Below are 72,089 nucleotides of genomic sequence, written 5' to 3'. Positions count from 1 at the left end.
ATCAAAATCTAGCAGTTGTGCCTCATTTGCTGTGGAATTAAGGACAAACTCCTTGGCCTGAAATGTAAAGCCTTCCACCATGACTCTAATCTACCAATCATTAAACCCTGCAAATAAATTCCTAATATTGTAAGGAATGTGATTCTGAAACCCCTCCTCCCTACATTCCCAGCTTCCTCCTTTGTTCAAAGCTCTTCCTTCCATCTGAATTGTCCTTCCATTTTACCCAAGAAACAAAAAACTTCCTGTCAACTAAGTCCCTCCAAGTGCCTTTTCTATTATGAATATTTTATTGTTCCTCCTTTCCATTATTTCCTACAGCTGCTATAATAAATTGCCACAAACTTAATGGCTTAAAACACCATATATTTATTGCCTCACAGTTCTGTGGTTTAGAAATCCAGGCAGACTTATCTATGTCCTTTAATGGAAATTCATGAGAATGATTTCAAGGTGTTGACCCAGATGGGCTCTTATCTGGAAGCTGTTAGGGGAAAAAATTACATTTTTAGAAATCTACTTTAAAGTGCCTTTGCGTTGTGCGATGTTGGCAGAGTTCAGTTCCTCGTAGCTGTATTACTAAGGTCCCCAACCCCTTCTACTGCCAAAGCCGGTCCATCTAGAGCTTTGATTTTCTTTTACTTTCCTTCTGTGGCATCTCCTCAGCCTTTGACAGTTCTCCATATTTAAAGGATCATGTAATTATACTGAGCTCACCCAGATCATCCAGGACAATCTCCTCACCTCGAGGTCCATAATCATAACCAGTCTTAATCTGCAAGATCCCTTGGCCATGTAATAACATATTCATAGGTTACATAGTTTAGAATACAGACATATTGGGGGCAAAAATGCCTACCAGATTCCCCAAATAAAAATGGCTTCTTCTCATTCTGAAATCTGATAGCCCTTCAAATCTCCCTTATAGTAATTTCCCTCACATACAAATTAGTAATAGCTACCTTACTTTAATATGTTACAGGCACTGTTCTAAGTATTTTACATATATGGATTCACTTTGTCTTCATTACAACCCTGTGAGATAAGTATTATTACTATCTCCATTTTATAGGCCAGGATACAGTGACATAGGGAGTTTTATAGCTTTAAAGCTAATAGATAGTAGAGCCAGTTATGGCAAGAAGATGCCATGTGTCTGCTGTTTAATTTTCCTTCCAGGGCTACAGGAAGAATTTACTTGGAACTGCCACTGTATGAAGGTAGGGCCATGTGACTGATTCTGAACAATAGAAAGTGATGAAGGGCATTTTCCCAGCCTGGCACCTCCAATATGCAGCATGGTTTTCTACACTCACTCTCTCTGAGTGGAAGCAAATGATCCCAAGATGAAAAGAGCCTGGACTTCTGAATCACCACTTGTAAGAGAGAGAGAGACTGGAGGTCCTCCTAACTCACACTGGACAGCGGCATGAGAGTTAGGTCACATGGTGTTAGTCACTGGGATTTAAGAGGTCTGTTTCAGTGGCTCATATTACTCATTTTCATGAATATGCCAAATGCTAAGTCTAGGAAATCTGGTTCTACAGTCTGTACCCTTAATGGCAGTGTTATTCCTTTTGCCTTACTTTTCTGATAATGATACTTCTAGAATTATTGAGTGAATCCAATATCCATGGAGATACTGTAAGTGCAGTATAATGTGTTCATGGCATACCTTATATGGTGATGATTCAGACACTTCTATTCTAAGTATAGCAGTCTGGGGTCTGGTGTCGCTTCCCTTTCTACCCTCTGCCACATTTATGCACTGTTTAACACACAGGCAATTAACACTTGATGAATTCAATGTAGGAAGTGGGATTTCTCTAAACAAATTAGTTACATGGAATATATCTCAGAGAAAATACTCAGTGTGCTCTAAACATTAATCACTTTCAAACATTAACAAAGCAACCTATTGACACAGAATGTGCACAAGCTAAAGGGCTCTTTCATGTTTTTTTTTATTTTACACCTGCTGTTGTACCTTCTCATAACATGTTTATCAGGAAGAAACTTAGGTTATATTGGAAATATCAAAATACAGTAAAGACTTGTAATAAAGTGCTTTATTTAATGACGTGGCTATTTTATAAAGTCAGTGTATTTTCCAGGCAGTAAAATCAAGAAGATCTCCTTTTCTAATACTCGAAGTCATTACATAAAATAAACACATTTTCTCAACCAGGAGAGCATTCAATAGAAGATTTATACATATTTCACTTTGGACTTTTCATCAATTTACATAAATTATGCTGAAACTTATTCTCTAGGAAAATCAGCAGAGAATAACGGGATAACTGAATTAATCTTATTCTAATTTCCCTAGCATAATACAGCAAATTCTCAGAAGGACCATGAAATAGACATATAACCAAAGGAAGAAAATACAAACTGTTTGCTTACTGTAGTTCTAAGCAGAGGGTACAGCCAGTACAAAACTCAGAAGAGGGTGCTGCTCAGTGAGTTCAGGGACTAGGACAACCAGCATGGATAGCAAACCATGACAAGAAGAGAGAGTATAGGATGACACCAGAGAGGGGGGTGGAGTTAGACCATGGAGAGCCTCAATTCAATCTCTATTTCCAAGGAAAGCTATTAGAGAGTTTTAAGCAGGGAACAATCTGGCCTGTATTATTTTTTTTCAAGAATGACTCCGGCTGTTCTCTGGATAATGCAACCACTAATGTACTCTCTATTTCTATGGATTTGCCTTATCTGGGAAATAAGAATGAGAATGGGAGAAAATTGGAGGCTATTATGATCATCAAGGCAAGGAATGGTATTGGCTTAGACTAGAAATTTTGCAGCAGATGTGGCGAAATGTTGCCAGATTTGGAACATTCCTGCATGGAGAGCTAACTAAAAGTACTTGCTAATGGAATTGCGGCATCTGTGTGCATGCATGTGTGTAGAGGGGGGTGTGGTGGTGGATAGAGAAAAGAAGGAGAATTACAGATGATTCCTTCATTATGCACCTGAGCAAATGTTTCTCTCCCCTACTGCACATGCTTTAGTTAAGGTTCTCAATAACTCTAGCCTGGACAAAATCACAGTAGTGTCCTGTTCTCCAGTATTATTTAATTTTTGTCTTCCATTCCCACCACACAATCACCTTCAAAATTATCCTCTATGCCATCCCATTCATCTCAGAATCATTTCCCTTAAAAATTGGATTAGTCAAGATCTGGTTAGGAAAAAAAAGATCCCCACTAAGTATTGTCACAGAGGATTTAATGAAGGGCAGTTTTTACTCAGGGCATAGAGGGGACACTGAGGCAAAAACCACGTATTAGCAATTTTAAAGCCATTGTTACTTCTAGGGTCGAGGTCATCTAGATCATTCACACCTGAAAGATGCATTTACTACCCCTGAAGGCTGGGATAAACAGAGGAGTAAAGAGAGTATCCCAGAACCAAAAGCTTGGACAGGCTTTTAAATATCTTAGATTCCAACTACATTATTCCCTAAACTCCTCAGGTTTTTTAGAAACCTTTGCATATGTCATTAACTCTGTAGTTCCATTGCCCCTTCACAGGGAACAGCTCTAGAAAGCCACCCCCAATTTCCCCACGCAGAGTAAATTTCACCCTCTTCTTTGACAGCGTGGTGTTTCCATAGCTCTGTGTCAATATGAATCACACTGCATTTTCAGGTATGGTTACAGAGCTGTCTCATCCAAAGGACTATGAATTTATTACAGATGAGAAAGTCTTGAAGATTTTTCATCATTTCTCTTCAGATGTTTATTGAATTAAGAATAGTCACAGCTAAACCAGAGGATCCAAAGTGACAGACAACATTTTGAAGTTCAAATAGGAGCGAAAGATTATATACTACTCACTTCATCATCCATAAAAAAATGCAGAATGTGATGGTGGTAATAATACATATACAACATCTATATCTGTTAGTTTTTGTGCTATAATAAAACCACTCCTAAACTTCATTGCTAGCACAGATTCTTAACGCCTGCCTGCCACAGATTCTGAATCGATAGATCTGGGTGAGGCCCAAGGAACTGCATTTTCAACAAGCAGCCCAAGTGATGTTGATATTGCGGTTTAGGGACCATACTTTTAAGTAGCACTGCTCTAACCTTCGGAAGTAACTTAATTGTACTGAATCCTTATTTCTAAAATGGCAGGGTATTAAATAAATTAAAAACCCATACAAACTAAAGCCCCTTTATGAAAAGACTCAAAATTGTGCCTTAGGCATTGACCAATTAAGAATTACTGTAAGCTATTTTAAGTACAACAAGATTCCTTATAGATCATTTATATGTATATACAGGAGGAAAAAGTTAATCTAGGTCAGGACCACCACCCAAAGTCAGAAATCAAAATACAAAACAAAAATAAAGACTATGCATTAAGCTTTAATTATTAGCCTGTGTGCAAAATGAAGAATCCATCCTGAGGTTTTCTTAAATCAGAAGGTTTTGCTCCTCCTAATTGTGCCATTTTTCCAATTCTCTCTAAAATATCTAATAATAGTATAGCCAGTGACAACTACATACTCCATAGCTCAAAATAATTTGTATTTTACCCACTAATAACAGATTACAGATGCTTTCTTGGCAGTCCTCAAGATTTTAGGCCGACCACTAACAAAGCAGCTTACTCAGTGAGTACCAGGTCAGATCTGTTGTGATCCAAAAATGATATTTGAAAATCATCCGATAAAAAGCCTTTATAAATTATTAAATTAAACTGGTTATTAGCCTGCCCTTCCTTGATCCCAGTTTAATTTCCTTCCATGATTTCTTTCTTCTATCCATGTTTCCACTTCAGTACTCAAAAGAAAAAGAGTAAAGCACTTCCTTTCAAAATTGCATAATGTTCCTCCATTTTATCATGATCGTTTAGATCATGGATGTCAAACTCATTTTACCGGGGGCCACATGAGCCTCACAGTTGCCTTTGAAGGGCAGAATGTAATTTTAGGACTGTATAAATGTAACTTAACAGTTAAGCAAGAGCTGAGTGCTGCCTCCAGGTACAAACAAGGTGCTGGCCGGGTAAAACAAGGTGGAGGGCTGGGTTCGGCCCGTGGGCCTTGTGTTTACCACCTGTGATTTAGATCATACTTGGATTAGCAGCAGAAAACTGACCTGAATATTATTTTCAGTTTATATTAGAAGTGGGATAAGCCTCAAAGGGTAAGAGACACTTAAGTGGCTGTGGGAGAGTTTACAATCACTCCCAGTCCAAAGGCATAAGGTTAAAAGTAAATGTTAGCTTCTGTCATGTGGGGCCACAGAGGAGAGACGTGGAACAAAAACCCCACGTGCTCCATGTGCAGAATCAAAGATTTATGAGCTCTTAAAACTACACTCACACCGACATGTTCTGATGGAATTGTGCTTACCTCTCATAACATGCTCCTGAAATAAATTCTCCCTGACAACTAGGGTATTAGAATGATGAAGAAGTGCTGTAGGATGTAAAAAAAAATCTGGCTTATATCCCGATTCTGCCTCACCCTTTCCTTCTTTCTTTCCTCTGTTCCTTCCTCCCTTGTTCCTTTCCTTCTTTCCTGCCTCTCTTTCTTTTTGGTGCAATTCTTTGAGTAGCTTTCCCAATTTATTAGAGTTATATATTTTTTCATTTTTAAAACAATGATTAAAAATTCATACCTCACACACTGCATTGGGATCATGGTTTGACTGAAACAGTTTTCTTTCTACTTTTCTACATTTTCAAAACTTTCTACAATGGACATACGTTTCTAGAATAAACTTGAGAGGTAATATGCAGTACAGTATTTATTAGTGTGTCCCTCTTCCAAATGCCTAGGATCAAATTTTGCTCCAATATTTACTATTTGTCTAACAGTCAGCAGCTAAGGAGTCTATCCAGGCCTTAATTTGTTACTCTGTAAAGTAGGAATAAAAGAAGCATCCTACTTCACTAGAGTTGTTTAGGATGAATTAATCAAATTTAGTGAAAGCTTGAATTAATCAAATTAGTGGAAAATGCTCAAAAAGTATTAATCATCAGCACCATTTTTGTTACTTTGGTGATTATAAAATAGGGTGCTATGCATTGAATCCTTTTTGTCCTTGGCATATATCTTATCATAACATACAATCATAATTCTTACTTACTATATTCTCTGCCTCCTGGACATTTACATTAATATTCTTTTCATAATGCAGCATTTGGTTTGATGAATAATCCAGCTTTCTAGAATCACCTTCCAAATAAACACATACATATCTTTGAATCCTTGTATCAGGGTCTGCTTCTGGGAGATCTCAGGTTAACTCATATATTTAAAGCTGAGAATGCTAACTTGAAGGAAACCCAAATAAACCTAAAATTCATAGCAGATTACCTAGAAAATAGAAGAGAGTTCACTGGGATGAAACAGATTAATACTTAACTTGAAAAACAGAACTTAAAGGCAAGAATAGGTGTTCAGTAAGTTCCTGTTTGCAGGGAAAGGTGGGGGTAGATCAATTTTTATTTTACAAGTAGTTCCACTATGTAAACTAGCCTCCAGAGATCACAGTGAGTGGAAATATCATCAGGCCTTTTCCTGGAGTACACTTGGTACTATTGTCCAGTTTAAAAAAAAAGCAAGTCATGTGAATAGAGAATTCATAAAAGCAAAACGAGATGAGTTCATCTGTAGAAATCATGAGAAAACATACATTTATCATAAATTTAAGTGCATTTAAAAACAATTGCCTAATTCTTTTTCTGGCGGTATTGAAATTTATAAAACCAGACTGACCTTTTTACCAAAACCAATTTAAAATGCTAGCTAAAATATAAATAACATATTTTTACATGTGAAAAAGAGTGGGTGGAAATGTGTGGACTTCTCAGATGCTAAATACTAACTGAGAGCAGTAATCTAGACAGTTCCAGGCTAAGGGCACTTCCAAGTCCAAGGGAACTTGTGAGTTGGTGGCTTTTACAGCTTGCTTAAGGGAAAAGGTTTGCTAGGGTTAGGGGACAATGCCAGCCCTCACCCGTGTCAAGTGGGGTCTGCAAAGGACTACATTCAGGGTCAAGATAAATGAAGAAACATTGTCCTCAACATGTACTCTCTTCAAATCCTCCCATGCTTCTTGTCACAAAAATTAGCAAGGAAAGTTAATCATCTCAAGACCTTGGCATTGGATGAGAAAGAAAATACATCCTCTGAAAGACTGTAGTCACAAAATGTTACTCTCATAGGTTTACAATCCAATTCATATTACCAGTACAGACTGAATAACCTCAAGCCGAGAATTTAGTTTAAAGTTATATTTTCAGGGTATTTTTAAGCTAACTGCTTTAATAAATACACCTTGAAATATTAGTGGCTCAACACAACCCACATTTATTTCTTGCTTACACCTCATCCAACTGCTGGAGGGCAGAGGCTGCTGGTGAGGAGTTCTCTAACAGGCACTTCTATCTCAATTATATGATTCAGAAAGCCTGACTGCCAGGGGAAAAGGAAGAGGATTCTGTATGAGGACGTTCAGGGTTGACGTGGTAAAATATTAAAAGTGGCCCCCACTGAATCATGTCTCTCTGAGGCATGAATTCATGCCTGAACACTGTGACTTGGAAGCTTCTCCCATTGAAAGGTGAAATCTACTTCCTGACTCCTTGGATCTAGGTTGAACTTAAGATTGTATTAGTTTACAGAGTATGATGGAAGCAACCTTCTGGGGTTTCTGAGCTCAAGCCTGAAAAGGCCAGGCAACTCCCACATTTTTCCTTTTGAAGCCCAACTGCCATGTTGTAGGGATGTCTAGGCAATCTTGCTAAAGAGAAAGACCACATAGAGGCAATGAGGGTCGGGATGTCATATAGACAGAAAGACCACACTGGGGAAAATGATGTCATTCCAGCTCACAGTGAGTAACAAGACCCCTGTTATGTGAGAGAGACCATCTTGGGCTTTTCAGCTTAATCCAGTTTGCAAGCTTCATGTAGTTGGATAACTGAGCCCAATAAGACTGGCAAAATACCACCTCCAGTCAACTGACACTTTCATGAGAAACAATAAAATGGTTGTTATGCCTTAAAATTAAGGTGGACAATTAGCATGTTTCTACCACAGAAATGGTCCCTATTCCATAGTTCCCAAGCACTTAGAATAGGCAGAGATAATGTCTGAAGAAATTTACCATCACTTCAGACCTAAAGATAAAGAAAAAGACATAACTCTTGCTATTACAGATATTTAAAAAGAATATAAGAAAATTTTAGACAAAAAAGAGAAATACGCCAATAAACCAATTCCCCTAAATCGGATGCATCAACACTGACTCAAGAGCACTAGGGCATCTGAGTGGCCCTGCATTCATAAAGATAAGGAATCAGCACTTAAAAGCTTCTCCAGGAGGAAAACTCCACAAAGACATATTTGTGGGCAAATTCTAACATTTGAAGAAATCACTCGCACTCTTATAAAAGAACAGCAAAAGAAAGAATATTCTTTAACATTTTATGAGGTGAGTATAATCACGTCATAAAACCAAACAAGATGCTCAGGAAATGGAAATTTACAAGATATTCTCACTTATGAACATATGTCTAAAAATCTGAAAGAAAATTTTAGCCGCCCAAATTGAGAAGAGTATAGAACTGCCTTGCAGGAAATGTTAAAAGAAATTGTTTCGAGAGGAGAAAAATAATATGGATTGCAAACTTAGATCAATGTATAGAAGGGAAGAGCACCAGAAAAGGAATAAGTAAAGGAAAAGCATATAAAAAGAAAAAATATATTAAAATAACCTCAATAGATTTAGAAAGGATGCTGCATACAATGAAGGTTATATTTACTGTATTTGCTGACAAAACTTCTGGACAAGTTAGGAATTGAAATAAATTGTGTTAATTTGATAAACAGTATCCTAAAAAAAAGGAATGAAGGAAGGAAGAAAGGAAGGATTGATGGTAACAAACATCTAATTTCATGTAAAAATGTTACAGTGTTTGAGAACAATAGAATGTTGTCCAGTGAAGTAAGGCAACGAAGAGAACTATAAAACATAAGGAGTGGAAGGAAAGAAATAAAGCTATCATAATTTAGAGCTAATAAAGAATCCAGCAAAAGTAGTTTTCCAGTAGTAAATACATGACACACAGAGTTTATTTTTGTTATTATTTATTAATTATTATTTTTCATATGAACAGCTATAAACCTACTTTTGTCCAATCCTGTATGATTGTTTATAGAAACCTTCCCAAATCTATACACTTGTTATTAGAATGAATAAGAAAGTTAAGCAAGTTTGCTGAAACAAAATCAAAACAAAGAATTTAATTGTATTTCTATGCAGCATTGAAAGTAAATAGAAGTCATGATTAGTCAAAAAGCATTGAAAATAAAATTTAATAATGGCTTCTGATTTTCCACAAAACTGATAGTTGCAATAATGACTGACTTTATTTTGAATCTGTGGATCTATTTGGGAAGAATTACAATTTTAACAATGTTGAATCCTCTTATCCTTAAAAATGATGTATCTCTTCTCTTACTTAGGTCTTATCTAATTTTCCTCAGCAGTGTTTGGAGATTTTGTCATACAGTTTTACCACATGTTATTTTGTTAAAGTTATTCTTAAGTATTTCATGTTTTTGTGCTATTGTACATGGTAGACTTTTCAATTTCATGTTCCAGTTTCATTATAAATTCATTTGTATCTAGTAGCTTTTATTCTATGTTTATTACATAAATGACAAAAATTATTTTTATGAAAAAATAGAATTAGATCCTTTACTACACACATGCACACAAATTCATATAAACACAGTTGTCAGTGGATTAAAAACCTGAATGTGTGAAGCAAAACTATAAAACCCTCTGGAGACAGGCTAGCTATAGAACACCGTATTTATGATATTAGGATAAGAAAGTTCTTAAACAAGATATATAAAGTTTAATCAAAGAAGAAAAAAGTTGTAAGCTTGGATATACAGAGAAGCAGCATAGAATACAGAAAGGATCTCACATTCTAGAGACTAATGCCCTAAATTTGAATCCTGCCTCTGACCCTTCCTATCAGTGTGAATTTGAACAAATTACTTATACTCTCAGCCTCTCCTTATGCAGAAGGTGAGGTTGATAACAGTATCTCCATCACAGAGTTAAAATTAATTACAATAGAATTGTAAGAGTTACACACTTTTAAAAAGACATCAATAAGAGTGAAAAGCCACAATGAGAAGTGGGAGATATTTGCAACACTGAACTGACAAAGTGTTCAAATATCTAACTGTCTGTCTATCTATCTATCTATCTATCTATCTATCTATCTATCTATCTCTCTCTAGCCAGCCAGCCTTCCTCTTTGCAAAACTCAAAATTAAAAGAAAGTGAGCAAAAGACATAACAGGTACTTCAAATGGAAGGAAACAAAGATTTGGAAGACAATTTGCTATTGTTTAGTAAACGTGAAGATGCTCATATTTTATAACCCAGCATGTTCACTCTAAAGAATATACTCTGGAGAAACCATTGTGCCTGTACTTCAGGAGATTTATACAATATGTTTATAACATTGTCAAACAAAACAAAACAAAACAAAGCTAAAACTAGGCAAATTTCAAACAGTAGTAGATTGGATAAATCATTTGTGTAATTTGAGTTTTAGTAAAAATGAAGTTAAATATATCAACTTGGATGAATCTCCAGAACATAATGGTAAACCAAAAAAAGCAAATCATCGGAAAATATATCCAGTTTGATTGCATTGTTATAAAGTTAAAAACATGAAATAAGACACAACATATTGTTTAGGCATATAAATATATGTGGTAAAATAAAAAACAAAAACAGAAGAATGATATAACACAAATTCAAGCTACTTACCTCTGCAGGAATGATAGGGGAAAAATAGAATGGGGCGCAGAGCACCGGGCACTTCAAATTTAACAGAAGTGTTCTATCTCAAATTCGATAACTAGTACTAGAGTTTCATTGCATTATTATTCTTCTTAGCCTCATGTTTTACACTGTTTTTTGCATCTACTCAATGTTTGATGAACCAACAGTAATCAAATGCTAAAGTCATCACTAGTAGAAGGGAATTATATTTACAACGTTCAAGTGACTACAGAAAAAAATTAATTTCGATCAACACAGCAAAGGCAAGAAGAGGAAAACAGAAAATTATCAAACACACTAGAAGTTCTAAAGTCAAAATAGAAGGTTGCAAAATAAAATTAGATGTTAGTTGAATTTGTTTATTTTATGGCAATGATTCTCCAATTGTTTCAAGAAAGAAAATAAAACAAAATTCAGCTATATAGAGAGAAGTATGTTCCAGGTAAATACAAGCTACAAATAAGCAAACAAATAGAATGAAACAAATAAAGAAAGCATTATAAACACTAGCCAAATAAAATTCAAAACAGAATGTTTTAATTTGGGCAAATGGGTTCATTTTATTTTTCAAAATTATAAAGCCTCACTTTTAATCATGAGGTCCAGGCCTGAATCAAACAATAATCTCACAATATACAATTGTTCCTTATTATTCACAGAGTCCATATTTGTACATGTGCCTACTTGCTAAAATGTATTTGTAATCCCAAAACCAGTACTTCTGGCACTTTTGCAGTCATTCACAGACATGCACAGAGTGGCAACAATTTTGAGTCACCAGAGAAGCTGAGATCTAGCATGGCTGTGCTCCGCCTTCAGTTTTGAACTCCCTGACTATAAACAAGTTTCTTTTTCATGATCTAGTTAGTGCTATGTTTATACACATTTTCATGCTTTTGTTGGTGAGTTCACTATTTAAAATGGCCCCAAGCGTAGTGCTGAAGTGGCACTAACATTCATGAGTGCAAGGAGGGTAAATATGCCTTATGGAGAAAATATGTATGTTAGATAAGGTTCATTAGGACCTGAGTTATCATTCTGTTGGTCATGAATTCAATGTTAAATGAACCAATAATAGATATGAATAAGTTGTTTGTAAAAAGAAACAGAAATAAAACAAGATTATACATTAACTGGTTGAAGGAAATGTGACCAGAGGTTTGCAGGAACCAAACTCATCATTTCCCCCAGGAGTAGTAACTGAGCATTTGCTAATTCAAGTGTTCAAGATGACTTTCAGAACATAATTAACAAAATAATTAGAACTGGCTACGTAAAACACAAAATCACAATCACAGTAGGAAAACTGGATATGTCTCCAAAAATTCAACAAATTAGATCAAATTTAATAAAAGTACAGACGATCTGATAATAGGTACAATAAGCTTGTTTGGGCCTTCAGGTTTCCTCTGAGCCCAAAGTCCTACAGCGCACTCATACAGATAAACCTGTCAATGCTCCAGACCCCTGGACCCTTACCTCTTCATTGTTAGTGTCTTCTTCTTCAGTCCAATTTAGTCACCCACTCCCCTGGTCACAGCTTAGATGCTGACATCCCTAAAAACGGCACTATCACTAAAATCTTGAGTTTAAACATCCAGCTCTCTGTCTGCCAACTTTGTTCTACCTAGCTCACTAACTCACAACCCCTCACAGCTGTTAGAGACCGCCAAAACAGTGGCACCATAACTCTCTCACTGCTTATTTATTTCTTCCTTCCCAATCCAGCCCTATGTCCATGACTTCTCATTATAACAACTCCTTTGCAAGTACCCCCAGCTCCCTTTTTCTCTCCCACTATCTCTATAGGGAATGCTTTCCCTCAAAGCCTTTATTGACTAGTAGCTTATAATCCTCAGGACTCTGCCTGAGTATTAGCTCCTCTGGATGGCCTTTTCTGACCACCTGGTCCAAACTGAGTCTAGTCTCATATCTCCATCTCAATTCCTTGCTTCTCTCATAATACTTATATCAACCTATAAACATTTTTGTTCAATGTGTGCTGGAACATGAAGTTCCATCAAGACAGGGATCCTAACTATCTTGTTCTATATTCCTAGTACCTAATGTAATCCTTTGTACAGCAAGTACTTAATTGAATTTCTAATATATACAAAAATTTTACCCTATAAACAATATATGTTATTTTCAAATGTCTGTCTATGGAATAATTACAAAATTTAATCACATGTAAGGTCATAAATATAACCTTAATTCTATAATGTACAAATCATGTCACCTACATTCTTTCACCATAGTGTGACAAAGCCAAACATATAATGAGATAAAAGAAAGAACATTATATGATCATATCAACAAAGGAAGCTTTTGTCAAGTGCACTTAAGAAAAAAGGAGAGATAAAATGTAAGCAAGTATTAGAAATAAAATTGTGCACATATGCACATGGAGGAAAACAATTCTAACCACAAGAAAGACTTCTTTTAGCTGAAACTTCCTCTGCTTTCTCTAGACCTGTACATAGGAGCCAAGCTCAGCTGGAGGGAGATACAAAACAGTTCAGTTCACACAATGGTTTTTCCATAAAACCATAGGTGTCGACTTCCAAAGGGCCTCAACAATGCTTTCCAAGTTTCTCTGTCCTGCTCTCAGTGACAAGCTTACTGCATATAGTATCAGGTTCTCTACATTCTAATCAATCTAATTGATTTGTTGAACTCTCAGAGACATGTTAAATTCTCTAATATCCTTTAAGAATCTGTAAATTCTGCAACACTGATGATTTTCCTTTGGGCCTCTCCAACCCCCTGCCAGCTTCTTCCTATCGACAGCCTGACCATTGATAATCGCAGCCACATTAATGTGTACGATCCATAAGGTCTTTGCGTCATTCACTGATGCATCTCAAGCACCGAAGAGAGTGTCTAGGTCAAAAACATTGCTCAAAATACATTTGAGAAGCAAATGTATGCCAGATATACAGTAGTCCCCCCAATCCATGCTTTCCAAGTTCCTGTTGCCAGTGGTCAACCACAGTCTGAAAATGTTAAATGGGAAATTCTAGAAATAAATAATTCATAAGTTTTAAATTGTCCACCATTCTGGGCACTGTGATGAAATCTTGTGCTACCCCACTTTAAAACTGTAAACCATTCTGAGTAGTATGATTAAATACTGTGCCATCCCACCTGTGAGGTGAATCATCCCCTTGTCTAGAGCGTCCATGCTTCCTGTCCCTTAGTCACTTAGCAGTCATCTCAGCTAGCAGATGGACTGTCTCAGTATCGCAGTGTTTGTGTTCAAGTAACCCTTGCTTTACTTAATAGTGCCCCATTCACATAACATTACTATAGTATATTAACTGTTCTATTATTGTTGTTGTTAATCTCTTACTGTACCTAATTTACATGTTATACTTTCTCAAAGGTATGTATGTATAGGGAAAAAAAGAATATATATAGGGTTTGGTACACTTCTCGGTTCCAGTCATCCACTGGGGTTTTGGAACATATCCCTGCAGATAAGGCGGGCCTACTACACACATCTACACTCATCTGCACTCACTTTCTCTTCTGATTAAATGGCAGCAATGTCCCTCTTCCCAACTCAGACCAAAATTTCAACCCATGCTTGAATTCCTATCCCCTGCCAGTTTGGGGGGAGTCTTATGTTATCAGTTACTCTTTTTCTTTTTCTTTTCACACTCTAAACCATATTCTTCCCAACAGCTGTGAACAGTGCTAAAGTTTGTCCCAAAACATAACTCTTCTTAAGCTGACATCTCCCCTCCAACTTTTATCTTTCTCTATCTTGTCTGCTTCATAGAATTGTTAAAGAATTGCTTACATTTGCCTCCACATGCCTTGGAGAGTCTCCATCCATCCAAGTCGTACTAGCATCTCATTTTGAAGATCACAGCCCTCACCCACTGCAGTTTGGTTTTCTTCACCATAACTTTGATGCTACTGTTCTTGTGTGGGGAATGGCCTACTTGAGCACAAATCGAATTTTTTTAACACCTCAAATCTATTCTGAGCTCTTAACTGTTTCTTCCTCCTTAAAACACTATCTTTTTGCACTTTTCTGGGTTTCCACTTACCTCTTCAGACTCTTCTTTTCTGACTTGATTACAGGTTCATTCCCTTCTCTGCAGTCAGTAAATATAGTGGCCCACAAGGCTCTAGCTAGTTTCACTGTAGTCTTACTCATGCCTTACACTCACAGTTTAATGACTCCCTATAAGTAAATGACTCACAGAGAGTTTTAGTACCAGCTCAGGTCAGTACTTTGACCCCCAACCTGAATATGCCAATATCTTCCTCTTTTCTTGCATGCCTATCTGGATATCCCCAAATCCCCTCAAACTATAAAATCTTTGAGAATTTTGTCTTAGCCAAGTCAGTTCTCAATCAGATAATATACAGTAAAAGTGGAGGCGTCTAACCTTCTCAGAGTACACTGTAATTTGCCTGCAAAATACTGCACGTTGGAGATTGCACACTCGCAAATAGGGAAAACTGAACTGATACTAGTGGGATTGATGCACTAGTGTTAACAGATTTCTTGGTAACAGTGAAGATTCCACTGGCATCAAGTCTGGGAAGTGTCTCCATCAGGAGCATGGGAAGGTCAGTGGAAATTTATGCAAACTTCACTCCCCATGCTTCATGGGTCACCAAGTTCTATAGCTTGTTCTACTCCCATTGTCACCTTGCTCTTCAGATCTGCAGTCCATAATTCACTTCTTTCGGTGGCAAAATTGAAAGACCCTGAAGTACTCTACAAGTTCCTACCACATCAACAAATCTAGAAGCAAAGGGGCCTGTGTATCCTTCTTTCTTTCTGTTAAGTATAGATGACATTTCTCCTATTTCTGTCAATGGTAGATCCTCTGCTTGTTCAATGGGCCCATCATTTTCAATCTCTCTCTCCTGTACCCTGTCTTCCCCCTCCTTTTTATTGAATTACTCTTTTAGCATTCAAACATATAACCCTTCCACCTTAAAAACATTTTCATGGCCCCATTTCTCTCTAGCACCTCAGTTTTGTTCCCCTTTATAACAAAACTCTATGAAAAAAATTGTCTACTCCTTTTTCATATTGCCTCCAATTTCTCCTTCCCCTCATGAATCATCAGAATTAGACTGTTATTCAACATGTCAACAATATTGGTATTATAAAAGTCACACCCAATGTAAAGTTTAGAAAGCACAGCAATATTCATCATAGGAGAATGCAAGGACATGCCAGTGCAGTAGTAGAAAAAGCTGGACCACGTGCTATCCTAGAAACTAAGGAAAGAGTGATTCAAAAGGAAGAATATGATGACCTGATCCAAAAGCTGCTAAGAGGTAGAAATGACCTTTGGACTGTGAACTTGGAAGCCTTGGGGGACCCTGACAAGAGTGGATTCCATGGAGAGACTGGAATGACAAACTTAAGGGGGGGGGTCAAATGAGAATGGGAAGTGAGGAAAAAGAGTCCTCAAGACCACCCAATGTTTCAACAATTTGTGGCAAGTATTCCTAGAACTCAGCACAGTTGTACTTATGGCTATGATATATTTCAGGGAAAAGGTACAAAAAATCAACAAAGGGAAAAGGTGCAAGGGGTGAAGTCTGGGTGAAACCAGGCACAAGCTTCCAAGGGTCCTCTTCCAGTAGAGTTTCACAGAACATATTTAATTCCCCCATCAATGAATTGTGACAACACATGTGAAACTGTGACAGCCAGAGAAACTCATTAGAGGCTCAGAACCACAGTTGTTATTAGAGGCTTACCATGTGCCCAAATGCAGGACTCCCAGTGGGAAAGCGGGTATTTGGCAAAAAACATATTGTTTATGCAAACTGTATAGACACAGTAAGCCACTCATATTTAACAGTAGCAGTAACCCTCCCCAAACCAAGCTCCCTTATAAATAGGCCCTTTTAAAGCTAGGCTTGCTATTTTAACACTCTTCTTCACAAGGAGAGAGACTATTCCTTTCATGAACTTGTGGAAAAGAGAATAAATCACCTGACAGCTGGAGGGAATATAGAATATTGAAGGATTTGATTTTATCTTTCATAAGTGACAGTACAGGATTTTGAATGCTAAAGAGAATGATCCAGTAAGCAGATAAAATTTGATAATGCAGAAGAGAAAGGGATACTTAAGTGGGAAAGAAAAATGAGATTCAGCACAGAATTGAGCATGGGGACACAGAAAGTTCACTCATCATAAGAGTGATTATGATTGCTGATTGACATGCTAACTATGCCTATCTTAGTTATAAATTTTATTTACAAGAGCGTTCAGCGTGATGACAACTTCCATAATACACAAAATCAATAGCTGTCTTATTTCAAAAAATTTATAATGAAATCCTCATTCTCAGTAATAATAGGAAAATATATCTAGATAGAAATAGACACAATATAGGGTGGACTTTATGAAAAACACTATAAAATGTTACTGAAGGGCATAAAAACAGAACAGAATATATGTACATATCAATCAATGTTCTTGGAAAGAAAGACTAGATATTGTAATACAGCCTTTTCTCCTCAAGTTAATTTAATCCAATTTATTCATTCAAATCAAAACCAATTTCAGAGAGAAGGAATTTAAAAGAATAATCTTTAAACTTTTCATTAACTGAATTATTCTTAAATTGTCTGAATCAAATTGATTTAAATTCACATCAAAACCTAATACATTTTTTGTATAAAACAAACAATATTCAGCTAACCCTTGAACAACCTGTAGGTTAGGAGAGGAGCAATGACCCCTACATAGTCAAAAATCTACATTATACTTTTGACTCCCCACCCAAACTTAAGTTGTCCTGGTAACCATGGGGACTTGTTTCTGGGACTCCCAGCAGACACCAAAGTCCAAGGATGCTCCAATCCCCTACATAACATGGCATACATCAACACATACAGCTGGCCTTCTGCATCTGCTGCACTCCCAACCATGGATCAAACACTGTACATAAATTTATTGAAAAAAATTCATGTATAAGTGGCCTCACACAGTTCAAACTCATGTTGTTCAAAGGTCAACTGCATATTAACAGCAGGAATACAAAGAATCCATATAAAATTTTAAAAAATTTAATAAGACTATGTACAAATGCAAAACCCAGAGAGCCAGTCATTCTTACTATTTTGTTGCATGCTCTTCAAGGCCTTTTCTGTGTTTACAGTCCTTGATCTCTGTGGTGCTGATATGCAAAACTCAGTTACCACAGTTCGGTCATAACTCAATCCCACAACCAAGTGGCTCACATTTCAGTTTCTACGTTACATTAACTGAGAGTAATCGCATAAAGTACAAACTTTGCTTCTAGCTCTTCAGTCCACCAATCACTTCACAAATAACACCAGTGCATCATGATCAGTGACCTACGGTATTATTTTTTTCCAAGTCTGTCTGTCAGTGATTGGACACTGTTATTCTGTTCACACACAGACAGCAAAGCTTGTAGCTGTATTGCCTCCTTGTTCTCCAGTTATAAACCTATGTGACATTTTAGAAAAATGAATAATTGGAACAAGAAATTAGGCTGCCAAATGAAAGTTGAGCATCAAAAGAAGTGCTAAGGTTAAAAGTGAAATTCAAACAGAATGTAAATTGAGTTATAGAAGAAAGAGCTGACCATGGCGTTGTTGCCAGCACTGCCATGGGAGAGGAATTTAGTGGAGGCAAACTTACACACAGATGAGGAATGGAGCTGTGATGAAAGGACAAAGATGTCCCTGCTGAAGTGATGCTACCAAAAAAGGCCCCCATTAAAGAAACTCTCAGAGATATTCCATGGCTTTGACAGTGCAAAAGATAAAATGTTAGAGTACCTAAACTTAACAAGAGTATGACAGTTTGCCAAGGCATGCAAAAGATGATATATGACAAGAAGAAGGCAAGCACTATTCAACTACTCTTGATAATTTTTACTGAAAAATAAAAATTTTAATCTCCGATTCTTCTAATGTTTTATATTAGAGTACACTAAATGGGTATTGATTTTACTATTTTCTTCATTTCTGTACATACTTATCACAGATAATAAAAAACAACTTGCACATTCAGTTTTATAGTTCCAAACTAGCATGCAAAGGAAGGGCTGGCTGTACTTTGTTCTCATTCATTCTTTCTCTGTTCTCTGTCTTTTATCATCACTTGCACTTTAACAAAAGTGGTACCATAACAGAACCATTTTTTTTGGTGTATGAGACAACATCCCAACCAACTGAGCCACACTATTGCAAAGTACAGATTTAGTTTCATAGAAATGTACACTTGAAACCTATGTGAGCTTATGTCACCCTGATAAATTTACTGAATAATGAAAAAAAGAAGCATTGTTTTGAGTCCCACTTTTTGTCTTTCTATATATTATTTCCATGTAAACAAACATAAATATACACTATTTTGCATTTAGTGAATGAAAAATATTCCACTGGCTGTCTAACATTCATACAATGATTCATACTTTAAAACAACTTGTAAGTTGTCACTTTTTCTATATGGTATCAACAATGCTACAATGCACTTCCTAAAAGTTGAATTGGTAAATGAAAGGATACATCTGTGTATTTTTTAACTTGATAACATATTACTGAACTGAGTTTCTGAAAGTTACACCAATTTACACTTCCTCCTGGAGTGAAGGAGAACCCATTACTTAGATCCACACTAAAGTGGGCATTTTAATCTTTCTAATCTTTACTAATCCAATTAAGTAAAACAGTCCTTTACATATTTTTGTTACATAGTCGAACTGAATTAAATTTGTATTGGAGCGAATTAAGTGACTATGGCAAATTTCTATTTTACATCAAAAAGTACTATAAAATTTTAGATCAGAAACTTTAGAGATAGTCATATTCAAAAAAGGGCATTTTGTAGTTCTCCAAAGCCTTTAACTATTGTTTCAAAGTAATCGATGTTACCTCCATCTTCACAGACTAGAAAATGGAGGTTACACAGAAACAGAATAGCTTGGGATTCTGTTTATTGTTCCTTTTTCTGGCCTGTTGGCCACAGATATTTGATGTCCCTAGTCGTCCACGTGAACGCCTCTATATGCCTAGAATACTTCTAACATTGGAATCCCCAGAAAACAAAGCAGGTATTCACAGATACTGGTTAAGGGATGAGTTTTGTACCATGAGTATAAATATAACACTGAGAATGGGCAAATATGAGAAAAAAGTCATATAAGTTAAAACCAAACAATAAATCAAATTTATTTCAATATCAAAAGGTTAATCATAAATTTTAATAGAACAATCACTTCAAAGTTAAACAATAACTTCATCATTTATTCTGTTGAAAAAAATTATGTCCTTGCTATTTATGAGGTTAGACTAGCATAGTAATTATTTAATAACTGACAAAATTTTAATACTGGAAGCGTTCAGATTCCAATTTTCCTTAAATCCTCAGGAGTTCTGATAACATACGGCCTTTCAATCCCACATGGTGACTATAGAGAGGGACTGAAAAGTAGCTGCTCCCTTTGTGAAGGCAGAAGCTTTCATAGTCTCTAACTCACCTTCTTAATTCATTTATATTCCCTGCCTACCTTTTGCCCAAGAAAGGAAATCAATATTAAATTTTCTTATAAATTTATATTATGAGAGGAGAGAAATGAAAACTTTTATGGGTTCTGATTAGCATATCAATTATATTTGAAAGGGACAGCAAATCAGTTTATAATCTCTTTAGACATTTAATTTCAGGAAATTGTTTTTTCTTTAATATTCTTAAGTTCTTTCTGACTACCTTCAACAGGGGACCTAATGTTGAAATGCAGTGAGTTAATGCACCATGTATGGGTCATGCAGATTTCCACTGAAATTTCCACAGTCCCAATGGAAACATTTATGTGACTTATGTAAAAAAGAGCCCATTGTTAAGAGGAATAAAGATCATATTCAGGTCTGCCTAAAAATAGGCCTCTTGATGTTACTCTGTGCCCTTATGTACCTGGTAAATACTTATGCTGCCCTGCTCATATTTCCTTACACTTACTGGTTCAAGATGCCTGACTTCCAATTGCCAGCAATTGAGATTCTTTGACTTTCTTTGTGGCCACAAAACCACATAAAGCAAGGACTGAGTGAAAGTGTAGGGAAACTAGTTTCCTTGGGAGCAGCCCTCAGTTTTTGATACACTAGATAGGAATTGAAGGGTAATGATTCCAATTTTCTTGTCCCCTAATAAATGGGAGTGAGTGGATAATGATCCCAGCTCCCTGGTCCCTCCACTGGGATACCCCTGAGCTGTGATTCTGTACTGGCTCCCAGAGTTCCCCTGCAGGATGAGCTCCATCTGATAACTTGGCTGGCTCCCCTTCATTCTTTTACTTCCCCATTTCCCCATCAGTGTGTCCTCAGATCACTTTCAAATAAACTACTTGCACTTGACTTGTTTAGAGGTTTGGTTCTGGAGAAAATCAAAGTAAGAGGGTCTGGTGGGCTAAGGCTTTATGCTATCACTTTAGGTTATGGACTATTACAAACCCACCGAGCTAACCTTGGGAGAATTAGAACCCTCAGGCCTTCTCCTGGTTTAAGTTATTTGATCAAAAGGACTACCTTCTCCAGCTTCCGGGGGAGTTACACAGTAATAACCCTTTTTAAGAGGGCAAACAGCATAATACAAATAGGTAGTGTTTCTTAGTCAATTTTTTGTCATTTACTCATGTAGGTACAAAATGTTTCATGGTAATTCAAAGCTCTATGAACTATAATTTACTCTTATAAGGTTATAATCTACTAACAAAAAATTTACAATGCCTGTTTAAAGGGAAACATATTTCTACAGGATTTTGAACCTCTACAGACACAAAATAAGTAATCTCGGAGAAGAAAATATACTTGTTTGATTTTTTAAAACATAGGTTAGTCATATACACAACTGATAAAGTATAATACCTTTTAATGTTTGGCCTTAAGACTTTCTCCATTTCTAACTTTTTAGTATGTTTTCCTCAACATTCAAGCTGGAATGATTTTACATGATGAACTGAGTCATCAATAATAAATTAATTTAGTGAAAATGCATGTGTGAACTACATATGTTCAACAGACAGTGGACAAGCAGAAAACAAGTGCTTATCAATATTGCAAGCATATAATAAGCACTTGCTTACTTATTTTTTTAAAAATCAAATTTAGAATTTTGACAAAATATATGGCATTTAAAACCTTCTTGGAACTCAAAACAATGCATAATCTTTTAAAATCTTTGTATTTGCTTACTGATTATTTAGTCAATCACAGATTATATCCATATTTATTATTCACCCATATAATCGAGTTAAAAAATAAGATTTAAAAGCATAAAGTCACTAAACCACCGAGAAACATTTAAAAAAAACACAGGATACTAATAAATACTTAGAGAGAAATCACATTTACAACAGGGAGAGAGATTGAACACTGTAATAGCTAGATCGATTTTTTTTAAAGTGGCAGAGTAAGAACAACTGGAAAACAGACAAAATAAAACGTGACAGGACTTGTTAAAACACTGTGTGTGGCAAACTCATGCCTGTATCCAGGCTCTTTGGTAATGCCTCCTGCACTGACTCTGGGCTTGCCCACATGGCTTGCTTTGGCCAATGAAACAGTGTCAACTTGATACATGCAGAAGCTTGAAAATGCACTTTCATATTTTTACATCACCTTTGGAGGGCCATCACTGCTGCAAGAACAAACCTAGGCTAGCTTGCTAGAAGTTAGCAAACATGAGGACCAGAGCTGAGTTGTTCCAGGTGAGACTGTGTGTGGTGAGCAAGGGAACATCCCCGAAAAGAGTCACTTACACACATTTGTGTCTTTCTGCAATGCCAGGTACATTAGGGGAGACCTCCCCAATAAGCCAATACAATTAAATGCAGGTTACACACAGAGAGGAGGAACTTATGCAATAGAGCAAGTGTGGGGTGCCAAGCCCAAGACTCCAGTCACTGGTGAGTCTGCAGGTAAAGAAGTAGGGACAGTCTTAAGAGAAGCAGCTACATTGACAAGACAGGTCCTATGGAGCTGAAGTCCTATTGGGCTCCAAGTGTGACCTGTGGGACAGCTAAGCTCCAGTGTCCAATGGTTGGAACTCTGAGTTCTCATAGCTTACAATGGCTGGTGGTCTCACTCATATCAGTGCTCAGATGGATTCCTTATCCAATGGTCCAGACTTGTGGTTCTAGGTGTTCAGGGTTCCTCAATTACCTCAGTCTTGGGCATATAATCACTTGACATGTGGTTATTGTCATGTCTGACAGTGACTCCATTTCGGGTTGTCCAAGGGTGTCCAAAAGTCCATCGTACTTGTTGTCTACACACTATCCTAGACGAATCAGTCTCCAGGTACCCCCACCAGCTAAATGTAGATGCTTGAGAGAGTTTCCAGTAAGATTAGCCAAGTCTGACTCAGAAGCAAAACTGCACAGCTGTCCCTTGCGTGATGGAAGTAATAAAGGTTGTTATTTTAAAGCAACTAAATCTTAGAATAGTTTGTTGTTGTGCAATATTAGATATGCCCAATATATTAGGTACAGATAGCCAATAATCACTGGAGTAGAAAAAAAAGGGAAATATCTGTCACGAATACGGGTTAGCTCTTATATACTTGGAATAGGTTACTGGACACAGAGTTAAACATATCAAATAATTGTAAGCATTATAGAAAGGTTTCATGACCCCACTGTTGAAGGTGATTTCTACCCCAATAAATTCAACAAAAGGAAAAAAGTGAATAAAATAATTGCTTTGCATTATGTCTGAAGTCATAGATGTTCATTACCTAAAAGGTGATTTCTCTATTATGAGATGTATTAAACAAATATAAATTTAAAAACCCAGAGAACATACATAGAAGTGCCACTGCTAACAGTGCTCACCACACACCAATATTAAATCCTCACCTGGAATCATCCGTGTTACATTTGAACTCATGGTCAGATAAATCGAGATTTTAGAATTTTATTAGCAATTGTTAATTATATTAAAAATACTAGTGACCCTGGCTGGTGTAGCTCAGTGGATTGAGCGCGGGCCTGTGAACCAGACAATTGCGGTTCGATTCCCAGTCAGGGCACATACCAGGGTTGCAGGCTGGTTCCCTGCAGGCCAGTTCCCAGCAGGGGATGCACGAAAGGCAACCATACATTGATGTTTCTCTCCCTCTCTCCTTCCCTTCCCCTCTAAAGATAAATAAATAAAATCTTTAAAAAAATACTAGTGATGTGCATATACCATGTATGCTATATATGCTACACCATTAGTTTTGTTTCAACATGATTTTTAAATGCTATTGGTTTCAAATAAATAACAACTGCCACTCACTTCATAATAAAGTTTTAATAGTGCTTTTAAAAAAATAAAAATAAGTGAGACTAGTGATTCTCAAACTTTGCTAAATATTGGAATTACCTGAAGAGTTAAAAAAAAATCCAATACACAGGTGACACCCCAGAGCAAATGCACAGGAATCATGGTATCATGACTTAGACATCAATTTTTTCTTCATGTTTCTCAGGTGATTCCATTATGTAGCCAAGTTTGAGAGCTAATAACCTAGTCTAAGATCTGTGATATCCAGTATGATATAGCCAATAAAAACATTTATGTGTTTATTGTTTTTAAAGATTTTACTCATTTTTAGAGAGAAAGGAAAGGAGAGAGAAAGAGAGGGAGAGAAACATCCATGAGAGAGAAGCATTGATCCGTTGCCTCTTGTACATGCCCCAACCAGGGACCAAACCCACAACCCAGGAATGTGCCCTGCCCGGGAATAGAGGCAGCGACCTTTCTCTTTGTGGGAGGACACTTGACCAATTGAGCCACGGTATGGTAGCCATTTTATATTTGAACAGTCCAATTGGAGATGAGCTGTAAGTGAAAACTACACATCGGATTTAGAAGATATAGTATTAAAACAAATGTTAAATGCCATTAATAATTTATATGTATACTACATGGGACAATAATATTTTGGATATTTGGATTAAATAAAGTGCACCACTGTATTAACTTTACCTATTTTGTATTGCTTCTTAATGTGACTACTAGAAAATTTAAAAGTACATATGTTCCTTGTATTTGTGGCAAACATTTCTTTCTATTAGATAGCACTGTCACACTAAACTAGAATATATGGTATATAAATAATTATATTAATATTATGTGATGTCATAAAACCTTGCTTAATGAAGTATGTGTTCACATTCTGGAAAATTGCATATAATGTTCTGTAGGAAATTCATTTTTAAAGAAAAAAACACTCTAACCAAATATTGGGTTTGTTGCACTATTTTTGTCATTTCTTATGCAAAATAGCATATGAATTTAATTTTATGATTATATTCTATTTCCTACTTTCAGTGTCATACTGATGTAAAGCTTATTTAGGATTCAAAATTACAGGTATAACTCAAATATGCAAAAGTAAGCTTATTGAAAATTTGTGTAAATCACATTTTATCAGTGGGATAAAATATTAAAGGGGGGAGGGTGTTAGAACTTATAAAGAGAATAACCAGTGCTGTGTCTGCTAAACAGCTCATTAAATTTTCACTTTTCCTGATCATATATATTCTTGTAATAAGGAACATATATATTGCTATTTTCTTTACGGAGTGAGCAGGCTTCTATTTCTGTTACTTACTGTTCAGGCTGAATTTTTCCAAACAGCATTAATAAAAAATCATGGAAAGGAGAATACTGCATATGAATAGCGTAAAGCTAACTGTGTTGTAAGTCTAATTTTAAAAGCATTTAATGCTAGTACATTGGTTAAATTTACAAGGCACTAGTCCAGTGTTTATAATATTTTTTAAAATCTGGCCCAGGACATATTTTAACTTATATCACATCTCCTATTATCATCATTATTATTCATCAAATGGTAATTAACATCCATAGCTGGAGGCCACTTCGTTTGTTTTTATTAAAATTCTTCCTATTCCGGTATAAGGTTTCCTTTAACCCCAGGTTAGTGTATTTCCCATTCACTGTGCCAAAGCTCCTGAAATAAATATCTTCACAAACTTTCAGAATAATATTCTGATTATTTGAAGATCGCTAAAATGCTGTGTATTTTCCCCAAATCACTTGATTTTGTCCACCTGGAGTTGGTTTACTCTCACCCATGACAGAATACTTCATTCTCAGCCAAAATGAAAAAGGTCACACTGTGACCACATTGGTTACAGAAGGAACATGAGGGTCATTTTTGTCCACCTGGTTCATGGTTTCAAACTAAATCATTCCTGTTCCTTTTTTAAACCCAAACCCCTGCCTTTTGTTGTGTCCGTGTTAGTTTTTCTGTATTTTCCTCATAAATATCCAATAGGTCAGGGGGATTTATCTCAGTTTTTGTTAATGATAAAGTTGCAAAACAACAACAAAACAGTGAAGGCAATAAAGACAAAACAAACAGTAAAGGAGCTTTTACATCTCAGTGGGTTGTAAATACTTCTCTTGCCCCTTTCTTAGTGTATCCTATCTACTCTAAAGCAAGTGAGTCAGTGGCATGAAAGTGTTATTTTAATCGATATTTATCAACTTTGCTCAAAACATATTTAAAAGATGCTGCTCTATTCCACTGTTTTGCACTATCCCAAATTGCAAGGCTGGGGGCAACAATGGAAGCAGGATGGAATGGAGCCCCTATCACCACCTTCCTACACAAGATACAATTGGTCCAATCATTTATCTTCCTCCTTACGCCCTTGCCATATCCTGCCTTAAGTTGTAGTTACAGTCATCCATTTTTTTCTAAGCTATATGATAAGTTCCTTGAGGACAGGGATATTGCTTAGGACATAATAAATGACAATATTTGTCAATTAAATGGAATATTTTACCTATTTTATATGTTCCCAATAGCTATAGGCATGCCCCAGGGTGAATTCAGTAAGCACTTTGAGTGCTATATCATGCACCTACTCTGAGAGTGGGAATTATTTCAAAAGTAGGCTTTTCCTAGGTTTCTCCTTCCTAGTAGCAAGTAGAGTGAATTGAATTGTAATTACATTGGAATAAAATGTTCAGATGTGAATACCTAGCTCTGCTTTGCATGTTTGGTGTTTTAAGAGTATAGCTAGAATCTGTATTTACTTAATGGCTTATTTGGCATATATTTTCAAATAACTAAAATATTCATGTTATTAATATTTTTTATCATATCAGAGTAAGGGAGGCCAACATTTTGTTATCTCTTAAATCTGTTTTTTAATTTAATGTTATGACTCAGCAAACTGAAAAAAATGCTTTCATAGGGCTACTATCTCCTCTTTGTTTTTGCCTATAATAAAGTGGTTGCCATTTATTCAGACCCTATTATGTGCTGAGTGCTTTACCCACTTTATTTAATTTTTCATAACCTTACAAGTTATAGATTATGGTCCCTACTTTTCAGAATCAGTTGATAATTAATTATGTAATCCTCATAACTTTGCAAAGTATATTAGCGTTCTCCAGAGCAACATCTATCCATCCATTAAAAAAATATTTTATTTCTTTTTTTTTTTAATTTTTAGAGAGAGGGGAAGGGAAGGAGAAAGAGAGGGAGAGAAACATCAATGTGTGGTTGCCTCTCACATGGCCCCCACTGGGGACCCGGCCTGCAACCCAGGCATGTGCCCTGACTGCGACTCAAACTGTGACCCTTTGGTTCACAGCCCCCGCTCAATCCATTGAGCTACACCAGCCAGGGACATCCATTTTTATATAGAGAAGAGACACTTAAGTATTTGCCTCATGTGATTTGGAGGCTAGCAAGATCAAAATCCGAAGGGTGGGCTGGCAGGCTAGAGAACCAGGGAAGAGTTGCTATTCAAGTCCAGAAGCAGTCCGTTGTCCAAATTCTTTTTGTTCACGGTGAAACTGGAAAAGCCAGCATTCATGCCGCCTGTCCCTACCCTAACCAATAAGCAAAGACAAGGATTGAATCTTTATGGGTGCTTTATTCAGATGGTCAGCGATCTGAGTTGTGTACCCTAACAGACTGTCTTAAATTCCATTTTAAACCAACCCTTTTTACAAGGAGAAGAAAAGTATAGGTAAGAAGTTTGTAATTCAGGGAAAACGTTAATCAGATAAAAGCTGCAGCATTCTTTCCTCTGTGTCCTGGGCGGAGCCCTGGAGTACAATGGCTCAGATACCATCTTGATTGCATTCAGCTTTCCTGAAGAACTAAGGTGGAATCATTTATATGGTCTCCTGAAGTCAAGGTGGGTCATACCCTGGAATGTACATTGATTACTAAGCTTATTAGTTATTACCTGAACTAAAATTTTCCAACATATGAGTTCCCTATCAATGGTAGGTCAGTCTTTCTCTGTTAGGGCCTTTAGTAACCCAAAGACCATTGATTTAAATGTTAATGTCATCTTTTAAAAACTACCTTCACAGTAAAACCTACAGAATATGTTTCACCAAATAACTGAGTAGTGTAGCTGGCCAAATTGACACCTAAAATGAACTATCAACAAGGTATATATGATTTCATGCTATAAATGAGCACAATAAGGCTCAGACAGACTACATAATTCGCACAACATCAAACATTTATTTTGGAGCATCTGTACTATGTAAAAGGGGTTTCTGCCTTCCAAAGCCCATGTGTCTTTTTTACTATATATACTGCCTCTCAAATTAAGTATTTTGATTGGTTAGAAATAATTTCTTCCATGGCCAAATTCATGTTAAAAGAATGATTTAGCAATGGTAGGTCTAATTTATCCACTAATAAATATTTACCAAGGATGATGACCAAGAAATAGGTGTCTGTCTTAAAGCTACAGAATCCTCGTATCCTTCACAATCACTGAAAACTTCTCCATGCTTTCCATTCCTGGTGTCAACACTTACAGTTGGAAACCTAGAGTATACACTACAGCAGGGGTGCCAAACTCGTTCTCACCTGGGGCCACATCAGCCTCAAGGTTGCCTTCAAAGGGCCGAATGTAATTCTAGGACTGTATAAAAGTAACTACTCCTTAACTGTTAAGGAGTTGAAATTACATTTGTCCCTTTGAAGGTAACTGTGAAGCTGATGTGGCCCCTGGTGAAAATGAGTTTGATACCCCTGCACTACAGTATTTCATATCTCTAGTCTTTATATTGCTAAATTTTGCAGATAATCAGACCACCAACAAACCCACCCCACCCAAATTTAGTATTTCTCCAATTAGCCAATGAAAAAAAGCAAAACTTTTGAGATGAAAAATTACTTACAGATGAGCTTCAAGTACCCTTCCAGTTGTCATTTGTCCCATTTACTATGAATGACACACTCAGGTTAAACTTCTTCCCAACAGGGTTCATGAGCTCACATATCATTTTATTTTTGCAAATTATGCCTTTTTATTCACCTTTCTTACCAGGTGAATAAACTAATCTTCTGGCTCTAGCTCTTATTTTTCCAGACTTCTCAAGAATGTTTTTCTCTCCACCCCTTCCTCAATTGCTTGAGTGTAGTTAGGTTTGCAGTTTTAGGTATGATCTCAATACACTCTCCTTACTTGTGCAAAGGGAAGGCTGGACTCACTTCGGAAAATGGAATCCCTAACACAAATATAATCGGTTCCCCAATATCAGAGCGTGCCCTGTATCCTGCACAGAGGTCTGCCAAAGTACATGTTCAATAAATGTTTAACACATTTATTAATGAATGAACCAGATTATGAAACTTCAGTTGGTAGGACAAGTGCAAACTAGCCTTTCAGTGAGGCAGGACTCCTTGTGCTCTTTTACTTCACTGCATTAAACTGACCCAGAGTCACCACCCATTCTGAAACAAGACCCCAGAAGCCTCAGGCAGTGCGCATGCCCCGCATCCTCCTCCTTGGCCGCCTTCCGAACACCGTGCTGGCCCCGCCCCCTGCTCGCTCTCTGGAGCGCGCGCGCGAGACCGCGCGGAGCGTGCTCTACGTGCGGGTATCCGCCAAGCCCGCCGGGCGCTAGATTCCCGAGTGCCCGGACCGGGGCCTCAGGAGTGGGCACCGGCCGGAGCAGCCAGCAGGGCGCGGCGCACGGGGCGGCGGTGCCCGAGGGGAGCAGAACTGCAGGCGGTGAGTCAGGCCGCTGAGAACGAGCCGGAGGGTGCCTCCGCGCGTGCGCAGCTCCAAACTGCCCGGCCAGGGGCGCGCTCCCGGCCGCGGGTCGGAGGGGCCGAGCGCCTTCGGACCGGAACGTGGCCGCCGCGGGCGGGTGCTGGGACCCGGGATGCAGGGATGCCTGGGAGCGCTGCCCGGGCTTTAGAGGTTCTGGCCGCGCAGGCGTGCTTCCCCTGAGGTTTCAGACGGGACGGTCCGGACTCCCGCGGGGCCGCAGCCCCAGGGACTGGGCCAGCTGCAGCCCGGGTACCTAGGGGAGGGAAGGCGCGAAGCCCGCGGGCTCTGGCTGGCCAGACGGGCGCCCACGGAGTGCGCGACCCCCGGAGATGGCGGAGGTCCAGCCAGGAGGTGCGGCCGGGAACGTTGGCGCCGAGCAGGTGGCGGGGGCAGCCCCTGCCGGGAGAGGAAATGTGAGCAAACTTCCCTCAAGTAACTTTATTGAGGGAGCTCCAGGGACCGACTCCCAGCCCTGGTCGTCGCAGGACCCCCGCGAATGATGGTGGGATACTGGGGGCTCAGTGTCCTGGTTCTGGACCTGGTCTGCCAGGTTCTTGGCGGCATTAAAAACGTGCATTCGTTTTTAAAATAGAGATACGAGTTTGCTGTTTCAGTTAGAAGGATGTTCGTTTTCTTGAGAAGAAAATACTTAAACTACCCGGTCTTTTTAGCTCAAAGAAAGTATTGTTAGGGCGTCCTGGGGATTCCTATTTATGAAGCAACCTATTGTCCTGTGTGTGCTTGGCAAAAGCCAGCTAATTCTATTATTAGCCTTAAAAAGACAAAGGGAGACAATTGTGCTTTCTTTTCTTTTTAAAAGTATTCTCAACCATTTCGCCAAATCGTGAAATACAGTAGTTTCCAATATTGCTTGCACGAGAGAATCACTGGGGAGTTTTAAAACTATGCTCAAGTCACACCCCAGTTCAATTAAAACTCACTGTATATTTTAAAGACCCGTTGGTGACTCCTGAATACCGCACAGTTTGGAAACGACGGGTTTAATATAAGAAAGTCAAATTTTTAGTTTTACCAAAGTACCGTTTAGTTTGTAGTCAGTGAGATGAAACTCTACAGCTTCATTTTCCATAGGCAGAACTCACAAAGGGTGGTTTGTTTCCCACTAGGGACGGAGGGAATCGTCTGTTTCAAACTTTAGCTTAACTACAATATAACTGCAGCGTCCAGAACGTTGTTCCAACTAGTGTTTTGAATTTCTGTTGGGATTACTAAACCCACTTTCTCTGGCTCCTTCCACAGCCAGAGGATTTCGTTGTCTTTTAACCTTCTCTCTCTCTCTCTCTCTACCTTCTCCCTTCTCCCTCCTCCCACTCTCCTTTTTTTAACCATCCCAGCGTCTGAGAGGATCCTCCTCGCCCAAAAAGCACCGACTCTAAAAGGGTTATTGCGCGTTCCCCTAGCAACCAGTTCTCCAGGGAGAGTGGGCGGGTCCGTAACGTAAGGTTTCTGAATAGGACTACCTTTTCTGAAGATTTTTGAATCACGGTTTTCAGTTCAAGGGCTCACAGCACGGTAAGGGTGAGCTCATATAGTTCCCGTTTTTCTTTCGAAGTAATTACAAAGTTATTTAATACTGCTCTTGAATGAGGTGATACTGCTGGTGGCTATATTGGTCTTTCCTGAATATTCGTTTTCCCCCAGTCTTTTCTCTAAAAACTTGTTTAACAGAGTTCCGAAATGAAGTGGAAACAATTGGCAAAAAAAAAAAAAAAAAGTTTTTCTCTGTGGTACACAAACCCAACAGTTGTTTCATTATTTCTCTAAAGCCCTAAAACCTTAAAAAAGGTATATCTACAGCCATGCAAAAAATATTTGATAATTTGTGGCCAAAAGAAATATCAGTAACAGCTTTTAAGTTATTTGTTCCTAGAAAGTACTTTGCCATGATTCTTTACAAAATGTTAAACCACTTGTAACTTACACTTAAAAGTAACAAAGGAAAGGCACATTTTGTCTACAAATTTGCCCACCCTTCCCCAAGCACACACATCCAAACAAAGATACTTTTTAATTTTTTAAATTATTTTATGCTCAAAACAGATACTTGGTAGTCATTTAATTCCATTTTGCCTTGCTAGGAATTGTTAAAACTGTTCTGAACAAAGTAGTATAGAAATATGTCAGTTACCTGTCTCAGGCTTTTTGTTTTTTGAAACATTTCTAACTTTACTGTGAATTCAATCAGTGAATTCCAAAATGCTTTTAGTAGTCCAGTAATTTGGAGCATGTATTGGATATTCAAGAGGTTTTTCTCTCCCTAATATTTCTTGTTTTATGTGCTAGTTAAATTTCAGTTAATTGGACTGTCAAGCAAGTTCTATAAGGTAAATTTTCCCATTTCACTCTGAGAATATAATTATGGAGATAATATTATCATTTGATGGACCTTGTAGTTCAGCAGTCTGCCATGTTGCTAAGACAGTTATTTCTCACTATTTTTTTCCATTTTCATTGCTTGTTTAAAACTTGAGGCCTTCCAAGCAGCTACAGTTAAGAATTTCTGCTGTTTCTATGGTTTTTAAACATTTAAAAATAAAAAGCTGTTTATTATCCTTGTTGTAGACACTTTTCAGAATTACAAAAAAAGATTAAAAAAATAAAACTCACATTATCCAGAAATAAACAACTGCTCATGGGATGAAGTTCTTCCATTTGTCCCTTTTTATTTGTCTATACATATTTTTAAAATAAAATTGGCATTTTAATTTCATTTGTAGTTTTAAATATTGCCCTTTTACTTCAGATATCACAAATTTCCTATGCTGTTAAATCTTCATTGGAAATACAGATTTTTAATGCTAGATATGCCCAAATTTAACTTGTTGTCTATTGTTGCACATATTTCCATTTTTAGTAGTTGGGGGTATAGTATTAAACACTGATTGCAAATCCTAGCTTGGCTACTTCCAATCTAAATGACCTCGATTATCTATTTTCCCCCCTGCATTTCCTTATAGATTGTGTAGAACAAGGAGAGTAATAATGGTTGCTGCAACAGAGGGTAGAGTTTTGTAGAGATGGAATGAACCAAATAAAGGAGGGTCCTCAGGAGTCTGGCAAAGGAAGTAGGCTCAGAGAGTTAAGGACATGCAGGCAGAGCTGGGATAAGTGCCCTCGTGTAAAAGCCCCAGTATGTCTGACCTGTTTGGGTTAGATTAAAAGGGAAGAATTCCTTAGGCAGAGGAGAAGTTTTTATGATTCTTGAGACATGTTGCCAATTTGCTTATGCCTAGACAAACTGATTCCCTTAAGCACAGAATGGGCTTCCCATGATGTCAGCATTCCAGTGTTAAATCTTACCTAATTTTCTGTAAAAATGTGGTCTTAATTTATATTTTTTGGTAGCTAGTGAATTTAGTAATTAGCTTTTTATTTTACCTTTTAAGAAGTTTATGTAGGTACTTTGTCCATTTTACTGTTGATGATTTTTAGTAATGATTTTAAATACCTGTTGTACATAAAGAGTATTGTGCCTCTAGCATATTTGTGGGATCCTCCCCCATCACCCTGTCATAATTTATCTTTTTGATATTTTTTCAGCAATAAAATATTTTCATTTTTATGTAGACAGCTCTGTATCTTGATTTATATCATTATGATTTTTCCTCGTGAACATTTATGTTTGGAAAATTCAGAGATGAGGAAAATGAAACAAAATTTTGGAAATACATTAGGTTTTACCTTTAAATCTGTACTAGGGTATAGATACGTACTGTCTTATACCACTTTCTCCTCCCCAACTAGCCAGTTGTACCAGCATGCTTTGATAAATACTGGGCTGACCAAAAAGTTCATTTGGTTTTGTCCATAAAATGGCTCTAGTAGTGCATGGTTTTCTTTAACATCATTCCAAACAATTTTGTTAGGTTATATTGTGACAGATGTCTTATCAGTATGCATTTAAAAAACATATCAAAATTGGTGTATTTTTGTGTAGCCATTTTAATATCAAAGATGGAAGAAAATATGCAACATTTTTGGCATATTATGCTGTATTATTTCAAGAAAGGTAAAACCCCAACTGAAACGCAGAAAAAGATTTGTGCAACGTATAGAAAAGGTGCTGTGACTGATGGAATATGTCAAAAGTGGTTTTTGAAGTTTTGTGTTGGAGATTTCTGGCTGGGAGATGCTCTGCTCCATGGTTGGGTAGACCAATTGAAGTTGATAACGATCAAACCAAGACAGTACTTAAGAATAACCAATGTTATACCAAGTGGGAGATAGCCAACATACTCAAAATATCCAAATCAATTAATTAGTGAAAATGAAAAGTGTGTCTTATTTTTTTATGTAAAAAAAACAGACAGACTTTTTTTGGCTAACTCAATAGTCCATCCTTCTCTCACTGGTTAAATAATCTTCCCTTTATTATATTTTAAGATCTTAACTATTTTGGGGTCTAATTCTGTTTTAGGCCTTACTCATTTAATCTTGATCAATGCCAGATCTTTTTAATGTAGATTTAGAATACATGAAATACCTAGTAGAGCAAGCCACACTATTCTTTAAAAAAAATCATAATTACATGCATCTGTCCTTAAACAAAGATGAAGGCTTATTGTTAAATAAGTGGTCCCCTACGTTCTCTGTCTCCTCTCTCATTGCAACACCTTTAGTGTCCTTCCCTTGTGGCAGCCTTTTAACTGTTTACTGTTTGTTCTGAGTTTTTCACTGGGGCCACTTGTAAGGTCATTCCTCGTAGGCTAGTCAGAGAGTGCTCTTCCTGCACCCTGTGCTGTGGAAGGGGTCTAGCCGCCAGTGTACCAGGAGACATCTGTCTGGAATATTAGCAGCCTCTTTGTATAGTCGCTTTTGGGGAAGGTTCCTATGCTCTCACCGTTCAAAGACTTAACCTGTTTTATGTGTTCTAAGAATCAGTCTTCAGTCTTGCTGGGCTCTGGGACTTAGAGCCAGGGGTCTACAGTGAGGAGGTGGGAAGGGCATCTAGTGATGTAGGGCTTCTCAGACAGCTTTTCCTAACCTTCTGTTAGCCCGCCTCCCGTTTACCAACAGTTTTTGAGCAATGTGGAGTGCTCCTTAGCTTTTGTTACTGACAGTGTAGTATTTCACTCAGGTCTGCTGAGTTGCTACTTGTCCTTCTGCTTTCCACTTCCATGATTGTGTTGTAGTTTCCACTTTGGTTATTTAAGTCCTTGGGTCTATATTTTCTAGAAAGATCTCTCTAATTCTGTTTCAGTGGAGTTTAGAGGGAGAGGATGTACTTGAATATTTTGTGAAACCTGCCATCTTTATCTGGAAGACCCTGCCTAAGAAATAACCGATTAAGTGTAGCATTTTTATTCTTTGGCAAGAACTGTCATGTATAACGTAGATGTCAGTGTTTCTGTTGAGGGGCATAAAACATTATTCAGAACTATCCTCTTGGCAGAGGTGTATATAACTCTTTTTTAAATTTAAGTTCTAATATTTCTTGTAAGGGTTCTTAGGTATTTATATTTTTGTTGTGATGGGTTCTTCATATTGGCTGTTGCTGGTGTAAGATGGTTGTTGATTTTTGTGTATTTATATATTTATAGCTGGCTCTTACTCTAAGAGCTTTGTAGTTTATTCTCTTGGGTTCCTAGTTATGTAATCAGTTGCAGATAATGACACTCATGTCTACTTCTTTCTGGTAATTATACCTTTTATTTTGGGTTTATGGCATACTGCACTGCTGTTAGCATTTTGGAACATAATCAAATAGTAATGGTGGTAATGTACAAAATTCTGTTCTTTATTTTACTAGGAAAAACAGTGGTACAATATTGGCTTTTGGTTTTATCATATGTCTTCATGAAGACAAAGGAAGCCTATCCTTTTATTTCTAATTTACTTAGAGGTGTTTTTAATTTTTTAAGGGTCAGGAATTGAATATTAGCAAATTATTGTTAGTATCTGAAGTTTATCACTTGTATTTCCTAACAAACTGCTGATATGAGTCCCAAATATTAACTGGAGTAAATCCTTTCCTTTGGATAATTCTTTAGAAAAACAAATTCAATTCATGAGAAAATTAAGATGACACATTCAATACATAATCATGTCTTCTGGGATGGAGCAGTATAGTTACTGGAATTTTTCAAAAGAATATTTTAAATTGGTAAATCTTTTGCCTGTGGAAATGGTGTCCTTTCTTGGAGTCATGAGAGAAGGATTTTGGGAGACCTACACGTGGAATGTTGAGGTATTACAGGAAGATTTATTGGGATGAAAATAGAAGGCTGCCCCCATTTTCCAAATTCCCATCTTCATCTGTCCCACTATAGGAAAATTCAGTCTTGTCCTCCAGCTCAGTACAAAAGCCAGAGTCCAGAATTCTGTGCCATTGGTTCAGTCCATATGAAAGCTTAGGCTGATTCAGCCTTTGTTGCTGTCTGGCTAGTAGCTTAGCTTCTGTTCCTGGCTGGGCTCTGGCTGGCGTTGTGCCCGGGCCCTTAGTTGTAGTACGTGCACTTGTGGTAGGCTGTGGAGCTTTAGTTAGCCTGTGTTATATTATCTTGGGTTAGCGAAGGACTAGGCTCTTTTTCAGACCACCTAATCAACTTGCCAGTCTTTCTGGCTTGCATTGGATCCTCCCCCTGACCAATCCATTCCTAGCTCTTCAGGGGTCCTCTGTCCCTTATTTCGTCAACCCTCTTTCCAGGCCAGACACTCCATCCTTGTGGTCACCATCTTAGTTTCTATTGTACTTGCCTCGTAGTAGGAGGACCTGGCCCTGTGCCATCTTGACTTCTTTTGGGCACATGCGCAGCAGAGGAATTTTTTTCTTTATTGTTTATTTTTTCTCCCCATAGTCTGGGTGAGTATAATGGTTATACCCTGGGGATTGAAAAGTGGTCCTTCCTCTACATGGGGGCTGAGGGATATTAATCTCCTTGGTGGAGTAATATTGTGATCTGCTTGGATGCCTGTGAATACTACAACTTAATAGCAAAGCAGCTTATGCTCTCTAGTTGATTATGCTTAACCCTGCGTAGGTCATGGCCCATCTGAGATTTACAAACAAACCGTTTTCTTAAATATTGTTACATGTGTCTGTACATAGGTTCAGAGTCATTACTAGCTGAACATTTGTACATGACCAACACGTGTTTTGTAAGGGTGTGTGTTATTTGATAGTAAATTGTATCTGAGAGATACTGGTGAACTCTTAAGTCAGTGTTGGTGTAGCTGTTTTGTTTCTACAAACCTAAAAGCCAGTGTTGGTGGGGTTTTTTTGGTTTTGGGGTTTGGTGGTTGTGGGTTTTTTGCATTTACCATTGAAAATGGTTGGAAAAATATATCGAGTCGATAATCCAAGAAATGTTGAAGAACTTCAGTGAATGTTACTCAAGTTCGATGATGAGAATGATAAGAGTTGATTGTGAAAATGAAAGTGATTTAGAAGAGGAAGATTATGTGAAAATTCATTCAGAGGATTTAGATACTAAGCAAGATATTTCTAGTGAGAAAGTAAAGATGAATTAGACATGAATGAAGAGTATTTTGAGGGAAAGGATAAAGGATCCAAATGGAGGAAAAATCCAGTAAGACGACAAATTTAGAAAACAGCAGCAGAATATTTTGTGTCAACTTTGGTTAGTTCAGTCAAATGCAAAAAAAAAAAAAAATGCCAAGACAGAATTTGAAACTTGAAACTACTTTATGACAAATGAAGTATTTTAGATCTAATATTATATACAAATAAATACATTGATTCTATCTTGAGCTAGTTTTCATAAGAAAGAGATGCTAAATGAAGACAAAAATGAACTGAAAGCACTTTTAGGCCTCATATCTAATCTAGCTGGTTTACACTGCAGCAATTGGCTGAATTTGCAGGATTTATGAACTACAGATTGTAGCGAGATTTAACTTTTTAGATTTATGATATCTTTATGGAGATTTACACTTATTCATAATTGTATCACTTTTGATGACAAACTTACCTGCTTTGAATACTTGAGAGTGGAGAAATTAGCTGCAGCGAGAGACATTTTCTCATCATGTAGAAAATGGTAAACTGTGTTACTCTGTGGGAGAGAATGTAACAAAAGATGAAATGTTACCTGGATTTAGAGGCAAATCTGGGTTTAGACGGGTGTACTCCATCCAAGCTCAGTAAGTATGATATAAAAATTTTTGCTATGGTCAAGTCAAAATATTTTACACAGGAAATCTTGAGATAATGCCAGTAAGCAGCCCAAAGGTCCTTACTTGATTAGTAATAATAAACCTGCAGACGTAATCAGGAGACTTGCAGAACCCATTTACTCATCAGGATGTAATGTTACAGCAGATGGGTCACTGATATAAATCTTATCTCTGACTTGAAAAAGAAGTATCTCTCATGTATAGGTACTGTTCGTAAGAATAAACTACAACTACCCCCTAAATCTGTGTCTTCTAAAACAGCCCCGAAAAATCCAGCTTATTTGCTTTTGGCGCAGATTGCACACTCATATCTCATATGTCCAAAATGGGGGAAAAACATAATTTTAGTTTCAAGTATACGTTTTGATGATGGAATAAATTTAGATTTGCAAAAGCCTGACATAATAAAATATTACGGCCAAATGAAGTGAGTTGTTGACACATGGACCAAATGATAGACACACGTAATGGGGCCAGGAGAACCAGAAGATGGCCTATGGTTATATTCTATACAATTTTGAATATTGCAGAAATAAATGTTTAAACCATTCATATGCCGAACAGCAATGTGAAAATAAGACACAGAATATCTTTTAGAAATCCTATAACGTAGTTAGTATCAGGACAAATAAAAAGGCATAAGCCTCCGCAAGTGTGCATAAGCCTTTACACCTGAAACTGCATCAGTTTCAAATGGAAATTGACGGAAATTCTACCATTGGCATAGACAGAGCTCCCTTGACAAGCTCACAAAGAAAAAGATGTGTTAGGTGCTTTGCATCCAAAACAAGTCACTTATCAGAATATTTTTGCAAGTATTGTGGGAAGTATTTATGCCTTGAGCACAGTGATATTGTTTGCAATGACTGTTAAAAACATTTTGCAAAGCCAGCTATTGAAGAGTCTGATTAATTAACGTTAAATACATTTTTTTGGTTGTGTTTTGTAAAAATGTCCTTGTTTCTGTTATTTGAAAACAAGTTTTATTCTTTGTTTTTATATTTCCTTGTTTAATAATTTATAGATTGCAACAGAAAATAAACAAAAATCATGTATTATATAAATACAAATGCAAATTTGAAGTGTTTCAAATTTTTTTCACATTTCAGCACATAATAGTAATTAATGTATCTCGGATACACACAGTCTTCTACGCTGTAGTTTTTTTGACTGCAGCCTCTGCAGAGTTAATAATGTCTGATTCTCTTTGCTCCTTGCTTTATTATCTAGCTATCTAGCTACGCAAGTTCAGCCATCAGTTTCCTATCTGAACCTTTAGCAGCATTGCATATAATGGTTCATTCCCTTTTTTTTTGACAAGCTTTTCCATTTGCTTTTGAGGACACTGCACCTGCCCGCTTTTCCTTCTATACCATTGGCCCACTGGTTTCTCCTCAGTTTCTTAAAAATTGGTTGGGTTTTCTTTTCTCACTAAACTATTATTTGGGAATGTTTCAAGGCTTGGTTCTTGTAGGACACATGTCACAGTTATAAGACTTTCATAAAATGTATGTAGCTGCTTAAGACTCTCAAATGTATATTTCCAATTAGAGTATCTCTCTTACACTTCTGTTCTACATACTTAATGACTTTTTTTACTTCACTTGAGTATGTAGAAGTTACGTCAATTTTAACAGGACTAAAACTGAGTAGTTCTGATTATCCTCTGCAAACCTGCTTTCCCCGCAGCCCGCTCTCTCTTGGCTCCATTTTTCAGTTTATTCAGCCAAAGACCTTGGAATCATCGTCATGCTTCCTTTCCTCTCCCATTCTATAATACATCCAGGCTGTCAGCAAATCCTGCTGCTGTGTCTTCAAAATGTATCCAAAATCTTGTCTTCAAATAAATTCAGGAGTCTGCAAGATCTCTTGTAGACTCCTAAATTTTCCCACCCAAGTCTACAAGATCTCTTGCCTGGATTACTGCAGTAGCCTGTTCTTTCTCCTTTTATGACTTCCTTTTAATTTCTTATCAGCATAACAACCACAGTGATTAAAAACAAATCCAAGACAAATTACACTAAAAATCCTCCAGTGGCTTTCCATGTCACTCAGAATAAAACTCAAAGATTTCTCAAAGATTCACAAGGCCCAGTACAACCTGAGACCACTTTCCTACTTCTGTGCCTCTCATATTCTCCTTTCCAGTCATCCTTACTTTTTTGTTCATCTTGGAACAGGTCAGCACATCACCACTTTTTAGTCTTTGTGCTTGGTTTTTCCCCTGCCTGTATTACTTTGTAATACAAAGTGTGTGTGGAAAAGCATCCAGCCATTGTTAATACAATGAGAATGGTTTGTGCAACATCCATGTAACCTGGCGGCCAAGGAGAGTGGATTGGAATGCCCATGCATGAACCATGATGACTTCACTGTACTAGTCAGTGGGGGTAGTGGGCCCCATTGAGTGAGCATGTGTACTGTGTGGCTGTTGCGTTCAAAATGACTGAGCAGGTAGAGCAACAAATCTGTATCCAATTTTACATTAAGCTTTAACATTCTTCTGCAAAAACTGTTCTAATGATTCAGAAGGCTGCAGCCCTGGGCATCTAGTGATCAGCAGTTTCATCACTATAATGCATCTGTTCATGCATTGTGTCTCATGCAATTGTTTGGCAAAACATCAAATCACTCAGGTGACTCAGCCCCCATTACAGGTTAAATTTAACACCCTGCAACTTCTGGCTTTTCCCGAAACTAAAATCACCTTTAAAAGGGAAAAGATTTCAGACCATTGAGATTCAGGAAAGTACAACAGGGCAGCTGATGGTGAATGGGAGACTGTGTTAGGTACCAAAATGCCAGCTTTGAAGGAGACTGAGGCGTCATTGTCCTGTGTACAGTGTTTTTTGTATCTCATATCTTCTTCAGTAAATGTCTCTGTTTTTCATATTACATGGCTAGATACTTTATGGACAGATCTTGTATTTGGAAAATAATACAAGAATAAACTGACATACTCACAACTATAAACTTACTTTTGCCCCACCCTGTATATGAACAAGAGTGGTCCCACATTCAGTTAGAGGGTGTAAACATTTTAGTCATGATTGCCATCACATTAGAAGTAAAATTTCACCCGTGCCACTATTCTGAATGCATTATTCTATGAATTTGCCTTGCCTTTGAAACTCTGATTAGCATTGTTCTGGGTTTTGTTATTGTGAAGACTCATTCTTTTGCAAATATCACTGTTTCCATCTGTTTTATTTTGAACCCTTAACAGTCAGTCTTTTTCTCCAAAGCTGAATGGAAAGCACTGACCTGCATTTTTGCCCTTAGTTTAGGCTATTAATGTATAGCCTAGTTCAAATACACACCTTGTTTTATAGTATTATACCTGGTTTGGGGACCTATGTAAGTAGTTATATGTAGATTTTTAAAATCGACACCTTTCTTATATTCATCTGGTTTTTTGAAAGTGGTGATCTTGTCTACCATGTACCAACAAATATACTTACTCTGTAGTGAAAGAGTAACTTTGGCCTTAGACTATTATTATACATCAGGTGTCCTGACAGACTAGTTCTTACGTATAGACCACCACCTGTTCCCATACTTTTTATTCATGGGAAGTAGAGTGCAAAGTTGAGTGTGATTGTCAAACTACATTTAAATGTGTTTGGGGAGCTTATTTGGGAATTATCTACATTCCTAGAAAGTCTAGAAAATGAAACAATTTTTAACGAAGGTTACAGCAGTCATCTCTTCCCAAAATAGGTAATGTTATTGTCAGCATTAAAAATGGTGAGAAGCTACGTGGTAGTACCTTCTGCTCAAGATGCATTTTCAGGCTCCAGACAGCTGTTGCTAGCGACTACACACAACACCCTAAGGCCTTAGGAGATAAGAAGTGCTAGAAGCTGGCGCCCAGTCTGCAGGAAAGTGGGGGGGGGGGCAGCAGTGGAGGAAGAGTGCGCAAGCACAGTTGCTTCTGATGCTTACATAGTCTCTTGTGGCAGACTTCCCACCCCTCCCTTAGATGGTTTCAGAACATTTTCATAAATATAAAATTCTTCATGTGAATTAGTATGTTTTCTAGTTAATTTAATACTCTTCAACAAACATTTTTGTGGGACCTGGAGGATTTAGGCCATGCTTACTTGAAGTCTGGGTTACTTTACTTTGTCTTGTCAGTGCTGTGAAAGATTCCTCAAAGTGCTAAAATTGACCCTGAACTCTTGGTTCACATACATCTCCTGACATGTACTTAGAATCATCACCAGGCAGTGATATACTCTTACTAGGTGGATGTTGGTTAGGGATGTCAGCATTTAATAGTGTTTGGATTGGGTTATAGGAAAATCAGATGTTCAAGAATAGGACAGCCTATATTTTGATTTTACATCTTCCTAAATAAAATAATATGTAATTATTAAGTATGAAGTAATTGTGAGGATAACTATCCTATTGGCATGAGAAACCTCTAAAATCTTTTAAAGAATGAAGCTGAAAATGTGTTTGAACACCAGCTCTTTGGTAAAAGGCTATTTTAGAATGAAAAGTTATTTATTATTGGTAGATTAAATACTTCCTTTGTCTACACTTCTGCAAAGTCTTGTTTTCCAACAAACTGTTTTCTACTATTTAATATGTAGGGAGATTTTGATGTTATACAATATCAGGCACTGTACTATATAGAAATAATATGTGAAGAAGGCAGGTTCTACCTAATGTACCTCTCTTAAATGAGGGAAAAGTGAACAACAAATTCTTTAAATGTTGGCAGCTGTGCTTGAGGGAACAGCAGAGGTTGCTATGGAAATATGGAAAAGGAGAAAATAAATGATCAGACAGAAATACTTGCTTCTTTTTTGCTGGTTTATGTGAAGTTTCTCAGGATAGTTGTCTGCTAGGTGTGGTTTCTTCATTCTGTCTGCCTAATGTACAAAAACCTTTTTTTGGAGTGAATGGTTGAGAATTATGCTTTGAGAATTAGTTATTGTTTTCTAGAAGAGTAAAACCAAAAAGCAGGTATGTGTAGAAACCTGGTGCTGACTACACACATATATATTTTTTAATAAGAATCTTTGTTGAAAACCTCTAGTGGCTCATTACCAGTCACACTTAGAATAAATTCCAAACACCTATAATGTCTGTGGTTCTCATACTTTTTGTTCTTGGGACCCTATACTTAAATATTTGGAGAAGCCCAAAGAGCTTTTGTTGTACCTACTGCGGTGTATTAGAGTAGAAATGAAACAAAAATTTTAAAAATATTTACCTATTTGTTTAAAAATAAACATGTTGCTTGAAGCATGTGAAAAAAATCCATCCTCACTCAAATATGTAGCTGGAAAAGGTGGGGGTGTATTTTAATGGCCTTATTAGATAATTGTACTTATTATTGGCTATCTCATCAAAAGTTCAAGAGTAGTTTCTTCAGTGTTAATTGCCATGTGGCATCTAAAACCATCAGTTAACTTTGCTCCTGTTTACTAGAATCCATTGGTTTGTCTTATACTCTGAGTGGACCTTTTTACCCATGCGTGATTCTGTAATGTGATTGCATTGTTATTAGAAAATCTTGGTTCACTGAGTTGTGCAACTCTTTCAGATGTTGATGTTCATTATACAATATCATACAAATTACATTTATGTAATGTCATCACCAGTCTCATCAGAAATAGTCTTCAACCATTGGGAAGCTATCAAGCTTCTAGTGGCATAATCAATATTTTCAAAATTCTGGTTTTTGTTTGAAGGTTTTAATGTTATCATTGGCAATAGTTAGTTTTTTGTCTTTGTTGTTTAAGTGACAGGCTCAGTTCATTCATTTTTGGGAAAATGGCTGCTAAATACCTAAGTGTGAATAAACATTTTGCATATTTACTTAAATACAGTGGTGTTCCATGTAAAAAAGTTGCTGGTTCAGATCTAACACGAACAATCGCATACATGTGTTTTTTTCTCAAGGCAGTAATTCTATTTCAGTTTCACCAGAAATACTTTAAAATTACTTCCCATTTCATCACAGAGAATATTAAGTAGATTTGTACTCAAGGGTCAAGATTTGATGAAATCAGCAATTTTTACTGCTTATCTCTCAGAGAGCCTTCATGAAACAGTACAGTGATTGTGGCAGAGGAATGCACAGACCTAGTCTGCACTCACCTAAGCTGTTTGACCACTCTTTCTAAATCTTCCAGGTGTGAATGGTGAGGAAAGGGCAACTTGACAGGTCCTTCAGTTCCTGTTCCCTTTGGTTGCTCAGGGTCTACTGGAGTGACCTTCAAGTGCCTTAGGAACCAGTGGCATCTGTAGTAAAACAAGAAAACGGGGAGCCTGGCTGTGGCCCAGTTCTTCCAGTTTGGATAGAGTCCTTGTAAAAACCCTCCCTCCTGTGTGGGAGCAAAGGGCTCTTCCCGTGAGGGCTTGTGTTTGTGCCTCGCCACTGCCAGATGTGCCACTGCCAGATGTCACCGGGAGGTTTCAGAGGGCTTCAGTCACTGGTAGCAGCCTCAAATACCTACTTCACCTTTGCTATTCAAACTGCTTAAAATGCTTATTACATTAAAATCATTCAGAGTTTAAACAGCAGGCACAAAACAGATGCATTTACTTTATCACACCTTCCAAAACATACACTTTTATAAAAAACCATTTGAACTTACTCGGAAATCAAGCTATCTTTTATTTTTTTGGTGACACATAATTCAAGCCATTGCTTTACAATAGTTTGTTTACATTATCAACCTCATTAAAATGTTTTCAAATTATTGCTGGTGGTAAACTTTTTCTTTCATAAATATAGCAACCAAGCAAGAGGCTTTCCAGTCATGGCTAGGATATTTGGCTATTTTTTTTTTAATTTTTTGTTTTAATCCTCACCGGAGGACATTTTTTTAATTGTTTTGAGAAGGGAAGGAAGAAGAGAGAAACATCAGTTGGTTGCTCTTGTATGTGCCCCAATTGGGGATTGAACCCACCACCTGGGTATGTCCCCTGACTGGGAATTGAACCTGCAACCTTTCTGTCTATGGGATGATGCTCCTACCAACTGAGTCACACTGGCCAGGACTCAGCTCTCCCACTGTTGGTATTACCATCTTCATTTATTCTTACTCTAATATTGTAAGGTAATATGTAGATGGAAGTTGAAAATCCCTTATTTTAGGGGGAAAACACATGATTACTTCACATTCTGGTTCTTAGTCCAGCATGACCCATGTTTTTCCACTTGTGCCCATGCTGTGCAACAGTCTGCAAGGTGACGCTGTCCGTCCCTAGCAGTGAGGTTTGTCTGCAGGGTAGACGTGAGTTTCTAGATTGTCCATATACTCAGCCCTGTATACACAAGCCTGTTTTATTACTTTGTTTGAAGATGGGGTGTGTCTAATGTAGTGGAAATTCATCCATTCGGTGTATATACAGACGAAACATTTCAAAGGCATATATTAAAGTCTCTTTAATTATCCATTTTTTAAAGATTATTCATACGACTGCTTTCTTCCTTTTATGTGAATTGCTGAGCATTTATTATCCTTTCCAGTTCATTAAATCACTAAAATTCTCTACTGGTGCTATAAATAAATATGCCAGACCATGAATTGAGACAAGTTGATAAAGGCAGCTTTGTCCTGGTAATGGAGTCTTGTTCCTGTTTTACCCGCACTTCTCTTTGAATATGTGAACATATTAAAATTTAGACTTCTGATGAAGCAAAGCCTTGCTTTGACTACATGTGGAGGCTTGCTGTAAGTCTAGCTTTAGTCTTTTTGGTTGGCCTAGCTGCCAGTTGAGTACAACATTACAAAACCACATTTGTGTTTAGACATGTTCAGGAAGAGCCTCGAGACACATTTAACAAATGCCTAGATTCTTTACCACTGTATAGTACCTTGTATAGACCCGTATCTCAGATAGCTAGAAATACTGTAGACCTCAGTTGCAGACCATTTTAGCTCAGGACGAGTTGCACTCCACAAATATAATCTAGGGTTCTAGATGAACTTGGCTGTATTGGATTTGATACTTCCTGTTACTTATAGATTGAAAGCCAGATGTGGGTGTGCTACTGTTAGCTTTTGTTGGGAGATGTGGAGATGTAGCCCTCAGAGAGCTCGGTCTAATGAGGCAACATAAGGCACCATAGAATGTGAGAAAGTGCTGCAGGAAGTCTGGAAGTCCAGGAAACCTTCCTTAAGGTGTCCTTGGAAGCCTTGGAAGGATTCATAGACTTCTGCTAGGTAGGGTTGTAATGAAAAGGGCAGTGAGGATGGCAGGAAGCACTGGGCTCACTTACAGTACTGGAATGCAGTTGACTCTTGAACAAGGAGGAGGTTGGGCACTGGCCCCCCCTGCACAATTGAAAAGTGCATATCACCTTTGAATTTCCCAAACCTTAATGAGTACTGACTGGGAGCCTTACCAGTGATAGTCAGATAACATGTGTATGTTCAATATACTGTATATACTGTATTCTTACAATAAATTAAGCTAGAAAAAAAGATAATGTTAAGAAAATCATGAGGAAGAGAGAGTGATATACAGTAGTTGTGGAAAAAAATCCGCATATAAGTAGACCCACATTTTTCAAACCTGTGTTCAAGGGTCAAACTCTAGTCTTGTTTGCATTTTGAGTGAATGAAGAGGACAAAATCAAAGAGCTTAGAGCCAGATCATGGAGATCTAAAATGCACTGCAAACAGTGTGTCTTCTCCCTGAGAAAGGTGAAGCAGAATTTCTTCTCTTCCTGGGTAGATGCTTGGTCTGCAGTCCTGGCTTGCTTCTGTTAGATTCTAACAGAACCGAAGGATCAGGAGAGACCCATCCTCACTTAACATGGTAATCCCTTCAGGAAGAGCAGTATAGAGTAGTAGTTGGTAAAGACTTGGCTACATACCCCTTAATAAATACTGCTTTTCATTTCCTTTTTTGTCGTAATATTTCAAATTTTACGAGAGAATGTTAACTTAAGAAATACTGACATCAACCAGGTCTCTTGTGTGAATTTTTTTTTGTGGATTACAGCATCCTTACTGCTGGCTATTAAAAATGCTTATATTTTGATTACCATTTTCAGAGACTGTTCTAGCCTTGTTTTACCCATACTCACTACAGTGGGTCTTGTATGAGTCCATGTAGCTCATGACTACGGTGAAATGGTTGCTTCTCTGTGTTTTTTCTTTTAAGTGCTAACAGTTGAGTTGCGACTTTTTAAAGATACATTTTGACTTGAATGCTTTTATTCTGCTCATCAGAGTTAAGTACATGCACTTGTAAATACTGTGTAACTGTTATTTGTTATGTGATACAGAGTTTGGGGAAACCCAAATTTAAGAACTTATTTCCATGAATTCTCTTGATTTTCTAAGTGAGACTTATTTTAACATTATATTATGAGCAATTAAATTATTTTATTCTGTACATATGGGCAATGTACATATGACCTACTTATATAGTAGCTCTTAATTAAAAAATAAATAAAAGACTTACTGAATATATTATTAGAATTGATCCCTGGCTGGTGTGGTTCAGTGCATTGAGCACCTGCTTGCAAACCAAAAGGTCCAGGATTGACTCCATTGAGGGCATATGCCTGGGTTGCGGGCTGGGTTCCCAGTTGAGGGCATGCAAGAATCAACTGATCACATCTTTCACACGAATGTTTCTTCCCTCTCTGTCTCCCTCCCTTCCCCCTCTCTAAAAATAATTAAGTAAAATCTTAAAGAATTGATTTTTGTTTGAAATACCTTATTTTCTTAGTTCTGACATAAGCATTGAAATTAAATGTAGAAACCCCTCAAATTTTATTTCGATTACACCAGCATGAGAGATGGAAGCAACAGGGAGTACTTTATCAGTGCCAAATTATTTTCTGCAGCAAATGGAGGCAATCTCTGAGTGTTACTTGGTGTTGATATAGTTAAGGGTATGCCAACATTTATAGGACAGTTGTGCCTTTATAATGTGTCTTTCACAACAGTCATGGGGAATTATATACTTTAAAGCTAATTAAAGGTAGCATAAAACATATTTTTAAATTTGGATTTAGAACAGATTTTACTTTGAGTTTTTGCCAGAAGCTGGTTTCTATAATAAACCTCTGTCACAGGCTTTTAATTCTAGTTGAATTTTTTGTTAGGCAATATTTCTGTGACTCGGTTTAGAAATAAATGCATGTGCCTTTTTATTTTCATTTGGTGGCTCTCCAGAAAAAGGTGTTAGAAATTGGGTATACAGGTACCTTGTAACTTCATGGGTTTGTATTTTCCTACAGCACAATTTTTCTCACTGTCTTAGATCTCTTATTTTCAGATCTTATATTGTTTGCTTAAAATAACTTTATAAAAATGAAGGAAGGCATTTCATTAAATAATAATTAATCGAGGCCCTTTTGTGCATGTTCAGTGATGGTCAAATCCCAAAATTGATAATTGATCTTTTTCTATGTGGTTTTGCTAAAATAAGAGATGAAAGTTTTTTTTTTCCCTCTGACTTTGCCTTTTTCCAACCTATTTTGTTCTACGGTGATAAAAAAATTTTAATCGGAAACAATTTATGTCATAAATTCAAGTGTTTGGGAGGGTGCAGTAATGAATTAAATGACAGGAGAGCAGTATTTATTTCTAAGGCACAACTAATAAAACAACACACATTTAGATGACTTGTACTTAGGAATCTTTTCTTTTTAATCTTGTAGGGCTTTTTCACTAGGAACTGTGTATGTGGGGGAAAGTGGTCTGTGACACCCCATTAATAATCAGGATTGATACAGAACATTTGGTGGTCTGAGGGCTGTCTGGATTTTTTTCTTCCCATTTCATATACTCATTGGAAAAGGACGACTTCCTCAAATAAAGCAATACATTGTTAAGTACGGAAGTGAAGAGGAGCTTTGGATTTTAGTGATCTTATTGTGGAAATGTTTTTAGTTATCACACTGCTAATATCACAAAAATATATATATCTTCAGCCAAAGTAAAAAATATTTATGAAAAAATTTCTTTGACTAAAACACATTATTTCCTTCTATCAACTCAAGCCAACAAACCACCTGGAGAAAGCTGCAGCAGATGTTGGATAAAGTTGTTCCGTTCTAGCATTTCCAATAGGATTAACGTCTCCTATTAGATCAGAATAGTCTCCCTTCCTGCTTTCTCAGAAGAGACCTCCTGAGGCCCGATTTTACTTTAAATTATTTTCAGGTACACAGGAGAAAGTCATACATAGAATAATCATTGATTTCTCCCTCTTAAACTAACATTTTAATATAGATTCTATTTGGTTGAAAACAATAATTTCTAAGGATGCATTTATTCCAAATTTAACCTATGTTTAATGTTGTTATAAGTTAATAAATTAATGGATTGATGGATAAAATATCTTTAGCAAATATTACTCAGAGAGTTAATAGGCTTCCATTAGTCAGTTTTATGTGCATGTATAGTTGTGTGCTATGAGAAGATATAGAAATGCATTGTACTACTGCTGAAACTATCACTAGTCCTGGCAAAGGAAATTCTTGTTTGGGAATTTTCATCTAGATTTTCTACTATATCATTGGTTGTCATAGTAGCAGTCTTAATTAAGAATTGTGATTGCATACTTTATCAATTGACTACTTGATAAAAGCTCAGTTATTCTAATGTAATTCTGTTAGAATTCTGAGCCATCATCTTGCCTGGTTTGAGGAATAATTAACCAACCTAAAGAAGAGAGTTCTTTTCTATCTCTTGAATTATATCAGTTTTACTGATGGTGACGTGCCATCAGTTGTAAGATATGCCATTATTTTATATACCAACAAAAAAGGATAAAAGCCTAATAGCTATACTCATGAGATGCCGTCAATTTTAAGAGACAACCCAATTTCACCTATGTTTAAAAATGGCACATATATACACGTAGAATTTTAGTTGGGTAGTGGTCATAATCACAGTATTTAAATATAAAGAAAAATACTTTAGCCCTGGCTGGTGTGGCTGCCTGTAAACCAAAGGGTCTCTGGTTCCATTCCCTGTCAGGACACATGCCTGAGTTGTAAGCCAGGTCCCCAGCAGGGGGTGCACAAGAGACAACCACACATTGATGTTTCCCTCTGTCTAAAAATAAATAAAATAAAATAAATGTAAAGAAAACTATTTAAAATAAATATTTTTTTCCACTGAACATTGTACAGGTTCTTCAATCCTAGAAATCTAGAACTGGAAAAGATAAGAGATTATGTAGTCAACACTTACACATTAGGAAACTTAATATGAGATCCTCTAGAGAATATAAAAATTTGCCGTTGATGACCTTAATATCAAACTATCTTAAACTTTACAGAAGAATTCATGGTAGCATTCCTTTAAATATCTGTCATTAAAGGTTTGCATGTGACAAATTTTATATATTCTCTTTTAGGATAACCTCTTTTAACATGTGATAGAGAATGGTTTGGGATTTAGATAAGTCCTTTAGTATTCCAAACAAGGTACACACAGACACACACATAAATATCAAATACTATGTTAAGCTCTGGCTGGTGTGGCTCAGTGGATTGAACATCTGCCTGCGAATCTAAAGGTCGCTGGTTCAATTCCCAATCAGGACAGACGCCTGGCTTGCAAATTGAGTCCCCAGTTGGTGGCCTGTGGGAGGCAGCCCATTGATGTTTCCCTCCCTCTCTTACTCCCTCCTCTTCTCTCTAAAAATAAATAAAGTATTTTAAAAAATATCATGTTAAATACTATATGGAATTTAAAAAAAATCTTTCCTGCTTTTAAATAATTGTCACATTCTACCTTTGGGCATTTTCCTCCAAAATTTAAATTACAGTTCAAGGCTAACTTCAGCGCTGTGTGGTGAAAAAGAAATGACTAAGTGAAACTCTCCATGAGCATCCACTCTCAGGTATGCTTTGGCCAAATGCTTGTCTTAGTTATCCCTACCCTTGGTGCTAGAATTCAAACTGGGTCACTGTTGACAGGAGCCAAATTGAGTAGCCGGTGTAGACATCGCTGGGTGGCTAGATCCAGGCTCTTTGAGGAGGTAGGTACAGCAGGGCATCTGCCAATGTACAACACGAATCTTGATTGTGGAACTTTACCTGCTAAATCCAAGCTACCTGGGATCTCTTTGGCCCTTAAGTGGGGCTGGAGCAAGCCTGCAAATCGGGTGAAGTGTCAGTAGCTGTGAAGCCCGGAAGATAACAGGGCTGGGAGCCAGATTAATCTTTGGGTTGTTTATGTTTTGGAAAATTTTATCACAAATGTTTTCTGCTTTGTGTACAGTTGTTGCTAATAGTGAAAGCTTACCTTTGCAGAGTGTTTTAAGCTTTTATCAGAGTGCTTTCACGGACATGTAATCTCTCCTCCACAATAAACATGAGAGAGATGGACTGGGTGTAATTACCCCATTTGACAGATAAGAAAATGAAATAACTTGTTATTGGTTCTTGCTTTTTTCACTGTTCCACACTGCCAGTGCTTGACTCCATATTTATTTCCAAATTTAGAAAGCATATAGTCTGTTTTCCAGCAGCTGCTGCGATCTTTAGGGACTGCCAGCATTTTGTCGCTTATCTTTTTTACCTCCCAAATCAGAAGCATAACTTTCATGCAGTATTAAAGCACTAAAGAAGCAAAAACAAAACACTATTTCATCATGACTTATTAGGTTAAATTGCTCTCCCATTTTATGTTCTATTAATAATTTGTAGGAGTGAAAGCACATTTCTTTAGTCCATACCACCTTGTTTAAACCTTGGTAAACCTTACTGCTGTAGCTATCGTGTCTTGTAGTAAACCAAACACAAGTCCAGACAGAGTCCAGAGTCAGAACAGGTTAAACAAGAGTTGCCAGTGTTGTCAACACAAGATTTGTTGGTGTTAACTGTGAATGGCTGGTTTTCAAACTTTTCATTTTATCTGGAGAGCCTCTTCTGTTTTTGAGAAGCTTGCTCATGGCTACTGTGCTTTCGTGGTCCTTCTTGTTACAGTTCCCCTTCGTTTTCTTTCCAGAAAGTGTCGTTCTAGCATTGCTTCTGTGGGGTGCTGCTGCAGGGTGCAGAGTATGCATGTTCACGGTTTTCATGTCTGTACATTTTTGCACATACATTTTTTTTAAGTAGAATAGAAATACAAAGATAAAGCATCACGTAACGATGCAGGATAATTACTGCGGGTGAACGTTAGAATGAGTAGAACAGACAAAATTAGGCAGGCAGTGAGGAAATCTGCATTCTAGTCCATTCATAACCCCACTACTTAACTGTGGATTTTTCACAAATCTCTTTAATCGTTTGGATACCCAGTTACCTTGTTTGTGGGGCAGAGTTGCATTAAATGATTTCCAGAGTCCCTTTTAGTTCCAAACCTCATTCAAGTCCCCAGACTGAACATACAAGGCTCTATCTACTAAATAAAGGTGGGATGTCTGGCAAACCTCCATGAAGAGGATGATTCAGTGCGCTTAAGTTGATAATTTTGTTATCATTGGGAATTCAATGGAAAGAGATATAAAGGTGATTGAACTTCCTGACAGTTGTAAAAATACTCTGATACATTTTATTAGCTAAAACCCTTTAAACTTGGTTCCTAATCTTGTGCACCACTGTGTGCCCAACACCTAATACATTGCGTGATCAGCATGCTGTATTTGGAGAATACTCTTATAGAAGATTGATGGAGCAGATTACTCATGTTTCTCAACAGCTCTAAAATTCAGAAGGCATAGAAGTAAGTGAAAAAATGGTAGGTGGAAAGAAATTTTAGAGGTGAAATTTGAGAATAGATACAGGGCTGGTATCCTTTATTACCCTTTAGTCCAGTGGGTGGTGTTTCTGGGTTACAGATTTAGTCAATGGGGTTTTAACTCTTTATACTTAATTTCAAGGAGAGGGAGAAGAAGCCATAATTTGTGTTTAATGAGATAGACTTATAGATATGAAAGCGGAGAATAAAGTGACATGATTTGTATGTACAAATCCATCTTAGATGTTTTTATAACATCTTATTGTGTTCTGGGCCATGGATTACTGTAAAAGACAGATGTCAGCTGTGACATTTCTGCCCAGAAAAATAAATGCACTCTTCCTAAAGTTTGAAGGGTTTCATGTGCTCCATTAAGTTGATGCAGTCTTGCTTTACTCCTTATCTGGTTCCCCCTAGTCCAAATTCCAAATAGGAAAAGACCCTGGAATGTTAAACCTTAAAAACCTTTAGAAATAATGTAGACCATTGTTAGTCTGTACTGTGCCCAGGAAATCAGTGGAATGAACCAAGACCAACATTAACAAGAAAAGGAAAAAGAATAGAATAGAAATATCAGAGTTTATGATAACATGTTGAGCTAATTTTGCGAACTGTCTTTCCGTTTGTATATTTGTGTGTCTTTGCCTTAGTATCAAGTCTGAATATAAAAGGCATTTTAAAAATATTTTATTTATTTATAGAGAGAGGGGAAGGGAAGGAGAAAGAGTGGGCAAGGCAGTGTGTCATTGCCTCTCATGTGTCCCCTACTGGGGACCTGGCCTGCGACCCAGGCATGTGCCCTGACTGGGAATCAAACCAGCAACCCTTTGCTTCACAGGCCCATGCTCAATCCGCTGAGCTAAACCAGCCAAGGCTAAAATGCATTTCTTGCTGTGGATTGAGGGTAAACTTTGAGAAACACTCATCTATTCTTAGTGAACCTATTCATTTAGTAGCTGAGGAAACTGAGGCACTTAAAAGACAAATGATTTGTTCAGGATTCCCACCCCTCAATACATAGTTTAAACTTCAGTCGCTGAGCCAGGGCTGAATCAGATTATTTGATTGCCAGTTTTGCTGTGCCCCAGCAATAATTTTTTGAACTAAAATTGTGATGTATCCCTGGTTGGTATAGCTCAGTGGATTGAGCACGGGCCTGCAAACCAAAAGGTTATTGGTTTGATTCCCAGTCAGGGCACATGCCTGGATTGTGGGCCAGGTTCCCAGTAGGGGGTTCATGAGAAACAACCACACACTAGTGTTTCTCTCCCTCTCTTTCTTCCTCCCTTTCCCTGTGTCTCAGAAAAAAAAAAAAGAAATAAAATCTTTTAAACAGTAGTGAAGTAGATTGTTTAAAAATATTAAATAGTTTATCTGTTTCACATTTGGCATTTTTTAACCCTTTATTTTCCTCACTAAAATCATCTCTGTCATTGTCCTTTAAAATAATCTGGGCCTGAACTTTTTCCAGAGAATTGAAAAATGTTCAGGGACCTCTCAGTTGGCTGCTTAAACACCTGAGTTTTGACATTTGGCGTTTAATCAGAAGGATTTTACAAGATGTAAAGGTTGTCAAGTTCAGTTCAAACCAAATTAGATTATTTTGAATTATTTCTTCATTTGCTTGATAATTGATGCATAGTATGATGCCAGAGGTTGATACTGAATAATTGGGTGGACCCTGCAGTGTTCCTTAGTTATCTGTCTAAGGTTTTCTCAAACTTGAATGTCATACAGATTACATAGAGGGTCTCGTTACAGTGCAGATTGTGATCCAGGGTCTGCCTGAGATTCTGGGTTTCTGACAGGTTCACAAGACAGGGCTCCTGCTGCCCCTTGGGCCATACTCTCAGCAGCAAGACCCTTGGTGAGGAAAGGTCGCTTCCATAAGTTTTCCATTGTCTCAATTTCATCACTATTTTCATGCTTTTCAAATTGGCTACAAAAATTTCAATGTCATCCTTATTTTTGAATTGGATTACATTTTGTAGTCAAGACCAACTCTTTATAAATGACCACGCTCACCAGTTCCCACGTCTGTGAGTAATAGGCCTCTTTTTGCAGCGCTGTTCTAGGTGATTCAGATCTAGCACTACTTCCTTCCTTAACTCGTAGATTTGAGCTTTTCCACAAAACTTAATTTTCCAAATAACAAACCTTTTAATTTCAGAAAGAACATTTTGTAAAATATGTCATTTTCTTCCTTAACTGGTTACATGCACATTTTTATTTTACTTGTGTAAGAGCAGCGTTTGTTGGAGGCTTTCCTAGTATGAAGTGTTAAACTAAGTGCAAAATGAATAAAAACCACAGCCTCCTAAGTTCTTGTGCCTGCTTTTTGTGCTTTTTCTGTTTTGTATGGACAGTTACCAGTATGTCTATCTCCAAGTAGCTCATTTCCCATTCCATTCTAATTGATTACTGTCTTCCCTGTTGTGGTGGCTTTCCTGGGAGGGTGGTGGTCAAAAAGTTTAGCAGCAGTTGACCAGGAGAGAAATCCTTTGATTTTTTTGTTTGTTTTTTAAATCATATCCTGAACATTAGTTCAAATAGAAACTTACTGGTTTCTTTTCCATGCCTTTTACCATGTGCTTTTAACTTTTGGTTTCTCTCTCACACACACACAGATTGTGTGTTAAGATGTGTATGAAGGTGACTTGGAAGTGTGCATATATGTATGTGTGTGGTAGGTAGCCCTATGATTGAAAACATGATAATTGTAATAAATGAGCAGCTTTTTAGGGTCCATGTAAAATGGGGATGGATAACCTGCTAAAGACTGTGGTTCTCTTACATACAGTCTGTGTTGCAGTGGCTTGACAAACAGTTTTAAAAATAACCATGACAGTAAAAAAGATCCATTAGTGCTTTAGGGTCCTAGGGATCTAAAGGTTGATTTCTGGTGTGTTGTCTTTGTTAAATGATCAGATATAATAACAATGGAAGCTCCCATTCGTTGAGCCCTGGCTAGTAGTGAACTCCTTATTCACGTGCATGTTGTGCAACAAGCAGGGCTGTGGTCCCGCAGGGCAGAAAGGGCTGCCCCGCCGGGAGCAGATAGGGAGGGAGAGATTACGTGTCCTCGTTAGTCCCTCTTTAGGAAATAATAAGCATGTGTGGAACCTACAGCAGGTGTTTTTGGTTTTTGTTAACTCACTGAAGTTAGAAGTTGTTGGAGGGTTCTTGTCTATAAAAACTACATAGTAGTTTATAGTCTTCTGATTCAAAGCAGAGAGAACCTGTTTGCTTTTTAACTAGGCAGCATCAGAACATTTATCAATTAAATAGCCTTGTTATTGGTTTTGTGTTAGAAATTGTGGACTATACTCTTTAAAATTATTACAGGGCTAAGTGTAGCCATAATATTTTGATTGTATTTTGAAATCCTGAACAAAGCTGCATTTGATGTATTTTTAGCGAATTACAACCTTTAAACACTGATTACCAGATTTAGATTTGTATAACTTAAATCTTATTTTTACATCTAGAATTTGTGCTTCAAGTGCAGTTAAGTGTACTGGTATAATCTTAGTCTTCTTGACAGTATTCTGTGATCTCGGACTCCTGTCAAAAATCATTATAGGGGCTAGAAAATGTTGGGAGGTAAAATAAATACATGACCTCATCTCTTCTTTTGCACTAGATTATAACTTATGTTCAAAGAGACTGAAAAAAGAAAACATTTTTTCCATTAAGCTGTGATAAATGTGTTTTGTTTAGGATGGTTTTGTTATTAATAGTTCCTCATAGCTGGTGAATGGAGGATATTGTTTGAAGTATTTGAAACTAAATGCTGCTGGGATAAAGATTTTACTAGTAATATAAAGTAGACATCACTTCCTACCCTTTATTAATTGGTCTTCCCTATTTAACGAAGGAAATAAAAATACACATCTACTGAAGAGAAATCTGTGAACATAAACTCTTCCTGTTTTCAAATGCATTTCATAAGTGGTTTATCTTATTTAAATATATGATAATACAGTAGACAAGAGAATGCAACTGCTTGCTGTTCCTTTAATATCAGAACAGTACATGTTACAATAGGTGTCACTGTTTTGCTTGGTCCAATCATGATTGGTGACTTCAGCTATTGGCTCCAAGCACTGGCTGTCTGACTCCATCTGCAGGGCTGTAATACCTACTCTCTGATCCATTCACCACACAACTTCAGCAGGCTGAACACACTCGCACGGCTCCAGCACATCTTGCTAACCTAATTCAGAAAACAAGTGCTACAGCTCTCTGCCTGTCATCTTAGCTCTCTGTAGCATTTTCAGGTGATCCTGGAAACTGGGTTATATTTTCATGAGGAAGTAAGAGAAACAGGAATCATGGTGGGCATGTATTTAACAGACCCAGTACTGGATAAAACTTAAAGCCAGTTACTATTCAACATAGTGAAAAGGTCACCTTGCCTGACTGAGAAAAGAAGCAAAATACCAGCTTGCTGGTTTCTGTTAACATATCAGCTCGTGCCAGCCTCTTTTCCTTGATGTTCATACCAACTTGGGATATCTAGCTCTAAAGAGACTCATGGTAGATGACAAGGAAAAGAACATGAAATGTCTCACCTTCTTCTTGATGCTTCCAGAGACGGTAAAGAACAGATCCAAGAAAAGCTCGAAGAAAACAAATACCAGCAGTAGCAGCAGCAGCAGCAGCAGCAGCAGCAGCATCAGCAAGTTGCCTCCAGTTTGTTATGAAATAATTACCTTAAAGACTAAAAAGAAGAAAAAGATGGCTGCTGACATATTTCCCCGCAAAAAACCAGCAAACTCCAGCAGCACCACTGTCCAGCAGTACCACCAACAGAATCTCAGTAACAATAACCTGATTCCAGCCCCGAATTGGCAGGGTCTTTATCCTACCATCAGAGAAAGGTAAGTGCCAGGCCAGCATGTTTACTTTAAAAGTTTTCCTGTGTTGAAGTTTCTGCTTTTGCGCAGCCCATACTGTATTTTAACATAAATCTCTGTTTCCTCTTTTCCCAGCAGCTTTATTGGTAATGGAAAACTGCCTTGTGCCTTTTCCAAAACAGTACAGCTGTTTTCCTCTTAGATAAAAATGTTTTTGCAAGCTGTAACGTTGAAGTGACAGGGTTATGTCTAGCGGCCATAGAAGATAGAAGGCTTTTATTTATCCTTAGTCTGATGAAAAGTTTGGATAACTTTTTTTAAAACTTTAGTTACTCCCCATGTGCTTGCAATGATTACAAACACAGTTGTTTAGTTGGAACCTTTATTTGTAGTTTTACCCTGAAGTTATGAAATTGTTGCCTAGCTTAAGAATCTTTTGTGGGTTCTGTATGTTGGGGAGGGGTTATTTGAAACGCTGGCTGATGTGAATTAATGAATTGCCTCTGTTTATAGAAATGCGGTGATGTTCAATAATGATTTGATGGCAGATGTACATTTTGTGGTTGGGCCACCAGGTGGGACTCAGCGGTTGCCAGGACACAAAGTAAGCAACAGCCGCATTACCGGTTTAGTTCGGAGATTTACAGAGAGGGACCCTCTCTGTAAGCCTGGAATTTGGGGTGGGCAGCTTGCTGATGTCAGGCAGTGCATGTTTCACCGGATCCCTGTGAAAGCTGAGCCTCTCCAAAGGGCTTTGGCCACGCTTAATTTTTTCTTTGTTCCTTTTATCCAGCTTTATATCTCACACAAAAACATGCCCTTTTAACTCTCCAGTCATGGGGACTTGTTGTGACAGGTTAGGAAAGTCATGTTCACTCTCTGCCTATAAATCAGTTAAATAAGCTTTTCTTTTATTTGTTTTGTAATGAAAGAACTTATGCATTAATCTGTTAAAGCCTTTAGATAATTAGCAGCATAGAGACTGATTTGCATGAACGTCTATCTTAGATTATCACAGCAAGATACACTGTACCTTGACTGACAAAAAAAAAAAAACAGGTTTAGGTGTTCTGTGTCCACAAGACATGATTGCTTAGAGTTGTTTTTCTAGATTGATTTTCTGGAAATGCCTCAATTTAGAGCATGATTCCCTTTTTCCACAGTATGTTTTAGCTGTTGGGAGCTCTGTGTTCCATGCTATGTTTTACGGAGAACTTGCTGAGGACAAAGATGAAATCCGTATACCAGATGTCGAACCTGCTGCTTTTCTCGCTATGCTGAAGTAAGCATCATTCATATGTTTGGAAAGAGTTTGTTTAAGCTGTATTTGTACACTGCTGGTTTCACAGTTAAATATAAGTTCTGTGTAACAGAAAAGGGAGACCGATGGAGAAAGAGGGTTCTGCTTACTTCTTTTGGAGAAAACTGTGCATCATCCAGTGAAAAGCATGTGGAGTGATGCAGTCATTTGTAATGACACTTTGGCATGGGATTTGGGGGCAAGTGGCTTCTGATTTGATTTTTAACAACTTAGACTTAAAGAAAAATAACTTCTGGCGTAGGCATTATCTAATAGAGGATATCCTCTCTGAAAGCATCATGTGTGAAAAACTCTTTAGAGACAAATTAGAGTTTTGTTTCACAGTTCTTGAAATATATACCTTGTTTACATACCACCAGTTATGAGATATCTGAGTTTTTTAGGAGTTATTGTTTCCTACCAGCAAATGTAAAACTTATTATCTGTTGAAATAATCTAATTTTTGCGTGTGCACACACACACACACACACACACCTGTATACATACTCTTACATAAAATTAGATACTCTTTCTCAAGGATAAGAAGCATTTGCATTTGATAGTAGAGGAGAAATTTTTGAGAGGTGTGACTTGTTTTATATAAGTTTTATATGTATGTATACAGATAGCTTTTAATTAGTGATAGAGCAATATAAAGCTATAAGGTACATATTTTTAAAAAATGGTTTTGTATCTCATGGCTCTTTCAGAATCCACTACATGTGAATGAGGTAAATAGGATCCACTTTATTACATGTACTGGTACTAGGCAGGAATAGTCTACCATGTTATTAAAAATCCAATGATTATTCTAAACCATATTTATGTAATTTTTGTTAAATACTTACTCTAGCACACTTAGTTATATCAGAGTTCAAGGTTATCAGCTGCTGCAGGAATTTTGGTTCACTAGACTAAATATAATCTTTGTCAGAAAAAAATTATTCAATAGGTCAAGTTGGATAGTAATCCTATAAGTGGTTACAGTGTTGCTATATATCATCTGCTGACTACTGAAGAATAAGGAGTATGGTTAGTTCTGTAACCAAATCCAAGCTCACTGCATGACAGCCAGTGAGTTGAGTAATAAGGAGTTGGGGCAAGAAAAGCAACTCCACTCAGGAAGCCAAGAAGATCGTAGACTACTGTCCTGAAGAACCATCTTAAGAAGGTGCAGAATTAGGGCTTCTTTTATGTCTAGGGCAGAGGGAAACAGGAGAGGTGAGAGGTGATTGATGACTGTAGACATCTGGGTACCAGTGGGGGTTTGACAAAGATTGTGAAACTTCTTTGTTCTTAGTCTGTTGACTTTAGTTGGTATGAGTCCAGTCATGAAATTAGGTTCCTTCAAATCTGTGGTAGACATTATTTTTGTATATACCTCCTTTATCTCCCCAGGAGAGGCAGTGTCTGGCAAGGGACTGTTTTTGTAAAACTCAGGCCACCAGCAGAATTCCTCTAATGATTAGCATGTCTGTTTGCAAGACTGAGCAGAAACTGTTAACCTAAAGGCCATGGGAACAAAGCAGGCTTCAACAAGATGGAGTCAGGGAGGCCAAGCATTTCACTGTTACAGTTCTAGAGCGAATGATGTATTTGCATTATAGTTTTGAAATCTAACTGCTGCTGACTAAACTCTTACAGTGGAAGGTAGGGAAATTAAAGGCAAAAGAATGTGTGAAGTACAAAATGTAAACTAATCTACCACTTTTTAGCCAACCAGTACTTCATGGCCTTTGTAATCTTTTAGGGATATAAATATAAGAACCAGTTTTACCTGTAAGACTTTTTAATTTTTTTCCCCATTCATGCCAGCTTTGTATATTTGACATTATCTTTTGCAGAGGGCAATGCTAACGCTAGGTCAGCATTTTGACTTCACTGCAGTTGGGTAGAATGTTGTGTCATTCCAGATTTATACATGATTAGGAAATGTAAGAATCATGGAGTTATTAATACATTTCACCTAAGTCATTTGATTGATCATTCGACAAGCATCTTTTCTCATAAATGTGCTACTTAGAATATATGTCGGTATAGCTCTTTAAAATTAGACGTGCCATCCACGTAAAGAGGTAAAAATCAGAGAAGTGGTAAGGTGCCATTTGCTGTTGTGCCATAGTTGATCGGTGCTGCATTGTCCCAAGGACAGTGCAGGCCAGGTTTTATTCACCTCACCCTCCCGTGGTGGGCGAGTAGCCAGTCTTCCTGGATAGGGGTTGTCAAGAAAAAGATGAGACTGCTTAGTTGGTAGTTCCAGGATAAGAGATAGCGCTCTCTTGCTGACTGTGCTTCAGAACCCTCCCCAGTGTCCCGGATCCCTGCTTAGAGCATCTCCGAGTTGCAGCCTGTGTTGTCAAGAGGTCTTGCCAGTCCAAGAAGGTAAAGATCTTCCTGGGAGCAGAAATGCCAGTTCCATTTGTGATCGTGGACATTTTCTTACTGCAATCATTTTGTGTTTGTATATGCATTTTACTTTCTTACAGAAGCCACTGCTAATTTCTTGTTGTGTATATTTCACTAAGTTGAAATATATAACTAAAGGAAAACTTCATGGGCAAGTAGCTAAACACCTTCACTAGAAAGATTTAAAAATTAAGCGTTATCAACATATTTTTCACCCATATGTAGTTTTCACTGACTTCCTTGGTGAACCATAGCACTGTAAAAGAAGCAGATGATTTTCTACCTTCACATATCATTCTGAGAGCCTGCACTGTTCCCCAAAACACCAAGAAGTGTTTTATCTCTTGACGTAGGGATGCTTTACAGAATCACAGAAACAGTGCATATTGAGGCTTTCTTACTTTGTCTTCTAATTATAAATATATCTAGAAACAATATAGTCTTTAATTCTGAAGTTCAGAAAGGAATGTATTGGGGAAAAGAAAGAATTAGGGTTTTTTTGTTTTGTTTTGTTTTTGTTTTTTTAAAAAACCAACTACAAAGCCTGTTTGTATTGTATGTAAAGGTAACTGGAAGATTGTGCTGAAATCCATATTTGATAACCCACTGAACCTGGAACTACTTGAAAAATATCTTGTTTAATCTCAGGTTTTATTTTGTGTTTAGGAGAAATCCAAGTCACACTTAGTTAAAACTATCAGGATGTAATCATTGCTAACATAGTATTAAAAACATTTGATTCTATCTGAATCTGCAGCAAAAATTGGCTGTAAACATGTATATATATATATTGCTTCTAAACATAGGGGAGTTATGTTTCTTCATTAAATATAAAATAGTACGTATACTAGAATTTTGAGATTTTTTCCTTAGTATTAACCATCTCTGATATGTCATTCTAGTATCTTTTATTCTTTTGAAATGATATTAAATTCAGTTTCTAACATAGAGGATAGAATAACAACACAAAGTCTATGTCTTTAGTTATACAAACTTAATCACTGAGTTGAAACATTAATTTATGAACATCTTTCAAATGTTTTTTAATCCCTATTATTTTTGTAACAGTTGTCACCTAACATGATTTTTTTTTCTTTTTTCTTTTTTTGGAACTAGCTTGAAAGTAGTTGCGTCTTTTCTTGCTGGACACACTCATTTTGTGTAAATTCCATTTACATGCTGTGCATTTTCTTTCAGATATATCTATTGTGATGAAATTGACTTGGCTGCTGACACAGTGCTGGCTACTCTTTATGCTGCCAAAAAGTACATTGTTCCTCACCTCGCCAGGGCCTGTGTTAATTTCCTGGAGACCAGCCTGAGTGCCAAGAACGCCTGTGTGCTCCTCTCCCAGAGCTGCTTGTTCGAGGAGCCAGACCTGACCCAGCGTTGCTGGGAGGTGATCGACGCCCAGGCTGAGTTAGCTCTTAAGTCTGAGGGATTCTGTGATATCGACTTCCAGACACTAGAAAGTATCCTCCGCAGGGAAACACTGAATGCCAAAGAAATTGTTGTTTTTGAGGCAGCTCTCAACTGGGCTGAAGTAGAATGCCAGAGGCAAGATCTAGCTCTGAGCATTGAAAATAAACGCAAGGTCCTCGGAAAGGCACTTTACTTGATCCGCATACCTACAATGGCTCTGGATGATTTTGCAAATGGTGCTGCACAGTCTGGAGTTCTAACTCTCAATGAGACCAATGACATCTTCCTCTGGTACACTGCAGCCAAAAAGCCTGAGCTGCAGTTTGTCAGTAAAGCCCGCAAGGGCCTTGTGCCCCAGCGCTGTCACCGTTTCCAGTCGTGTGCCTATCGGAGCAACCAGTGGCGCTATCGGGGCCGCTGTGACAGCATTCAGTTCGCAGTGGATAAGAGAGTGTTCATCGCTGGCTTTGGGCTGTATGGCTCCAGCTGTGGCTCTGCGGAGTACAGCGCCAAGATCGAACTCAAACGTCAGGGGGTTGTCCTGGGGCAGAACTTGAGCAAGTACTTCTCAGACGGCTCCAGCAGTACCTTCCCCGTGTGGTTTGAGTATCCGGTGCAGATAGAGCCAGACACTTTCTACACAGCCAGCGTGATACTGGATGGCAATGAACTCAGCTACTTCGGACAGGAAGGCATGACGGAGGTTCAGTGTGGCAAAGTGACCGTCCAGTTTCAGTGTTCCTCGGATAGCACCAATGGCACTGGGGTACAAGGAGGGCAGATTCCCGAACTTATATTCTATGCTTGAAAACAGTTCCCGAAGCAGTGTGTGAGCTCTGAAGTGCACATCTGGTTCCTACTTGCTTGATGCTTAGCTCATCTGCAGATATGTGATCAGCGCAGGTAATTTGTAATGAATGAAGCTGTAGGCAGTTTTCTAATTTCTTTCAACCTTTTAATTATGTACAGGCAGAAATGCAGCATTCAGCTTTTAACTATATGCTTAAAAGAGCCAAGTTCTTATTAGGGCTCTGTGGTTTTTAGAATTGCGTCCGTCTCTACAGCTGGGGAGAATTTGTGCTCTTTTCTAACTGCTCCATTGACCTCCCAGATTTGTCCCTCTTAAAATTTTTTGGGGGGATCACCTAAAATTTCCTTTAGAGCTTTATTTTGACAAATAAAAATAGTCTAATAATGACAAGGGTTAACAGAACCCCTCCCCTCAAAAAAAAAAACACAACAGGTAAACCTAGTGTACAATTTTGAAAGTTTTGCTTTCTACTAAATAATAATTTAGAGAGGAGACAGTAGTTGTGTTTAGCTCTATTTTCTTTTAAATATTTTACTTCTTGGTATGGCATTTTCTTAAATCCTAAATTCATAAGATTGTTAAATATTAAATACTGCAGAGTATTGGTACAAAGTAGGAAAATAAGAAATTGGATGTTTGTTTAGGTCATGACTTCTGCTAGAGCAGGTTTATGTTTTTTAGAAGACAAAAATATTGCAATACAGACACTTTTTTAAAAAGTAAATTATAAAATTTTGTTGTCATTAGGAAAAATTTCAGGCTTATTATTTTAAATTTGAAACAATTCATAAAGGAAACCTAAAAATGTCCCATACTATAAATGGATTAACTGATGGCACAGTAAAATGCACAGTTTGAAAAAGTCAGACTCATTTCTCCCCAGGTAGCTTCTGATCCCCACCGTTTGCTCGTTTTTATAAGTCATACTGTATAGAATTTCTGCTCCCATCTTGTTTTTTTATGAAAAGAGGACCAAACAATTCTTTAGATGAATGGAAAAACAATTAGTTTTGTAGCACTACGCATTATATAATAAGATACCTTTATTCATTGATTTTTTAAAAATAAATATACTTTACCTGTTCTACTTTGGTCACATACTATCTTAGTTAATTATAATTCTGTCTTGTTCCTGGACTGCTAGAATCTGGCCTCTGGCATCTTAAAGTGCCATTATATACCTGCAGGGTTTTTAAAAAAGTGACCTGGAGCAGTACACCTGATTATACCTAATATTCACTGTATCCGCGTCACATCTTGCTCCTTACTTGCCCATGGATAATGTAAACACAGGAGGGAGAAGCTTATCAACAAATTCTCCTTTAGTGATGGCTTGTGATGGTTTAGTGCCGGTGACCCTGGTAGTGTCCAGTGTGTTTACTCCCAGTTGGAGTATCCATGTGTTCCTGGGCAGCTTTTCTGCTCAGTGTGATCCTGAGATGGCTTCACTCGCCACCCAGAGTGTGGTCCCTGGCCGCCTCCTTCTCCTGCTCTGTAAGCCTGAAGCTGGCTTGTCCGGAGCCAGGGGTTAGTCCTGGGGTGGGTCTGTGTGCATGGGCACCCATGTGCACGCAAGTATGTTTGCCAACTCAGGAATTGTCTCCTCCCTTCCTGGCCAGTGAGAGGTGGGACGGAAATGTTCCCCCTGCTGGCCCCAGCAAGGCCCCAGTGAGTGACTGCCCTTACATTCACTGTGTTTCTGGGCTACTGTGTCCCCTGTGGACAAGGGCTTGTTGCTTTTGGCCAGCTTCCCTGATGGAGGAGAACACTGGATTATGGGAAATGTTTTAATCACCTTTGCCATTACCTCTGTCTATTAGCATAAATGATCAAAAGCTGTTACTGGTGATTATAAATAAGTACTCCCAGGACAACTTTCCAAAATTGTCTAACAATTATTTCATATTAGAAAATGACAGATAGTTTTGGCACTATCTATGAAAATGACAGCATAGACACTATCTATGAAATAAGGGTACATTTTCAATTTAAAAAATACTTCTTCACATGATTTTGTTTTTAAATGATGATTAAACATTTCAGGAATTCATAGCTACCATGCAAATTGGTAGGCTGTGTACCTGATTAGAAGGCACTCATTTTTAAGCCAGAGGAGAAGAAACTATTCAGCACTAGCTTCGTCATACGAGATTGCGAGGTGGGTGTGACAACCTTAGAGTGGAGCCGGTTCACTCAGTAACGCTCACTGTCCATGCTCCTGTTGGCTGGCTGCCCTCCCCATGGCTAGGGACCTGCTGGGTGAAAGCCACGTGAGATCCTGTGCACTGGGTATAGAAGAACCTAATTTTATGTTAATTACTATTAAAGAAAAAAGACACCTTTTTTTGCCACCTGATTGGCTGGTGCTGAGAGCTATGGGTTAAATTTGAAAACTGTTTTAAATCCTATTCTCCCCTTCTGCATTTCAACAACATGGAATGAAGGCTAATATGCTTGCTTTATTTATTATTTATTTTTTTTGGTAATCTTAAATTTTGTAACTTTTAAAAGTAGAAACTATTGTTCTGACAAGGCAGGCAACTCTAGTATATAAACACAACTCTGTTAAACAAAATACTCTGTAGCTGCTTTTCCCAGTGTTTCTGGCTGTCTTTGTCGTCATTCATACTGGGGATAAAGGGGAACTAGGCTAGCAGTTCTAATGTAACATTCTTTAAGCATATCTTAATATAGTATTTAAGTAAATTGTCTCATTTCTACATAATTATTGCACTGAACTGTCTTTTTCATTTTTTAAGGTGTTGAAATAAGCTTGGCTAATTCAAGACACTAGCCACTTGTGCATCAGTGCTTGAATTTGGTAGCTTACAGCATTATTTATGAAGGAAAATATATAAATATGAAGTACCTCATGTTGAATGTTATTGTACTGTATTTTTAATGTAACAGTGCAGATCTTGTTAGACACATGAATGTGTATAATCATGTTAAATGCAAATAAAAATAAAACTGATTCATATATTTGTTTTTCTTAGCATTTTTGTCTCTTGAAATAGTAAAAATTTCATTCTGGCACTTTTAGTGCCACTACATTTTACAGAGATGGTTTTGCAGGAGCATTTGTTTGCTAGGTATTCAGATATCTCTGATCCCCAAAGAAGTAAAAATTTGAGGCAAAAGCATAAGAGAACAATGAATATGTTAACTAGTTGCACTGTTCAAAGCCTGACTCTTAAGTCAGTGAGAGGGAGTCAGTGGATGTGTTTATATTCCCCTATGGAATTCGTGGTTGGCTTTCTCGTGCTGTAGTTGCTCAGATGTCTGTGAATCTCGCTGTACTAAGGGGTGATACTGAATTACACCCAGCTTTAGATGTAACCAGTGCTGCTTGTTCCTGCTAGTTTATAACAACTGAAGTCTAGGAATTAAAAAAAATAAATCTCATATGAGAATTTTCAATATAATTTTTATGTGCTCAACTAGTTTTATATTTCCCCATGTCAAGTACATTAATACACACACATACATAATTATATGCACATGTATATATATTATTTCTCTGTAGCATTCTGTTGCTTTCATACTAGAGTTTATTATGAAATCTTGCGTAGTTGCTTAACCACTTTACCTCTTAAGTTTCTATTAACATACCAGCTCAAAGTATTTTTTGGAATTATCTCAAAGAATAAGGGAACTGGAAGTATATGTTCTCATCAGCTTAATTACAGATACAACCTGAATTGCAAAGATCTTTAATCCAGGAAAATCTTAGCAATTATCTCTTTGTTGCTATTAAACTTAATCCATATATGTTTGTTTTCAAAATCCCAATTCAATTAGAAATTAAACGCCCTCCTTTATTGGTACTCAGGACCAATGTGTCATTGAAATAACACTTTCTCCCCAAAATTCACGGACTTAAACTTCTGGGGATGGGGAGAAAAGAAAGAAGAAAAGCATTTCTGGAGAACTAAACTTAGTTAGTATTAAATTTAGAGACCAAAACAAGAGCAAGTGGCCCTGAAAACCTGTGGTTATGCTGAGTGTTAGACTAGGGCTTGCCTGCCCCGAGAGTCTTCAGTAGAAGATGACTGCACTCTAATTCATACACTTCGACCCTTTTTTTTTTCTGAGCTGTTTCTGTTCATTGACCAGCTACACCCTTTGCTCAACATTTCTGGTTGTCCTCCACTTTTTAGAATATGTCATCTCACAAAACAGAAACTGGGGAAAATTTTCAAACATAGAATTTTCTCATTTCTTTAACCAACATAAGCACTAGTGAAAAGAGATTCTCAACCAAGACATTGGCAGGTAAATGAGATGAGAATATCTGTGAGGAAGACATGAAGATAATGAAAGGTTGGCCGCCCCTGCCCCCCGCCCCCCCCACACACACAAACACACACCAGTGTAAGACACCAGCAGTGTGGGTCCACCTCTGAAGAATCTTTGGGTACATGTCCTGAACTTGGGCATCTCACCTCTTGTTTCCTCTCCTGAACCTTTTCTTGAGGGGGAGTGTGGGGAAGGTTTAATTCCTATTTAGTCAGATCCTTGCTGACTCTATAATCATTTTCTATTTATTTACTTAAACATCCAGTGGATAGCAGTTTTCATAGCAGATGCTGCCATTTCATAATCTGCCGTCTAAAAAAAATCCCCAAACTCAAGATACGTAGTTAAAACATCCACTCTTTATTTTGTCAAATCTGTACTTTAAATAAATCTGTGTTCAAGAAATAATGAAAGTTTCCTGTTAAACTACTAGTACTTAAACATTAGTTTATTCCTACTGACCTCTTGTTTAAGCTGTTCTGGGTAGTAACCAAACTAAGTGCTATAGAGGAGGAACTATGTTAGACTTCAAGAACAAGGTCCTTTTTTTTTTTTTTGCTTCAAGTAACAGCAGTACATAAAATTATTTCAAAATTAAGGCATGCTTCTGTCTTTAAGATGGGTGAATAGTTTATACTTAATAGTCTATCTCTTTTATATCAATTTGTTTGAGAGGAGTGAACTTTTTTCTAAATTAAGTCATTAGGTTAACCTGAAATATTTCTAAAATAAGTCACACTAGGGCTCTTGTTTATTCTAACTTGACATGTTACAAACTATTTATGAGCAGCATATAGCATAAAGACTTTTGTGAGAACCCCAAAAGTCTGTGAAATAATATTTTGATACGTAGCAGTCTTTACTGTGGCTGTGCAATTTGCATTTTCCTCCCTAAACTACTATGTTCAAAATACATTCAAAGAAAATTACTATTTAAAGAAACTGCAAATAATCTTTCAAAGCCTGAAGCAGAGGACATCAGTTTCTACTGTGTAACAGAATACGTAAAAATGTACTTTTGAGAGACATTCTATGCATCTTACGGAATTTTCATTTTGTGCTTGTCTTAACCACCGCTAAATTCTAAATTATTGCAGTTCTCCTTATAGTGCTGAAACAAGCGTTATACTTGAGTCTTAGCCAATTCTAAATTAAAGAAAAAATTCCAATTCTGAGAATATTTGGAGACATTAATGAACTAAAGGATATTTAGTGTTTCCTGAATAATTTAGCTCTGGGGGAGGGGCATATGGTCTGAATCATTCGGAAGATTAACCCAGTGTGTACGTATTGATTCTTCGCTTTACTCCCGGCAGTAAGACTGCTAGGGATCCAGAGACCAGTACGGAAGATGTAGTGTGTGCTTTTAGAAGCCTATGGCCCAGTATGGGGCTGCTCTGCTCATAGCACACAGGATCACGGGTTGCTGGCCTCTCCTCCTAGAAGTGCTGATTTGGTTGGGGCTTGGGGAATTGCCTATCAAGTGAGCATCCATGTGATTATGATGTCCATCTGCACACCACAGTGAGGAGCCCTGGTGTCTGGGTGGTGTGTGGAGATGGAATCTGTACTGTATTGCTGAGGGCTTAGTACAGAAATGCCTCTGCTACTACACAAGCATGGAAAAGAGGCCATTGGATCAGTCTTGGGTCAAAGAAAAAATGATGCTTGAGCTGGGTTTTGAAGGCTGCATTAGAATTACCTGGTGAAGACTGGTGATGCCAGTTCAAGGGAGGGGGTGGAGGGAAGGGAATTGCCGAAGGGAAATGGCAGGTGGGATAGAATGGCAAACGGCTCAGCGCGATATGGCTCAAATAAAGGGTACATGTGGAAGAAGAAGGCCACCTACTGTGTGCAAGTGTGGAGCAAGATAATGAACTGGGCAGGAACATGAAATGTTTCATCTCTTAGGCTGGATTATTTGGCTTTTCATCCACAAAATAAAGCAGGGACATTGAAGAGATTTGAGATAGATGTGAAAACAGTTTCATGTTTTAGAAGTATCTTTATTGAACTCTGAGAACAGACTGGATCAGTGTGGAAACAGGGCTGTGAGGGACAAAAACAGTCCAAAGGGACCAGGGAATGGAGAGGAGAGAGAAGAATGAAGGTTCTAGAAATGAGGAGGGAAAATACCCAGGGTGTAGCAGCTGTAACACCCAGTTGCAAGGGTTTTGCTAAAGCTGGAGTGAAACCCCTTGCCTCACATGTATGAACGGGAAAGAATCTGTTTTTACTCTTCCATTATCTATAGGTAATTGGCATATAGGTACCCACCCTTGATTTAAGATTCTTATAAAAAGAAGGAAAAACAAGCAAGTTGGCTTAGTGTACTGGTTAATAACATGAGCAAGACTGCCTTGACTTGAAGTTTAGCAAGTTACTTAATCTCTCTGGACCTCAGTTCTCTCAAGAAAGGCAACAGTCATAAATAGTGCCTTTCTCAGAGGATTATTATGACAGTTAAATAGATCAATGTGTCTCAAGTACTTGTAACAATACCTGGCAGACAGGAAGTGGCACAGAGGTGTTAAGTGAAACAATACGGAAGGCCACAAATTAAACCCATGCACTTTCCTCACATATGTCCTTGTGAAGACCAGTTTACTTGTCCTTATGACCCAGCAATTCCACTTCTGAGAATTATATACGAAGAAACCCAAAACACTAATTTGAAAGAATGTAAGCACCCCTATGTTCAAATAGCAATATTCAGAATAGCTAAGTTTTGGAAGCACCTCAAGTGTCCATCAGTAGATGAGTGGGTAAAACAGCTGTGGTACTTTTACACAATGGGGTACTACTAGGCTGTAAAAAAGAAAATTTTACCTGTTGTGACAGCATGGATGGACCTGGAGAACATTACGCTAAGCGAAATAAACCAGTCAGAGAAAGACCATTACAATATGATTTCACTCATGTGGGATGTAATGAACAAACTGAACTAACAAACAAAATAGGTTCAGAGAGCAGGCTGTCAGCTCGGGGTGGGGAAGGTTGGGAGAGGGTGGAGGGATGGGGCAAAAAAAAAACCCCTCATGGACACAGACAACAATGTGATTACGGTGGGGAGGACGGTGGGTGGAGATGGGAGAGGTAAGGGGGTAAATGGTAATGGAAAAAATAAAATTAGAAAAGATAAAACTAGTTTGCTTTTAGTTTGCACACTCCACAAATTATCAATGTAGACAAAAAGTAATTTTGTTGCTGTTTCTTTAAATCAGTATAGTCAATAGAGAACATACAAAGCTATGTACGAAGAGCTCTACAGTTGGAGAAGTCTCATATTTTAATGGAATTCCTAGGAAGTATTTCAGCACTGCCATATTAGTAGGAGACATGATGTAGGTGGATTCTAACATCAGATACCTGCTGAATGTTACTGAAATTTTCTCAGAAAATTTTCTGTAAAAGCTGACTATGAGAGCACGTAACGAGGGTTTTAGAGACTTTCGAAGACATTTTTCAAGAAGAGACTATTCTGCAAGTAGAAGAATAGCCCCTTCACTACTTCTAGTTCTGCTAGAGTCAAAATAGGCTCTTTTTTCTTGGCCTACAGTCCTATACAATTTTGTGTATAACGCCTTCTCAAAATATGTTGCTAATAAAATCAGTTTGGGGATGAAAAGCAGGTTTGAACTTTGTTAGGGGTGATGCGAATATTTAATGGCTAGTTGTTTTATTCAAGTAGACACAACTGTGCCAGAAGTACTGGCAGCTCTGAGTTCCTGTGCCCCTGCGGTTGGCACTTTACCTTCCTTCTGCTGCCCCCCCCCCACAGCTGCCCTTCATCTGCAGGCTCACCTTGTCCTGAGTCAGCACTGGGGTCTCATTTGACAAAGGTCTTGATTTCCTGGAAATTAATGTCCTGTTCTGGATCCCTTGTTCTGGAGGCTCTATTTTGCAAAATAAGCTTTCGGGAGCCTCACCAACCAGAGCTTCTCAATCAGGAGCCACTTTTATACGAAGCTCATAGTGCGTATGTGGGGATTCTGAGGCACAGAAAAGGCTGAGAACTCCTGGTGTAGGCAAACCTGGAACCTTTACTCACACCCACAGGGGCACCTGGCTTCATCTCCTTGTTCCCTGATGGGGACCCTTGCACCACACACTCCTACACATCAGTTGGGTGCTTATGTCCTGAATCCATGATCCTGGAGTGGATGACAGGCAAAATCAGTCTGTATTAGTGGATGCAATCAACCATGGGTATCTGACAGACCCAGCCTTTGACACT

The 72,089-nt window shown here is 37.7% G+C and overlaps 1 protein-coding gene across 5 annotated transcripts; it reads left to right on the top strand.

Annotated features, from left to right (window-relative positions):
* The first annotated feature begins 29,715 nt into the window (after positions 1–29,715).
* On the top strand, positions 29,716–66,535 carry BTBD3 (BTB domain containing 3). Of its 5 annotated transcripts, none has more exons than XM_037155982.2 (5): positions 29,716–29,875; positions 57,350–57,638; positions 58,128–58,218; positions 58,778–58,896; positions 62,518–66,535. In XM_037155982.2, the coding sequence occupies exons 2-5, from the start codon at positions 57,496–57,498 to the stop codon at positions 63,548–63,550; spliced, it is 1,386 nt and encodes a 461-aa protein (XP_037011877.1). In that variant the 5' UTR covers positions 29,716–29,875; positions 57,350–57,495; the 3' UTR covers positions 63,551–66,535. The 5 variants fall into 5 exon arrangements, with proteins under 5 accessions (XP_037011877.1, XP_053527220.1, XP_037011875.2 ...); XM_053671245.1 differs by lacking the exon at positions 29,716–29,875 and adding an exon at positions 29,977–30,166; XM_037155980.2 differs by lacking the exon at positions 29,716–29,875 and adding an exon at positions 30,178–30,268.
* The last annotated feature ends 5,554 nt before the right edge of the window (positions 66,536–72,089 follow it).

The sequence above is a fragment of the Artibeus jamaicensis genome, unplaced genomic scaffold (genome assembly GCF_021234435.1).
Source record: "Artibeus jamaicensis isolate MK-2021 breed Jamaican fruit bat unplaced genomic scaffold, CSHL_Jam_final contig_685, whole genome shotgun sequence".
Taxonomy (NCBI): Eukaryota; Metazoa; Chordata; class Mammalia; order Chiroptera; family Phyllostomidae; genus Artibeus; species Artibeus jamaicensis.
Note: the sequence above shows the minus strand (reverse complement) of the source record. Positions and strands in the feature narration are given on the sequence as shown.

Coding starts and splice junctions, on each gene's coding strand:
- BTBD3 (XM_037155979.2), top strand. CDS start 57,292: ATGGTAGATGACAAGGAAAAGAACATGAAATGTCTCACCTTCTTCTTG. Junction 58,219..58,777: donor AGCGGTTGCCAGGACACAAA/GTAAGCAACAGC, acceptor CTTTTTCCACAG/TATGTTTTAGCTGTTGGGAG. Junction 58,897..62,517: donor GCTTTTCTCGCTATGCTGAA/GTAAGCATCATT, acceptor ATTTTCTTTCAG/ATATATCTATTGTGATGAAA.